This window comes from Chelonoidis abingdonii, chromosome 16 (genome assembly GCF_003597395.2).
Source record: "Chelonoidis abingdonii isolate Lonesome George chromosome 16, CheloAbing_2.0, whole genome shotgun sequence".
Classification (NCBI taxonomy): domain Eukaryota; kingdom Metazoa; phylum Chordata; order Testudines; family Testudinidae; genus Chelonoidis; species Chelonoidis abingdonii.
The window spans coordinates 21,482,567-21,553,990 of NC_133784.1; the positions used below are offsets into that span (position 1 = coordinate 21,482,567).

Sequence of the window (71,424 nt, forward strand, 5' to 3'; positions counted from 1 at the left end):
GCACCTAGCCCAGCCTAGCATGGGTGTGAGCAGCCACAGTCACCCCACTCTTTTCAGTGCGCCAGCTTGAGCACCCCTAGCGCAAGTCTGTTTACGCAGGTTGGGTGGCTCGCTCTCTGTTGCAGTGTAGACATAACCGAAGAGCATGTAGCCTCTGCTCCTCTACTCACCGGTGCAGGTACAACCGGAGCAAGTCTACACCACAGGTCATGCACAGCAACCTTCACTTAATGTTTACACTTCATATTACAGATGGGAGTAGTCCGGTCAAGTGAGTGCATGCAGAAGTGTTTGCAGGACTGGACCCTAAATACCATGTCACCTTCATTCCGGAAACCAACAATGTTATTCTGGATTGAAGGTTCAGAGACATGCCAGGAATTTAAGAGTTAAAAAGTATCACAGGAACATTTAATTATCCGAAGAACAAAGCCTTAGAATACCAGAAGATTTAGGATTCAAAAGAAGGATTAAAAGAAATCTGACTATGTTGGTGTATAGAAATGTTGTGTCAAAGCATCCAGCCAACCCTCACTCTGCCCTGCAGTGGTGCAATTATGAAAAAATTGTTTAAAAACTTAATCTATCTTTAGAAATCATCATAATCTAATCTGGTGCTTAAAACACTAGCATCATAGAATCACAGAAATGCAGGGCTCAAAGGGACCTTGAGAAGTCGTCAAGTCCAGCCCCTTGGGCTGTGGCAGGACCGAGTTAACCTAGACCAGCCCTGGGCTAGGTGGCTCAGACCCGGGGCCAAACATTCAGGCTATCTGCACAGTGAAGAGACACCTAAAATTGCCTTAACTTTACATTTCCTTGCATTTGTCTGAACTGTTCTTAAACCCTCCAGTGATGGGGATTCCACAATCTCCCCTGGAAACCTGTTCCAGAGCTGAACTATCTTTATAGTTAGACAGTTTTTCCTAATATTTAACCTAACCCTCCCTTGCTGCAGATTAAGCCCATTACTTCTTGTCCTACATTCAGTGGACACAGAGAACAATGGATCACCATCCTCTTTATAACAGCCCTTAATATATTTGAAGACTGTTATCAGGTCCCCCCTCAGTCTTCTTTTCTCAGGACTAAACATGTCCAGGTTTTTTTACATGTCCTCATAGATCAGGTTTTCTAAACCTTTGATCATTTTTGTTGCTCTTCTCTGGACTGTCTCCAATTTGTCCACATCTTTCTAAAGTCTGGTGCCCAGAACTGGACCCAGCACTCCAGATGAGGCCTCACCAATGCCAAGCAGAGCAGGACAGTGACCTCCCATGTCTTACATGTGACACTCCTGTTAATACGCCCCAGAATGATAGTAGCCTTTTTTGCAACTGCATCACATTGTTGACCCATATTCAGTTTGATCCACTCTAACCCCCAGATCCTTTTTCAACAGCATGGCCACCTAGTCAATTAGTCCCTATGTTGTAGTTGCGCATTTGATTTTTCCTTACAAAGTGAAGTACTTTACACTTGTCTTTACTGAAGTTCATCTTGTTCAATTCAGACCAATTCTCAATTTGTCAAGCAGCAAAGAATCCTGTGTAGTGCATGCATCTGATGAAGTGGGTATTCACCCACGAAAGTTCATGCTCCAAAACGTCTGTTAGTCTATAAGGTGCCACAGGATTCTTTGCTACCCCTCTGATACTCAATTTGTCAAGATTGTTTTGAATTCTATTCCTGTCCTCCAAAGGGCTTGCAACACCTCCCAGCTTGGTGTCATCTGCAGATTTTAAAAGCATACTTTCCACTCCATTATCCAAGTCATTTATGAAACTACTAAAGAGTACCAGACCCAGGACTGACCCCTGCAGGACTGACCACTAGATATACCTTCCCAGTTTGACAGTGAACCATTGATAACTATTTCTGAGTATGGTCATTCAACCAATTGTGCACCCACTTCATAGAAATTTCATTTAAACCACATTTCCCTACTTTGCTTCTGAGAATGTCTTAGTCCTAACTGTGTGGTTGTTTCAGAAACTCTAACCTGCTTTGCAATCCTAAACAACTCACTGAATAATGCACACCTCTCACATTTCTGATTAGACAAATAGCTTAATAATGATGACAATCGGTGACCATTTTTCATTAAGAAAATGAAATGGGTTAGGCTTGCTTTTAGGAATCTGAGCCTAACCCACTTGCTTAAAATTAAGCACCATGTATAACTGTTTGCAGGACCAGGGTCTCCTCAAAATTTCCAATTTCTTCATCTGTAGGACACAAACACTGTTATAAGGAAACAACTGACAAAGATAAATTAGGACACTTTTTTTTTTTTTAAATTTAGAATGTGCCCAGCCAGACATGAACTTGGTCTGAAAGTAAGTGTGTGTGTGTGTGCGTGTGTGTGAGAGAGAGAGAGGAGGTCTGTTATCACCCCCACATCTGTCCACCCCGCCTAGCAATTAATTTTACCCCAACCTCCAATCAGTTCTGCCTCCCATCCTGCCATCAATTCTGCCCCCACAACTGTTCTTCCCCACCCCCATATTTCTTAAACAACCTGTTTTTAATTAATTGTCTGAGCAAAGTAAGGTCCTATGCTCAACTCAAAGGTGTTTCTTTGTCTCCAAAGCAGTAACTTTTGAACTTCGCATCTGCCCAATTCCAAAGTTTTCAGGGAAGGCATCAGTGATCCAGAACAGGCAGGTGAGGGGGCAGGGGCTATGGGAGAGTCAGGCAGGTCTCCTGGCTCCTAATCTAGTGCCCTGTCCACTAGGTCACCCTATTTTATAGGGGTCTCCTAACCATGCTCTGAGAGTTCTACCATGGACTTCCACGGGAGGAAAGTTAGACCAGTGCTGAGTGCTTTGGAGGAAGGACAGAAATGCTATGTTCTAGTAGGTGGCTGTACAGCTACAAACATTCTTCCTAGGTAGCTCATAAGGCTTGGCCCTTTGCAGATGAGACACATCTGTACACCTGCAGTGCACAGCTGTACTGCACACCTGGCTTTGATCACACTACAGGAGCTTTGTTTCGTTAGTGTCTGTTTTGCTCTAATCCAGCGACACTCATTTGGAAAGCATTCACCTTTATTCTTGACAGCATTCTGGGAACCATATTTTTTTTATAGCTGGTATAATCTGGAAATTGAGTCCTTTTGGCAATTTTCTATAGTCCCATATATCCTCAGTGTTCATTCATGCCACTGCAATTGGCCTTCAGTCTCCCCAGATCCAATTATTTCAAGTATCTCCAGGTGAAGCATCATGTACCATGTGTCCTTTTATTTTAAAACCAAAAAAATCACCACCAAACAGTCATTGTTTTATCTCTCAGGAGCTGTGTGTGCCACTCCTGGCTTTGCCCCTGACTACTTCTGTTACTTTGTCAGGCACATCATTGCTCTTTGCCTTGGTTTCCCCAGCTGTAAAATAGCACTAGTGCTTGCCTGCCTTTGTGAAGTGCTTTGAGATCTGTGCTGTGTCCTCAGTGAGGAGGAGGGGCAGACACACCTGGCCCCAGCCTAGTCATTGGAATAAACTCTGTAACGCTCATCATTTTCCATAGCCTCTCCTGAATGCAAAACGTTATCTGGAAAGGATAAACCACCACACCAAATCCTTCTGCAGCATGAGTAGTGGGCTCTGAGGCAAGAGATGCTGCATGAAATGGTGAAGAGTGGCCAGAGGGGCATGAAAAGTTCACTGGAAATTCACCGTTTTCACTACTACTGGGAATTCATAAAGCCAGGGATTCCAAGGCCTGAATGGACCATTATGTTCATCTAGGCTGACCTCCTATATGGCACAGGTCACAGAAAGGCCCCAGAAAATAATTCCTAGAGCAGATCTGGTAGAAAAACATCCGGTTGTGAGATTGCCCAGTGAGGTTTCCAACATACTTTGTGACAGACTCATGGGAGCCCCTGATATTAACATAATGGGCTCCTGCCTCATGTCTGAGCCGGAGACCAAACCCCAGAGGAGAATTTTCCAAGGAGTTATGCGCAACTGAGTACAGAGTTATCCTGGAATTCGATAGATAACCTTAACTGAAGGGTCTGCTACTTCCAAGGCTTCTGTGCCCTGCATGTTGCTGAAACTAGCTGAATGGGCCTCTGCCGTGTCAGACTGGTGACTTGTTATTCTAAGTCACAACATTTTGCGACTCTCTTACTTATCCTATAAAAGTAAGCATAAAAAAGTCTGGATAACAATGATAAACCTACGTAATAGACTGTGGGGGGCGGGGCGGTGTTCCGAGAACTTGACCTTTAAGGGCTTTAGATCAGTGGCTTTCAAACTTCTTTGATCACACCCCGCCTTTGTGTCTGTAGTAGTTTACGTCCCCCCTCCCTGCAAAGTACATATACCAATATAATATACTTCGCTTGAATCAGTTTCGGCTTCTTTGTTTTTCACTTGAGTTGGGTTTTTTTTTCTCTGTTGCACGAATGAGCCAGCGATCCATTGTAATAAGAGCAAAAGCAAAATTGCGATTGCCGTCTGTGCTTACAGTTAAATGGACACACCGTGTGGTAGCAGATTCAGATAGGGATGGCCATGGCTTTGTGTAATACTATGCAAGCTTAGCAAAACAGTGAAAATGCACAGCGCCATCTAGAGTCGAATGCACAGTGCCACATGAGGGCCTGATCCATCTGGAGGAATCAGCTTTGGTAGTTATTCATCGCCGTGGGTAAAATGTGCACAGTATGTTTTTTCCTAAAGCTTCTCAAAACTCCCCCCCGCCCATGTATTCTCCTCCCTACCTCCCAATTTGAAAATCTCTGCTTTAGATTGTAACAACATTTTCAGTGCCTTACAACCCCCAAGCACCTTTTGTAACCCTCTGACCCACCAGCTGAGAAACACTGAACTAGCTCATTACTGAGTCATGATTTCCTGTGAAAGTGGATCTGAACATCTCTGACTCTTGGAAAAAGTCCATCTCTCTCTCTCTATTGGATCAAATCAGGTGCACACCCTCCCCCAGCCACATGTGAACATCCACAACCAGGGGCAGCTCTAGCCATTTCACCACCCCAAGCACGGCGGCATGCTACGGGGGGCGCTCTGCCGCTTGCCAGTCCCGCGGCTCCGGTGGACCTCCCGCAGGTGTCCCACCCTCCCAGCAACTGGCAGAGTGCCCCCCGTGGCATGCCATCCCAAGCATGTGCTTGGCGCGCTGGGGCCTGGAGCCGACCCTATCCACAACCTCAGGGCAGACTGGCCTGCAGTTGGCTGCTTGGAGGATTGTGCTGAGGAGGAGCTATGCTATTTGAGTATCCCGCTCTGCGCATCCCACTCTCTGGGCATCATCAAGTAGGCCACAGACAATTTGGAAACTGCTGCCCTAAGGCAGTTGGTAAGATGTCAATCCTAAAGTGTGTAGCTCAGCATCTCCAAGAGAAATCAGACTTAACACGTGTGTGTTAGAGGGCTGAACATTTAGGGACCTGATTCTCCACTACACTGCACCACATGTAGCCACTTAGCTCGAATCACCATGGTAGCATTTTACATCCAATCAGCCCTGGTGTGAATGACTACACAAGGTGCAGGGCAACAGAGAATCAGGCTCCTCATCTTCACCGTGTAAACAGAGCTCTGCAGTGAGAATTGCACTAGCAAAACCGCAGCCCATCCCAGTGAAAAGACAGCATCTTAAAACGGGCCCAGAAGTCAGAGCCTTTTTGGGGCGGAGCTGGCGTTTCGATGTGAATGTTCCCGCTGGCGCATGGGGTCTGTGCTGGGATGGCGGAAGCAGGAGGGACTGATTGGCTTGAGACTGGAAATGAAATACAAAGGGTTTTACCGCTCCTGGTAGGTCCTGGTTTTGAATGTAGCTGAGGTTAAGGTGACCAGCTGGTGGCTGTTTGCTGATCCTTAGGAAAGGAATGTGTGGTCTCAGTCCATCACCTTGCAGACAGCTGCCCCCGTCACAACTGCAACTGGCTCTAATTGCTCCCCTACCCATTGCTGGAAATCTCAGCAAATGAAGGCTGGAACTGAGCCAGAGACACTCAGTTACTCTCTCACCCCTGGATCTAGTTCTTCCAAGTCTGGGGGGAAGTTCATTGGCACACAGTGAAGGGAGCCCAAAGAGCTACTGCCAATTTCAAGAGAGGAGAGCTGTCAGCCGGCACCTGCATTGGGAAAACATCTTTACAGAGTGAGGAACATTGTGATGGGCTGGGACTGGGGAGCTGGAGGAGAGAATTATTCAGCTACTTGAAACACTAGCACCTCCTGCTGGCTGATTTCACCAATGACACTTGCCTGAGAGCAACCACAAGAACAACCCAGAGCAGGGAGCTACCTGCAGGAAACACTTGCCTGCCCTGAAAAGCCAAGGCCCACGAAGAGTTAATGCCAGCTGTTACAAATGAGCCAAGTGTATTTGGCAGTTTCAGAGAGGCGAGGGTGGGCGTGAAGCACTGTAGCATCCCCATTAACTCAAGACGGCTTCTCTAAGCCCACAAAGAAGGGCCCAGATTTTTTAGTCGATATTAATTTTACACTTGGCACCACAGGCCCGAGTGAACTGCTGGGTTCACAAAGCGGCTGTCTAATAAACAGACTATAGAAAATCAGCAAAGTGAAGATTGAGTTCACTTTCCCTGGCACTGAGAGTATAATAGCAGCAGGGGCTGCAGAGGGCAATTGAAACTTCAGAGCTGTAATGAGGGATAAGAGGGCTGTGTGCAGCAGGGGGAATTTGGGTCTCAGGTGGATACTGGTAAGGGGGATAACAGCACATGGGATAGCTGCAGGTTTGTGTAGGGTGGAGGAGAATTTGGATCTGGAATGAAGGACAGATGAGAGGATTGATATAAAGCAGCAAAGGGGTGTGGAACTGAGAGACAAAAGCCACCGTGCTCCCTGCAGATGCACCCTAACCCCGATTCCCTCTGAAGTGGGGCTCTGAATTTGAAATGGACCTGGCCTCCTGCTGCCCGTCTGTAGCACTGTCCTCTTTGTGTCACCTTCCTGGCTGTATTACACAAGAAGACCTTGTTGCCTGGTGACTGTGAGAGAAATTTCCCGCAGAATCTCAGACTTCTGGCTTCTCTCTTTCAAAACTACTGCTATTAGAAGAGCAAATACTGTACCAGGCAGGGCAGACTTTCTGCCAGAGAACCAGAGATGACTGGCTCTCTAATGGATCTAAAGGAGGTTCTTCTGGCACTCAGGGTAACTGCAGTGGAGGATCACATTGGCTGACATACTTCTCCATTCATTCCACCTTTAATCAAGGGAGTTTGAAGGAAAATATCTTGCTTTACTCGGCCTTGTTGCCAGCACTAGGCATTCCAGATGATTGATTAATTTCAGTCTGCTTTTATTGTAACAAATCTGCAGGCCCTTAGGGCCTTCATGGTTGTCACTGTGCTACACACTTTGGAGACTCAGCTTCCAATGACAGCAGAGACGGAACTTGTCTCAGAAATTATTGGCTCCCTCACCACCACCGGAGAGGAAGGAGCCTGTTAGCAGTAGAGCTGGCTTAAAAACTGAGTGCATTTTGTCCACAACTTTCCCAAACAGAGCCATTTTTAATTCTTTTGATTTTTCTGCAGAACCGATTGTCACATTTATTTTCATTTTCTGTTTTCTAAAGAAATCTTTTTTAATATTTCATTTATCAACATTTTTTATTTGACAAAATCCCCCCCGGGATGGAATAATCATTACTGACAATGCAACCCTTGCAGAGACCGAGCTGTGCAATCCCAGGCCCTACTCAGACCCCTCTGTCATGATCGTTGTGCCTGCTTTTGGGGAAGATGTATTAAATTAAAGTAGAATTGGCAAGAAACCTTTTAGACGCCTGGCCCATATTAGCCCCTGTCGGGGATTGAACCCACAACCTCCTGATCAGAAAGTTAGCCATAGACAGTATATCAACTAGCCAGCTACTGTGCTACTGAAACCTCTTGACTGAAAGAAATTTGTAAATTAGGTATCAAGCTTTTCTTAGTCTTTTGGAAAAAAGTTAACAGTACTATAATTTCCCCAGCTTCTGTACTGCTTTGAAGCTGGAAGCTTTCATAGCTAAAGCAAGATGCCTTTTCTCTATGCCAATACTGTGAGCTCAGGCCACTCATCCTGAACATAACTGCTACACTGGCATATTTTGTGACTCCACAGCTTTTAAAGTTCACCTGCACCTGGGTTCTCCCTATATTTCAGGAGCATGTCCCACAGAAAACCTGAAGTCCATGGTGAATGAACAAACCTCAGACCATCTAGATAATTTCTCTTCCCTTCTGTAGCACCACTTCTCTGCATCTCTGTACAATCATTAATGCAACCTCTCATTTTATTTCGATGTTGCCTTGAAATATCTGTTAAAAGGTAATTTTATTTAATTGTAACTTTTTCCTGTGGTTCTATTTTTAACTGCACTTGCTGCAGCGTTGGCTTGGCACCTAAGTGGTGAGATGATAACCATGGGTGTGATCACTCTTGCAAAAGCCACACCACCCATTCTCAGCTCCTGCGGAGAAAGGCCTCACCAATCATCCAGCCATTCATTCAACAACAGTGTGATTGCTGTCCTTCCAGAGTGAAGGCCTCATAACATAAACCCCACTCCTGCCCAGTCCCTCTCAACCCAATGCAAAGAAAAGATTCTTCAATGCAAAGAAAAGGCCCATCCATCTGAGCCACTCATTCAACTGGCTAGGCAGAGACCTCCCGCATGCAGAAGATATTGGCAGAACCTTGCTAGGCTAGGTCAAGAGTGAATTTGAGATCCATCCACTCCAATGACAAACCAGTGGAATAAATAGCTCATCCCTTTAGCGCATAGCTGGATCCCAATAGCCATTCAGGGGCTTTGTCGGTGTCTATGGTGCCTGCACGGTTCAGTTCAGTACATGGGAAATGCCTCTTGCTTTTGCTGGCTGTCTCTCTAGCATCATTTGTCTTATGCCCTGGAGAGTTACTCCCCTGAGGGATGGATTCCCCTTCCAGGCTGTTCCTTGAAGAGTTGGCTCAAGTCCTTTCCTAAAGTGGTTTTTTAATAGCTGATGGAGTCACACTAAGGATAAACCTGTCCCAGTCTCTGAATTTCCACAGAAGTTTGACTGTGGAGGGAATATAGCCACTCAGATGGGTGCCCTCACTGTTCTCTGTGGCCAACATCCTTCCTCACAGATATTTAGGCACCTCATTCCTGTTTAAATCAATCAGCCTTTGAGGAGCTGAATACGTGTGCATCACCGTCCCTTTGAGGTCTATAGCCTTCTGGAGTCCTTTAGCACTCGCAGTTAGCAGCCAGCCCGACGCCCCAGAACGGGTAGACAAAACTGGGAGATTCCAACCAGCAAAAGCAGTAAGTCTGCTGATGGGCCATGAGTCCTTGCACCGCAGTGCTCCCATGCTTTATGTCCAGATCCCTTATCTCCCTCTTTGCAGCCACCATTGTTCTAATAGAGACCTTTCCAGGAGACCCACCTGCACAGTTTCAGCTTTTGCAGCACAAGGTCTTTGTTGTGATGAGGGCAGGCTACAACGGAAATGAAAGGAGTGATATGAGGAGCAGTTGTTCCCAAGGTTGGCATGGCAGTAGCATTCCATGTGGGACTCAACCATCAGGGCAGGCTGGTGGAAAGGGGTGTCAGGGCTGGAGCCCTGTCTAGCCGATCCCTTCTTTACCGCCAGCTTCCCTTGTCCTTCCCTCTCTTTAACTCCACCAAAGTCCCACTCGTACCCTCTTCTTTTGACCTTGGCTAATTCCAGTGGTGGGGTGGGAGGAGCTCTTTTGTCCTTTGCCTATAGTTTTCTGATGTGGGGTGGGGGGAATCCTCTCTGGGGAAGCTCCAGAGGATAAATGTTTTGCCAGGGCTCAGTGCAGAGTTGCAAAACCTGGTGCCAGAGATGAAACCTATTCCCATGGGTTCCTATATCAGAGCAGGGCGGTCATGGGGACTGAGGAGATGGATAGAGCTAGAAGCGTGGGGCAGGAGAGAGGTGATGGAGCCAAATGTGTGAGTGGAGGGGTCAAGATGGCAGAACGATGAAGGAAGAGGACATGGAGACAAACACCTGAGGGGACAGCTCTGAGAAATTAAGGAGAGGGCCTGGGTTTTCACTGCAAATATTCTGTCATTTAGCCTCTGAGAGCTCTGAATTAGCTAAGACTTGTGCTATTAGTGCCTGTGTTGGGATTCATCTAGCTGCACACCTTTCACGGTGTCTCTGTTTGCAGCAGGGGAGGTTTCTGAAGAATTGTGGTCATGTTTACACTTGCAGATGTTATCTTGATAGCATATAGATGTGAAATTCACCTTTGCAAAATGTGGTGGGAGGGCCCCACCATGTGGACAAAGGGAGAACTTCACTTAGTGTTTTCCACATTGAGGGCCCCATGGGCTTTGCAGGCCCTGGGTGACTCTTCAAAGGGTAGATCAAGGGATCTGTTCAAGGATAAAGGAACAGGGAAGCTTCAAATTCTTCCCCTCTCCTGTCCTTCCCCCTTCCTTTGCTCTCTCAGTACCCTTCAGCCAAATCCAAAGGCAGAGGGAAATGTACCCCAGGCCTTGCTCTGCAGAGTCCATGGAGGGATAAATCTGATATTGTGATGCCCCTTTTCAAGGGGAAAGGAAGATCAGAGAGAGAAGAGCAAAACAGTTGTTAGGATCTGTCAGAGGGTACTCTGCCCCTGTAAGGGACAGCAGGTCGGGGGCCGGCCAGCCCTGTTCAGAGACAGACCCTCCTTTGGAACAGGTATCTGGACCAGGTAGAGGGGATTAGCAGCTGCAGCTGGGAAGGGGTCAGGTGATTCCTATAAAGGCCTGAAGGAGGAGCTGTAGGAAGCAGGCTGAGTTCTGTGGGTCCCTACATCCTGCTCTGGCCTGGGGAATTGCTTGGGTTGGGTGTTGCTTTGTGAGTTGTTTGAAGAATAAACCATACTTGAAGGAAGGGCCTGAGCCGACTTGATGCTAGCACTTCCTGGCCTGGGGGGACAGACTAGCAATGTGTAGAATCGTAGAATATCAGGGTTGGAAGGGACCTCAGGAGGTCATCTAGTCCGAACCCTGCTCAAAGCAGGACCAATCCCCAGACTGATTTTTGTCCCAGATCCCTAAATGGCCCCCTCAAGGATTCAGTCAAACTCACAACCTTGGGTTTAGCAGGCCAATGCTCAAACCACTGAGCTATCCCTCCCCAAAACCAGCCTGTGAAGTTATACTTCAGACTTGGACTATACTGGTGTCTGCCTTGGTCCATTTGGGAACTAGAGTTGTGCTGTCTATGGACCCAGCTCAGTACAGTAAGTAGCTCTTGACTCCAAAAACTTGCATCTTCTAACCAGCTCTAGGTTCTTAAAAATTCAATGTGTGGTTGAGGAATATTTTATTTGGCTTTGCCTTGGGGAGGGGAGCATTTTCCCCCAAGGTTCATTGGTTTGTTATAAGCTGATTCTGAGAAGAGAACAAAAGTTTGCATTAGCCACCTTCCCTGTCAGCATAGCCTGCAATTGTAGCTCTGCTGTGAGCACCATGCTGCTCGGGACTACATACTTTGCACTGACTTCGTTTCGAGACAGCCTAGTTTCATGAGCTCTCCAGCCTGACCTCAAGAAACCAGGCGCAGTTTATTAGCTGCTGAAACTGATCTGGCTGTCTCCAGTTTCCTTGTCACTATTTTAATGCTTATAATAAAATATTTAGAAACCGAGCGTGGTGCTGTTTGCCCACTTCAGCGTGAGAGAAAGAAGCAGTAATGGCGCTTCAACATGAGGGGAATACAGGGCTTTCTGGGAGCATGAATCCATCCTGCCTATATCTAAAGCAAATCTGCTCCATTGGTGCCAGCTTTTGAGGTCTATGGTCCCTCTCCACAAAGACTAAGGAAGGAGACAACTTCTGCTGAAACCCTCAGGAGATTTGCCGTATAGTCCTCTAAATAGTCTCCTCAGAAAAGGGGTGGGGGCAGGTTTGTCATCCAGTGTGAGCCCCCAAAATCCCTCAGGGAAATCCTCACCCTGTTGGGGCATCTCTGGATGAATGAGGCACTGCTGTGCCTTCCTTCCACATCTGCCACTTTAGATACACCCACTCTGTGCCTCTTCTGCTGAGTTAGCCAAAAAGAGAATCTGGTCCTACATCTGAGACCCCCAACCTCAATGGATGGGGATGTCTGGCCCCACACCAGGCACTCCATACCTACCTCCTTTATTTGCAGCAACTGGGGGACACCATACAGACCCACCTGGGGCTCTTAATCATTTTTATGATTTATTTCAAAGGTGCAGCTTTAGTTCTATTAAATTACCGACCCTGCCACACTCAGATACTAAAGTGCCTGGAGGGTGCCTGTATAGACCCCAGTACTGGTCCCAGTAAGACTCTAGTACTGGTCATAGCACTGGTCCAAGTATAGACCCCAGAACTAGTCATAGTAATTGTCCCAGTATTGACCCCAGAACTGGTCTTAGTAAGACCTCAGTAATGGTCCCCGGCGGGGGCGTGGCCTCAACTGAAAGAGGTGAAGTCTTTCAAAATTTAAAGGCCCTGGGGCTCCGGCTGTGGCTGGGAGTCCCAAGACCTTTAAATCATCATAGGTGGCTGGGAGCCCTGGGACTCAGGGGTGAATTAAAGGGCCTGGGGCTCTGGCGGCTGCAGAGCTTTGGGCCCATTAAATCCCCGCAGGAGCCCAGCTGCCGGAGCTCCGGCGGGGGTTTAAAGGCCCCGGGGCTCCCCACAGCTGCCGGAGCCCTGGGCCCTTTAAATCACTGCAGCGGAAGCCAGTCCAGTCCAGCACCGCGTACACGACTTACTTTCACCTCTGGTCCCCGTACTGGTCCCAGTAAGATCCACTATGGTTCCCAGTATAGACCCTACAACTGGTCCCAGTTATATGGTCCTAGTATAGAGATCAGTAGCTGTCCCACTAAAACCCTAGTACTGGTCACTTTACTGGTTGCAGTAAGACCCCCAGAACTCATCCTGTGACCAGCACTGAGTTCTATACTGGGACCAGTACTGGGACAAATAGTGAGGTCTATACTGGCACCAGTACTGGGGTCTATACTGGGAACAGCACTACAACCAGTACTACCAACTATACTGGGACCTGTACTGAGACCAGAACTGGAGTGTATACTGGTGCTAGTATTGGGATCTTGGACCAGTTCTGAGACTATTACTGGTATCACTACTAGGGTGTATACTGGGACCAGTACTGGAACCAGTACTGGGGTCTTACTGGGACCAGTACTCAGAACAGTACAGGGCTTTACACTGGGACCAGTACTAGAGCCATAGTGGGACCAGTATTGTGACAAGTAATTGAGGGTATTGCTGGGATCAGTGCTGAGATCTTTCTGGGACCAGTGCTATGACCACTACTGCAGTCTAAACTGGGACCAGTACTACAGCCAGTACTGGTGTCTGTACTGGGTCTAGTACTAGGCTCTATAATGGGACTAGTAGTGGGAAAAGTACTGGGTCTATAATGGGACCAGTATGATGGTCTTACTGGGACCAGTACTGAGATCAGTACTGGGATCTGTACTTGGGACCACTGCTGGGATCTATATGGAGATTAGTAATGGAGTCTTACTAGGACCAGTACTGGGGTCCGTATTGGGATCAGTCCTAGGGCTAGTGTTCAGGTTTTAGTGGGAGCAGTATTAGGGTCTATACTGGTTCCAGTAGTGGGACAAGTACTGGGATCTTACTAGCACCAGTACTGAGACCAGTACTGGGGTGTATACTGGAACCAGTAGTGGGGACTTACTGGGACCAGTGCTGGAGTTTTCCTCGGACCACTACTGAACCATTACTGGGGTGTAGTGGGACCAGTACTGGGTCTGTACTGCCACCAGTGGTGGGATCTTGCTGGGATCGGTCCTGGAACCTCCGGTGCAGCTGTGCCATGAAGCAGAACCGCTGCCAGCCAGCACATGAAGGAGTTAAGCTAGCCTCCTGGCCCAGATAGCTCCGCCCCCTTTTGCCAGCAGCCAATGGCAAGCCTGGAGGGATGGGACAAGGGAGGAGCCTCGCTCACTTCCGCGGGTTGGGGATTGGGGGAGCTGCGTGCTCGCCCCTGTCCCGGTGCGTGCGTGCGTGGCCGCTGCCAGTTTTCACCTCTCTGCGCGGGGGGTCCTGTTCTGCCCGGCCGGAGGCGCCTTGTTGGCCAAGCCCGGGAGGCTGGTAGGAAGTAGCCTGGGGGCCTGCAGCGGGTCTCCCGCGCCCGGCCGTACAGACTGCGGCCCTGCAGCCGCGCTGGGTGTTGGGAGCCACAGGCTCGGGCTGCCCGGCCTTCCAGGCTCCCGTAACAAGGGACCAGTGCGGGGGCCACGGGTTCCAGGACAGACCTCGGTCCCGGTCCCAGTAGTGCTGGTGTCTGTGCTGGGCCCAGTGCTGCAGCCTTACTGGGAAGTCACTTAGAACGAATCTTTATCACGCCTACACTAACTACACGCTGCAGTTGACCTATGTCAGTAATTACTCTGATGGCTCATGTCTGCATTGCCCCACCTGTCAGCGCACCGCATCTTCCTCTGGCGTCAGAGGGGCAGTGAGGGGGCTGAGACCAGGCCCTCCCTAGGTATATGCAGAATGTGCAGCTGGGTGGGGCACCAAATTGCCACAAATTTCATAGTGCCCTAGGCAGCTGCATGCTGCATACGCGGGGCCAGTCCTATCCGCGGGCTGCCCCCACTGCAAGGGGCAGGGTTGTCCCTAGGGGGGCGTGAGGTCCGAGACAACTCCCTCTGCCTCGCCTTAATCTCCCCCCTTGCTCTGCTCCGGCCTGCCCCCATTCTACCTCTTGCTCCAGCGACCCCGCACTCGCCAGCAGCGGCGGAAAGCGGAGCAACCCGGCCCCAGTCTGCTCCACTCCACTAGCCGCGTCGCTCCGCTTTCCACTGCCAGTGAGTGCAGGGGGCGAGGTCCTTTCCCCTCCCCCAAGCGACGCGGCTGCGGGCAGGGGGAAGCAGAGCGGGCTGAGGCTGGGTCACTTCACTTCCTGCCGCCAGTGGGGGCGGACCCCTTCCCCGAGTAACGCATCGGGTGGAGGGAGCAGAGCGGGCTGGGGCCGAGTCGTTCCGCTTCTTGCTGCCCCCTGCTAATCCCCCAGGCCACTCTGGGCCTGTGGAGCTCTGGGGCCCCCCAAAGTGGCCCCCCCCCAGCGCCTGCCTTCCTGTCCCTGCAGACATTGAGCGCAGCCCAGACCCTCTTCGGTGCGGGGGGAGCAGGTGCTCGGACTGCGTGGGGCACCATAATTAGTAGGGACGGTCCTGGGCTGAGAGCTTGGCCTCTCAGCTCCAGGTGCAGATTCCTAGTGGGCCCCCTCCCAACAAGAGTCCCCCCACCGCCCAGGGATGACAGCCTGAGCTGTGGGGTTTTCTTGTCAATTTTTGGGCTCAAGCACCTAGCTGTGAAATTGAAAAGAATGACAGCCAATGTAAGTAACCCGCAGTGTCTGTCACCCTAACGACGCTGACATAAGCTCTGTGTCTCATGGAGGTGAAGTATTTTGTTAGTTAGTAGGGCACTTAAATCGGGGAGAGCAAGGCTGTTGTGCATGTGGTCAGATATTGGTTGCATGTGTGTTTATTTAGTGTGCTGTTTTAGCTCTGCAGAGAATGCAGACCTTAATTAAACTGCCCAATAAATTCATAGACTCAGTTTTCAGTGGAGGTACTCGGCCACGTTTATTGTTGACAAAGCACGGTAATAGCACTTAGCAGACTCTACGAGGATACTAAGATGTATGCTTGTGAGAGAGGACGCAGCTCAGTTAGTGACAGGACTTTCCACTGCTCCCTCGGCTGGCTAAAGATACTCCTTTTGAAATACATTTTTATACCTCAATACAACCAAGTTAGTACTGCCCCTTTGACATAGTTACTGCCCCCTGACATTGCTAGTTATTGTCCATTATTTTGTACACGTTGGTTTGATTAAAACATTTTTATTATGTACAGGCAGTCTTTGACTTTACGACATTTGAGTTACGACAAATGTGCTACTTCTACATTGGGACCCTGATTTGACTATAGGTTTTGAGTTTACAATGCTTGGTCCCACAATGGAGTAGATTGCGGTTCCCAGTTCTGACTTATGACACAATTGTAAGGAACCAATTGTGTCGTAAGTACAAGGACTACCTGTACTGTTATTCTGACCTTATTTTTCAGAAGTGGTGAGTGTGTTCCTGTTATCCTTGAGAAATATTTTTGTACCATCCTTGATATTTAGATGTTTTGGTACTGCTTGATATCGGAATGTGTTTGCATAAGCACTCTGTAATTAGCATTTCTTAGGAATGTGTATTTCTGCAATATTAGCCCTGTCCTTGCCAAATTCTGTGAGCAGGTCCTGCCTTATACCAGGCCTCTGCTACAAGGGCTTATATCTTCCTGGTTACATTGCGTACACTGACATAATTAGGTCATCGTCAGTTGCCTTATGCATGGGTGGCAGGTTTGTAGAAATTTTGGTGGTGCCCAGAACCCACCCCTGTCAAACTCCGCCCCCCCAAAAAACTCTGCCCCCCCCGCCCAAGGCTCTGGAAGGGAGTTTGGGTGGGGGAGGAGGTCTGGGGTGCAGGAGGGGTGCAGGGTGCAGGCGCTGGGAGTTTGGAGATGGGAGGGGGTATGGAGGGAGGGGGTGCAGGCTCTGGGAGGGAGTTTGGGGAGGGAGGGGGTGCAGGGATGGGGCTGGGTTTGGAGTCGGGCTGAGGATGAGAGGTTTGGGGTATGGGAGGGGGCTCAGGGCTATGGCAGAGGGGTGGGGTGAGGGGTGTGGCTGGGGATGAGGAGTTCATGATGCAGGAGGGGGCTCAGATTTGGGGCAGACGGTTAGGGTGCAGGGGGATGAGGGCTCGGGCTGGGGATGAGGGGTTTGGGGAGTGGGAGGGGCTCAGGGCCAGGGTAGTGTAGGGGGTGAGGGCTCTGTCTGGGGCTGGAGATGAGGGGTTTGTGGTGTTGGAGACGGCTCAGGGCTGGGGCAGAGGGTTGGGGTGTGAGGTGGATGAGGGCTCTGGCTGGGACTGAGGATAAGGTGTTTAGGGTGTTGGAGAGGCTCAGGGCTCGGGCAGAGAGTGCAGTGTGGGGGGTGAAAGCTCTGACTGGGGGTGTGGGCTCTGGGGTGGGGCAGGGCTGGGGATGAGTTTGGGGTGCAGGCAGGCTGCTCCAGGACAGGAGCCAGAGAGGAGGACTCCCTCCAGCCCTTTCCCTTCCGGCAGCAGCGAGCTCTGGGGGAGAAGCCCCCCTTTCCTGCCCTCTCCCAGCAGCACACTCACCCCCACTGCTGTCACTGAATGTACTTATAGGGCCCCTCTCAGGTCCAGGAATCTCCCTCGCCTCCCCTGTGGTGGGTGCTGGGAGGTGCTGTGTGCGCCTCCTCCCCTGCTGTTGCCCCTGACTGTAGCCTCACTGGGGGTGGGGGATGGGGCTGCTTCCTTGCCCAGCATGGGGCAGGAGCGGTGACTGTAGGTAGGGGGGGCATGCTGGTGGAGGGTCCCACCGGAAAAGGGAAGGGTCTGAGGTGGAAGGGCAGGCTCAGAGTCAGTCTGCCCTGGCAGTTGATGTAGGGAGCACTACGACCCTGCGGCAGCAGTTGCTGCAGGGAGGAAGCATGGAGCTGCACAGAAGAGGCAGGGATGCTCTGTTCCCTCCGGCCCGGGGATGTGCACAGGGCAAGCAAGGGGGTACCGTGGAAGGTACAGTGGGGTGCGGCAGGTGGGGCCAGGGTGAGGAAACCTGGCCCCAAACATTGGTAGAGCTGGGCCCCTGGGCTCTGAATATTGCTGTGCCCGGGCACCACATGGATATATAACTCTCCACCCATGGACATCAACCTAACTCAGTAGAGTAGACCACACTTGAGACAGTTCCTTGTCCCACTGAAGTGTATGGCAGAACACCCATGGTAGTGCTGGAAAAGGAGGAAATGGACCCTGATGATCCATGACTTCAGAGAGAGGAGGGTGTGTGATAGTGTATTTTATGCACCAAAGAAAAAAGGGGAGTAGCAAGAGTGTGTAGGAAGCTCTAAATTAAATTAGACCACCCTCTACTTTAATTTACACATTCTTACACTGTTGTCCAGTCTCCTAGCACATAAATTACACTAGATCACACTACCTTAGACTCAGATTACTGTCTGTCTACCTAGCTATCTAATACTTAGACCTGGTCTACACTATCAGATTACTCCAGTGTAACTACATCAGTCAGGGGTGTGGATTATTCACACCTCTGAGCAATGTAGTTATACTGATCTAAGCACCAATGTAGACAGCACTATATTGGCATGAGAGCTTCTCCTGCCGATGTAGGTACTGCCTCTCGCGCAGGTGGATTAACTAAATTGACGGGAGACACTCTCTCTCATCAGTTTAGAGCAATAGCTCTCAACCTTTCCAGACTACTGTACCCCTTTCAGGGGTCTGATTTATTTTGTGTACCATCAAGTTCCACCTCACTTAAACTACTTGCTTTTGAAATCAGACATAAAAATACAAAAGTGTCACAGCATGTTGTTACTGAACAATTGCCGACTATCTCATTTTTACCATGTAATCATAAAATAAATCAATTAGAATATAAATATTGTACTTACAATTCAGTGAATAGTATATAGAGCAAAATAAACAAGTCATTGTCTGTATGACATTTTAGTTTGTACTGACTTTGCTAGTGCTTTTCATGTAGCCTGTTGTAAAACTTGGCAAATATCTAGATGAGTTGACGTACCCCCTGGAGGACCTCTGCATACCCCAGAGGGACATGTACAATGTGTTGAGAGCCCCTGGCTTACAGCATCATTAAAATGCTACCGCAATATGGTTGCATCAATGTATTTTAAATGTAGACCTGCCCTTAGATTGCGCTTCTTACCCTGATACCTGACTGATGGACCCATTCACCTGAATTTGGCTCTTTGCTTGCAGAGTTTGGTTTGATTCCAATTCCTAGTTGTTACCTAAGTTAATAAGAAACCGTCTTTTGCTTGTAGTTTATCATCACCACGTCCCCACCCTAGAAGATGGAAGTTGGGAGCTGAGGTTTTAGGTGTCTTGTGTTGAGAGAGTTAATCGTGGAACTTGAAGCTGGTGAGCAGCTGCAGATTGAGGAGCTTTATGAAGAGTGAGCGCTAGATCTTATAATGTTAACTTATGCAAATTAATATGTAGATTGGGGACATCATTCATTAATGGAAGCTCAGGAAGTTTTCATTTAAAGGGATTAATCTAAACCCTTCACAATCCTCCTTCAATCCTCACTCAGAACAGGCAGTTCTCAGGATTGTTTTCCTCCAAAGTTTAATGTAGACTCTTGGACAACTTTCTCACAGGATGCACCCCAAACCCAAACATTCTGCTAGGCCAGGGGAGGCCAAAGTATGGCCTGCAGGCTGGATCCGGCCCATCAGGGCTTTCGGCTGGCCCGTGGGATTGCCAGTCCCATGGCGCAGTGGAGCTAAGGCAGGCTCCCTGCCTGCCCTGGCCCCACGCCGCTTCCGGAAGTGGCCGGCACCATGTCCCTGCGGCCCTTGGGGAAGGGAGTGGGCAGAGGGCAGGGAGCTTGCCTTAGCCCTGGTGCATGCTCCTGCCACCCTGGAGCTGCTCAAAGTAAGCAGCACTGAGCCGGAGCCTGCAACCTGAAACCCTCCTGCACTGCAACCCCCTGCCCTGAGCCCCCTAACCCCCTGCTGCCCCCCTCCTGCATCCCAACCCCCTGCCCTGAACTCCCTTCTGCTTCCCACACCACTCCTGCACCTCAACCCCTTGCCCTGAGCCCCTTCCTGCATACCACCCCCCCTCCCACACTCTGCACCACCTCCCGCACCCCAACCCCCTCTCCTGCATGCAATTTCCCCACCCAGATGTGGCCCTCAGGCCAAAAAGTTTGCCCACCCCTGTGCTAGGCAGAGGGGACTGAGGAGCATGCAAGGTCTGGGCCATGGCAGGGCCTCGGGAATTTGACTTGGTCATTTCCACTCAGGCTATCATGGCTCTAAATGTAGAATAAAGAACTAAAAAGGACACACAAAAATTAATATTGGAGTGCTCTTAAAATGACGTGAGAATAACATCTTTAGTATAAATCACCATCTTCTCCAACATCCTCTCCATCAGCCCAGATGAGTGGGTTTATTTCCCCAACCAGGAGGTGGAGAGAAGAAAACCAGATATGCGATGGCATAACTTCCCTTATGCTAGGCACTGGCTTGCTCAAGCAGCTAAGTCATTTCCAGACCCATAGTTCCTGATGGCACCCTAAATGGCAGCATTTAAACTCTCTTTTTTTGCTGGGCTAGCTCTGAAATAGGCATGCTGTTGAGTGGAGTTCTACTGCCTTTGTTTCTAAAGCCCTGGTGAAATGAATAGGATTTCCAAGGTGCCTGGGGGTGGGGGGCAAATGGGGCAATTTGCCCCAGGTCCCACAGGGGCCCCCACAAGAATATTCTATAGTTTTGCAACTTTTTTTTATGGAAGGGGCCACCGAAATTGCTTTGTCCCAGGCCCCCTGAATCCTCTGGGCAGCCCTGAGGATTTAAAAAAATATCTTATGAATCTTGTAACTCTGACTTGTAAACTGATGCCCAATGACATTTAATAGCAGGTGGCTGGTATCAATAAATAAAAAATAAGTGGATTAATCAGCTCATTAGTAGCAACCAGTAACTTGTGCTGATAGGAAAGGGTGTTACACAGCGAGATCCCGATGCTACTGTGCCCGTGCTGAATTCTGCTGTTGGTCACAGTAGTGTAAATTTGGAGTAACACTCAACTTCAGTGGAGTTACCCTGGGTTTATACCAATGTAAATGAGGTCAGAATCTGGCCCATTATGGATTGTGCTTAAAAAAACAAACCCTGTTGAAAGTACTGGAAAGATTCCCATTGACATGAATGGTCTCCTTGTGTCAGGTCCTTTCTTGCATAAACATAACCCAAGTTCAAAATGCAGAAGACAGATTTACATCACTAGTAAAATAGTGTACCAAGCAATGTAATTACGGGTGCTCATAGGCAGATTGCTCTGCATCTGCATCCTCTGTCATTGCGATCAGAGGTAGAGAGCCTCAGTGCTGTTCAGAGGAAATATTTCTATGGTCTCTGCTGCTGCCTGATTGCATACTTCTGGTTCCAAATGAGGTGTGTGGTTGACTGGTCAGTTCATAACTCCGAGGTTCTTTAGTTAATTATGGTCATTCCTTTGAATCAACATGATGCTAAATGTTCTGCTGTCATGACTTGGGTGCTCTGTGCTGGATCTGTTGCCTTCAAAAAAGCTTTTACTGCTCAAACAGCAGAAATCATCACAATGATACTGGGTTGGTTAGAGATTATGAGTTAGCTCCTCAAATGACTCAGTCTTTGCTAGATTCCACTAGGTGAGAGTCAGTGCGGTGATGTTAACCTTGAAGGGAAAGACAATCAGAGGCTATTTGTTTTACAGCAGGTTTCTAAACATGTAAAATGGTGTTCCAAGTGGTTACAGCCTCTTGAATTATCTTAAGTGCCAGATTTGATTCATTTTGCCTGGGGGTAAATTGTAGACCCTAGGAGAGTGGTTGAAATATCCAACCTGAATGAGGCTAAGGTTTTTTATAGAGGACACAAGGAGGCCTAATTTTCTACTTCTTTGCAGCAATTTGATACCAGTGTAACACAGTTAATTTCAAGCATTAATTTTTATACTCGGGTAAAACTGATGTAACTGAGGGGAGAATCAGGCCTAGAAATCTGAACAACCTGATGAAATGGAATAGTGTTCAGAGGTAATTCAGACATTGAGTGAAGAATCGTATATTTCTGTGAAGAGTGTTAAGGTGTGATTCTGTGCATGTCATAATCTTGTAACTGAAAATGGCTCATTGACAAGGAGGAAGGATGGTCCAGTGGCGCGAGTGTTAGCCTGGAGCTTAGGTTGGATTCCACGAGGAGCATGGAGGACAAAGAATGACCTATCGCAGGACAGTTGAAAACGATGCTGCTTTCATGGTGACAACGTACAACGGACTCAGATGGTAGTGAGGAAAATGGGTTGCTACAGGTGCCACTAGGAACAGGAGAGTCTAAGGCTGAATGAGACTTGAGAGACCTGGATTCCCAACTCTGCCACGAACTTGAACAGTCATTGGGCTGGAGAGAGTGAGTGTGAGAATAACCCTGTGGCCCAGAGGTCAGGGCAACCTTGGGCCGAGTCCCCCTTTTCGAGCAGTTCTTTCATTTTTTACCCACAGCAGGACAGCGTCAACAGGGGAGTCTGAGGGTGATTAGTGTGCTCCCCTGAGATGTGGAAAGCCCCTGTTCAAATCCTTGCTCTCCCTGTGGCAGAGAGGGGGGAATTGAACCTGGGTCTCTCCACCCCAGACGACCGCTCTCCCCATGGGCCAAAAGTTATAAGGTGAGGAGCAGCTGCTTCTCCTCCACCACTAGCAGCTGCCACCGCTAGGCACTTACCTGTATGACCAAGACAGGGCGGGACTTAGTGCACACCTTGTTGGTCAGTATCTGGTTTAGGCAGCTTCCCAGCTGGCATGCTGGCTTTTGTGGCTCCTGTTCTGAGGCGCCTCTCTCTCCCCATTCGTTGCTTAGAGAGCCTGGGCAGCTGACTTGTTTTTTGTGGATCACAGTGGTGCTCCTGAGTTTTCTAAGCGCCTAAAAGTTGGGTATTGCAATGCTGAGCATCACAATGCCTAAGCACCCTCCTGCATCCCTCCTTCTGTGCCTCAGTTCTCCATCTGTAAAATGAGGATAGTTGCACTTCCTAGGAGCATTGTGGGGAGAAATACACTAGAGATTTGAGGTGCTCAGATGCTGTGGTGATTTGAGCAATATAAGTAGGTAGATTTTTAAGGCCAGCAGGCTAAATTCCCCACTAGGACTATCATTGGTTCCGCTGCATTGCTATTAGCTCTGGTATAGACCAGACTCTGGTGACTTCTGGAGATCTTACCATCTTGTTAGTTCAATAGGAGTCTCACTAGTGGTAATGCTGCTGTTTAACTGGTTATAGCATCTGGCATAGGTGAGATCTTAGAGATTAACAGGGTGGAAGGGAAGGAAAGGGGGAAGCAAGCTCCCGTTGCATTCTCATCTTCCTGGGTGACCCACCAAGCGAGCTCCTTTAGGCCCTCTTCCCTCCACCCCTGTTATTTCACTTTGAAATGCTGCCGCCCTCAGCACTTAGCAAATCCTTGTTATTTCTCTCAAGCCCTTGTTCCACCATGGGGTTCAATCAGCATGCACAGGCTGCTTTGACTATCAAAGTCTTGGGTTTGGAGGCTCTTAATGGGGGCTCTGGGTTTGAGCTGCTCAGTGGCGGAAAGAGGCACTGCATTGATCTGAGCTCAGAGGTGCTTTAAGAGGGCCTCACTCTCTTAATTATTAAACCCTTGCTACCTTGTGGGAGTGTTTTGATAAAGAGACCTCTGGACTCTTGAGCTCTCCTGGAAGAGCATTCACTTGTGCATTCTCTGGAGGAAGACACAACTGCAAGGTAATTCTAACCCATATCCCCTGTGACAGGGTGTACAAGTCATTCAGTGCCTCCAGCAGGGTACCTCAGCCTTGCTACCTCTCATCCCAGTAATGGCCCAGCTCTGAATCAGACAGTGGTGTGGTTTTCCTGGGTGAATTCCCAGCAGGGAGAGGCTCCGTGTGTCGAGGCAGCCAAGTGTCACTAAGCCTGCCAGGGCTCAGATCCTGAAAAGGCTGAGTTACTCTCACGAGAGGCAGAGACAAGAGTTTTGCCAGCTGGAACCCAGAACAGGGCCTGCTTGAGACAGAAGAGCTGCCATGTGTCCTTTGTTTGGGGTTTACTGATTGCTAAACTGCATGAAGGGAATTTGGCCAGAGACGTGGCTGGGTTTTCTGGTTTTGTTTGTCTGGGCCGGCCATGAATTCTCCCTCAGGCTGCTCGCACCCAACTCTTTATTGTGTTGGGGAATAAAATGTCCTTTTTTCCCCCCCTAAACAGAGACCATCTCACAAAATAGGGTGGCCATTTCCTCTGTGGGATCTGCCCCCGAGTGTATTCAGGCTGATGCTCTCTTGAACTCTGCTTGTTATGTTCCCTGTTTAGTCGATCATTGTTATTTCTGAGCGCTTGTTCACATACCACATTACTTCCAAGGCAAGCTATGGTGTGACTCTACGGTACACCAGCATGCTGTGCAGCAGCTTGCCTTGTGACCACAGCCATGGTGCAGTAACAGTCCCAGAGTGCTGCATTCTAGGACTTTCACTGTGCTGTAGCGATGTCCACATGGTGAGGTGGTGAAAGTGGGGTGCTGTGGTGCCGGACTCGCACCCAGCAAAGCTGGGCTTATTTCCTAGCTTTGCCACAGACTCCCTTTGTGACCCTGGGCAAGTCACTTAGCCACTCTGTGCCTCGGTTGCCCATGTGTCAAATGGAGATAATAGCACTTCCCTGCCTCCTGGGGATGTTATGAGGTCACATTAATTAATGACGGTGAGGTGCTTAGCTGCTATGAAGATGGAGGGGGCATAAACATATCTGGGTAGATTATGCGTGAAACAGAGTTCTCTCTAACTTCCTCAGTGTAGTGACGTTACAGTGTCCCTCTGGTGTTTGTTAGACACACATAGTTGTTCAGTGCTGTTCTTGGAGCTCCAATGTCAGCTGCACTAGCAGACAGTGCAGCATGTTCATCCAGCAGACCTTGATGTTTGCAAAGAAAGACCACAGCTCAGTTCAGTGGTGAAGGCACTCAGCCAGGTTGGTTGTCAGCAAAGCACGGTACTTGTGCCCTGTCTATCAGGTCACAGGGACACTGACTCGTATGCCTGTGACAAAGTAAAGGTTCAGTCAGGACACCAGGATCCTGTCCCCTTGGCCAACATAAAGCTGCCCCTCCTATAACTTCTCCTTTTATACCTCAGTGCAAACATACATCGCTCCAGATAATGTTATTTACCACCCTTATACCTGCTAATTTGAATAAAACATCCTCCTCTGTTATCCAGTCATCCCTCCTTATCTTACGGCGGTTTCGATGTGTGCCTGCAAAATCTCTGAGGAATTTGTTTATGTAGGTACTTGAGAATTCTCAGTGTTCTTGTACCATCCTCTCCGGTCAGGAATGTGCTTACTTGGTTAGCCAATACCTAGTGTGTTACTATTCTGCCAAGGGCAGGCCTGCTTTGGCTTACAGCCTCGGGCTCCAGTAAGGCCTACAAAAGCCAGTTTAAGTAGATCAATCTGTTTAGTTTATCAGAGTTGTTGAAGTACTTTCCCAGGGAGAAAATATCAGGTATTAAAGAGCTCTTTAATCTAGCAGAGAAAGGGACAAGAACAAGAAGAACCCACGGTAGGAAGCTGAAGCCAGAAAAATTCATATTAAATATTAGGCACACATTTATAATGTGTGTTAACAATCTGCCAAGGGAAGTGATGGGATTCCCCATCTCCTAATGTCTTCAAATCAAGACTGGCTGTCTGGAAGATCTGCTCTAGTCAAGCATACAAGTTATTGGGCTTAATACCCCTATGCTAATGAGATGGAGTCTCCCTCCAAACTTAACTGTTATTGAATGTGACCCAAATGTTTATAATAGGCCAAAGCCTACTGTCTTTACACTGAACTGGCCAGAAGTTTTGCCTGGAGGAGGAGCGCAGGATTTGGCTCTGTAAGAATACACGCATGTCCAGTGTCTGAACATGATTTTAAAGAATGATGAGCCAGTAATAAAGCCAAGAAATTGGAGCATTTTTCTGTCTTCAGTTCATTTGCTTTTTAGTGTGAAAACCCCCATGACTGGCATCTTCTGACAGCCATCATCAAGGAGTTCAACCAATCACAAAGATGCTGAGCCTGTTATTTTACCATAGGTTCCATCAGACACTGTGGGAGGGAAATGAGTAACTAACAGTGAATGATCTAAGATGAGCTTTGGGATACCACAGTGATGAGGGACTTTGCCTTAGCGAAAAGGTGGGCTGGGGGCTATGGTCTATCTGAACCTTCCCCCTGAAGGGTAGAGAACAGCCTGCAAATGTTGAGAAGTCATTAAGAAATGAATGAGTCAAAGTAATGGGCAGTGTTTGAAATCTACAAGAACCTGAAGTTAGCCAGCAGATGTTCAGCCCTTACAGGGGTTTGATGGGGCTGTAGGGAACATTAAGGGGATGAGGGGAGCTGGGAGCCATCAGGTTGTCTATTAACCCCCCAAATGGCAGAAGTCTGAAAATAAAGGAAATATAACTGCTATGGTGCTGTCTCAGAGTACGGAGAAGGGTGTGCTCTGCAGATGTGGGTAGCATAGTGGATTTACGTGTGCTTGGAAGCCAGATTTCCTTACTGTGGGCCAAATCCAGAGCTTCTCAGTTAGCTCCTACTCCAGGCGAACACTCATTGGCTTCCATGGGAGTTTTGCGTGAGTAAGGCTGAATCCTGTCTTGGGTTCACAGCTTGCTAGCTTGCCACTTTCCAATCGAAAGCCCCACCTCTTGCTGGCTGAGTAGTTAACCATTCCTGCCCCTCATTACAGGTTGGATATGGCTGGCTGACCGACTGCTAAGAGACAGCGAGGGCCAGACATGACCTCAGCTCTCAAGGCCCTGCCCAACATCCATGGAGCCTGCATGATCTCAGCCTGTCGGGGCCAACCATCTCACCCGCGCAGTATGTCCCTCTGGGAGCACGGGCTGCACCTCTTCCGCAGCGCCGTGGGTGTCGTCCTGCCGGCCCCCATGCTGAGAAGGGCCCTGGTGCTCAAAACAGACGGCTGCCCCAGGCTGGTTGTGAAGGACCGGGCTTTCCCTGTGAAGAGGAACCTGTATCTGGTGGGCTTCGGGAAGGCTGTGCTGGGAATGGCGGCTGTGGCAGAGGAGATCCTCGGGGACCACCTAATTCAGGGGGTTGTCAGCGTCCCCCATGGCATCCGGGCATGCCTGCAGCAGGCGGGAATGGAGTAAGACTGATAGTGCCTGGATATTCCAGTGGGAGGGTGCAGGGAATGGTGGGGGACAGGCAAACACAAAGACCCAGGTTCCTACAGAAATGTCTGCCTGCCATATATTTTCCCGTTGGGGTCACTGCTGAATCCCTCTTGGATCCTCTCCACCTTTCCCAATTTTAACCCTTGACCATGGGTGCAAGACTCATAGCTCAGCCTTGGCTGGTCTCCATCCCCCTTCGTGGGCCATCAGATCTGTCCCGGGGCTGTGTGTGCTGCCTCCATACTGCACCCAGCCCCATGGGGGAGAGACCAGGATCAGTAAAGGAACCTGGATAAACCTCAGTCACAGGGTCCTCTCTTGTCCCCCAAAACCCTCTTGTGAGAGTGGGGCTCCCAGGTGGGCTCTGGATATGTGTAAGTTTCAGTGGCCTGATCATCTTTCAAACCCCTGCAGGGAGATGTTTCTGAAGCCTCACAGCAGGATCCAGGTCATAGAAGGAGCTAAGCACAACCTCCCTGACAGAGAGGCTCTGAGAGCAGCCAGCATGATTCGGGAGCTGGCTGAAGGACTGACAGCTGACGACCTCCTCCTTGTGCTAATCTCAGGTAATGTCTGGAATCCCAGGAGTGGGGAGGGAGTTCTTGTGGGACCCTGTTGCTGCCGTCAGTTGTTGCCCTCCCTTCTCATGCCCTATCTTTCCTCCCTTTATCTCTTCTCTAGCCTGGCTTCTTCCTTTCCTTGTGCATGCAGGAAACAGATCCAGAATCATGCCTGGCAAACTAGGTCAAGTTGCCTGTTGCAAAAGAAGATGAGGAGAGGCGTAAAGTGGGTCAGAGCTGTTCCTATTGCTACTCCCACACTGGTGGCAACTCACTGCATGCATTCACGTTTCAGTACCTGGTCTTCTGGCAGCAGCTGTGAGTTGGAAGCAGCTTGGGCCCCGGGCAGACACACTTCTCTCCGAAGCAGACCTTTCAGAGGAACTTGTCACAAGGATTGCACTATTGATTCCTTGGTCTAAAATCTCCCTCCTCCTCTAGCTGTTGCTTTGTGCCCTCCCAGGCAAGAGGTGGCTGCATTCCAGCAGGGCTGTGTGTGAAGAGTCAGATGCGTTCTGGTATGGGAGATGCTGTATTATTCATTAGAGTGTTGGCACACCAAGTATTTGGGCCAGCCAGTTGTGTTGCTGTTTCTCTCCCTCCTCCCGCAGGCCTTGCCCTGTGGTTCACTGCTGTCGTGCCTGCAATATCAATCCCAGTACATGCAGTTTGAAGCAGCAAGGCACTGTTTTGCCAGGTGGTGGTGCCAGGCAATCAGAAAACACTACTCTGCAAATATAAGCCCATCTCAAGGCAAAGCACTGAGGAGAGGCTGCCTGAGCTGTATGGAGGTCTGGATCCTGGGGCCCGAGTCTGCTCTGAGTTACGTTGGTTTGACACCATGAAGTCAGTGTAACCAGTGTCTTGTATTTCCATGTTTGTATTTGTAAAGACTGACTCTCCTGGGACTTCTGATCACACAGCCCTGTAGATGCTTTCTTCCCTCAGAATGGGAGGTGCCCCATGCTTAAATTTGGGCACGTAGGCTAGGGCAGTGGTTCTCAACCAGGGGTACATGTACCCCTGGGAGTACACAGGTCTTCCAAGGGGCACATCAGCTCATCTAGATATTTGCCTAGTTTTACAACAGGCTATGTTAAAAGCATTAGCAAAGTCAGTACAAACTAAAATTTCATGCAGACAATGACTTGTTTATACTGCACTATATACTATACACTGAGATGTAAGTACAGTATTTATATTCCAATTGATTTATTTTATAGTTATATGCTAAAAATGAGGAAGTTGCAATTTTTCAGTAGTAGTGTGCTGTGATACTTCTATATTTTTCTGTCTGATTTTGTAACCAAGTAGATTTAAGTGAGGTAAAACTTGGGAGTACACCAGACAAATCAGACTCTGGAAAGGGGTACAGTAGTCTGGAAAGGTTGAGCCATTGGGCTAGGGCAGCAGAGCTCAGAACAGCAGTACAGGAGGTGCAGGTGCTTGGGCATCCATGCACGGATTGTAATGGGGGACTAACTTAGGTACCCAAGTTGGAAAAATGAGGCCTTATCTGAGACTCGGAGTCACTGAGGGACTGATCCTGCACGGGCCAAATAGCATGGCTGAGGTGCTCTGCATTCTCACCCCAGCCGCCCCTCTCCCGAAATCAAAAGGAGTCACTCAGTGCCAAGTAAGAGGTGCTCTGCACCTTGTAGGTTCAGCCCCTAAGCACATGCATTTGAAACCCAGAGGCTCCTCCAGGAGCAGTTGCCCCTTTAGTGCCTTATTCCCCCATTCCCGGATAGGGGGGCACACCTTGAGGGGATGTACTCTGCTTTGGGCGCATAAGCAATGCAGCAGTGCACTTGTGGGGTTTATTTTATTGGGTGGATATCCAGCTGTAGACATGCCCCTGTGAGTAGGTGTCTCCAGTCGTGCAGCTCAGTGTTAAAGAAATAAATGCACTTGGAGCTGCTTTTTAGGGATTTTGGGGGGTTCTTGATTGTGCTCCTTAGCTGAGCAAGGTCTAGCTCGAGATCCTCAGCTGCCTAGCTCAGCTCAGCTGGCTGCAGTTTATTCTGCCTTGGTTCAGAGAGAATTTTGCAGGATTATCCAGACAAAGATATAATTGGATTTGAATCATGTCTGGTGGGGATTCCCTTGAGTTTGCTCTTGTCCTCTGGCTACTGATATCTTCAAGAGACTCCTAGGCCATTCCAGGATTTGCTGTCAGCAGCAGCTCCCAAAGCATGCATACCTCCACACAGCCCCCTCTGGCTGCTCCTGCCTCACAGCCAGATCCCTACTGAGTGACTGAAACTCAGGCACTTTCATTTGTTTTTCTTGTTCATCCATATTTTATTGATGGTACCTTTTCTCAAACCTTAGAGCCGGCTTTGCCCTTTTATGGTCGTTTTCTGATACACTTCTATACATACTCACCCTCTATTTTATCTATCTATGTTCCCCCTTTAGCCCTCTTCCCCGCTCCTTTTTCACTGCATTTCAAGGGCCCAATCATGCTGTCAGTTGTGCTCTGCCACTCCCTTTGATCAGATCACTAATGCACCCATCACCATAGTATCCAGCCTCATTTTTGTTTCCTCTGTGATTCTCCCTCTCTCTCTCTCTCTCAATAAGCTTTTTGCTGTAGTGCAGTTCTATATTTAGGTTTAGACATTGCTATATTTTTTTAAACACCACTCATTATGAATCAGGTCAGTGAAACGCTGAAGCCAGAAGTGTGTCTCTTTCTCTGCAGCTAAACACTGAGTGAATCATGGAGTCTGCAGTCCCCTGTCTCTCAAACTAGTGGTCACTGAAGTCAGATTTGAGGCATGTTCGCCCAGAAGTGTAGTGAGAACAATAGCACCTGGGCCTGTTTCTGCCCCGCCTTGCACCCCACATTTCATTTATGCCAGACAAAGTAGGTGTAAAATGCAGGCACCGTTGTGAGTGAGCTCACTGAGCACAGGTGTAACTGACTGCCATGGAGATCCAGGCCTGCTCTGTGGACAAACAGAAGACATCAGTCTCCAGGGCTATTAGTCTGGCATCTTTTACCAGCACTAAATCTCCTTGCAACAAAATGGTGAGGGAAGAGAAGGAGGAAAACTCCAGCTGTAGGATGGCCTTGCTTAGCCATTTGTCTGTGAGAGGCCAGCGTTTGGGTGCTGGAGGGTTCCTCCCACCCTGCTACACACGTGCCTTCACTCGCTGCTGTTTCTCTTGCATTATAGGAGGTGGATCGGCCCTACTCCCTGCTCCTACTCCTCCGATCCTCTTGGAAGAGAAAGAGAAGGTCACCAAGCTTCTGGCTTCCAGAGGAGCTACCATACAGGAGCTCAACACTATCCGGAAAGCTCTTTCTTTGTTGAAAGGTGGAGGGTTGGCTCGGGCTGCATATCCTGCACAAGTGAGTGTGGAAGACTTCTCACTTGCCTATAGCTTCTGCTCTAAGGCAGTTTTAAAGAGACACCATGAGATTAAAAGTCATGGCCAAAACACACCTCAATAGAAATGACCTGATGTTTAGATCAGTGGTTCTCAGCCAGGGGTACGCAGAGGTCTTCCAAGGGGTACATCAGCTCATCTAGATATTTGCCTAGTTGTACAACAGGCTACATAAAAAGCACTAGTGAAATCAGTACAAACAAAAATTTCATACAGCCAATGACTTCTTTGTACTGCTCCATATACTATACACTGAAATCTAAGCACAATATTTATATTCCAATTATATGATTAAAAATGGGAGAGTCAGCAATTTTTCAGTAGTAGTGTGCTGTGACACTTCTATATTTTTACATCTGATTGTGTAAGCAAGTAGCTTTTAAGTGAGGTGAAACTTGGGGGTACGCAACAAAAGTCAGACTCCGGAAAGGGGTACAGTAGTCTGGAAAGGTTGAGAACGACTGGTTCAGATGACTTCAGCTCCCAGTGAAGTCAGTGGGAATCAGCATCTGTGGTAATCACACTGCTTCTATTTAGCTGCCTGAATATGCAGTTAGGAATCAACTATAGTATTCAAAGATTTGGTCCATATTTACAAAAACAAACTACAAAAAATCATTACTTACCTTTTTCAATAGCACTTGAGATTGTTAACACAGTTGTATTGTGTTTTGTTTTTTTCAGTCTGGTCACTCTCTGCATTTCTTTTGGCTTAGGGAATGAAGATTGGCTGGTCAGTTTCCTTTTAATTTCTAGTCAGTATCATTTTCTGGCTTTCTGGCACAATGCTGCAATGATTATTTGGGTTGAAAGCAGCACAGGCCAGTTTTTTTTGTTTAAAAAAACCCAACAACATTGTCAGTTTGTAGCAGAACAATAGCAGGTTTCATTCACCTTTTCAAAACCTACATTTTGGGCCAAATTTGTCCCCTTTAAACTGTCCAATGAATGTGTGCACAGGTTCAAATGAGAGTACCAGCCATGCTAATGACTGTAGCCTCCAGTTAATGTGCACATGGAGAATGCTGACTCCCCACCACAATATGGCCAGATCAGCATTGTGGTATGAAGGAAATTCAGACTCCTTGTTCGTTCAACAGCAGTCTTTCCCTCACTACTCCACTATCATTATCTGATGGGGCCACTTAGCTGGAGTAAGTGGGTTGGAGCCTCAGCTGAAGTAAATCAGCAAATTCAGTCATCCACAGAGCTGTGTGGATTTACGCTAGCAGAGGATCTGGCCTTGTATTTTACTTCTGGGCTTTCTCACTGTATTTGTCAATGGAGCTCTGATTCAATCTATACCAGGTTAGGAGCCTGAGAAGAGTCACATAAAAACATGCTATGCTTCCCTATATTATAGTCCAACATTAAATGTCAGTTGGATTCCATGGGTTAGAGCCTTGAGAGCTCTTATTGCATTATCTTAAAACAGAATGGGCCAAATTTACCATCATTTGCACCCATGCATCTCCATTGAGATCAGCCGGATTGCACGAGTGTAACTGAATGCAGAACTTGGTCTCATCACTCTTGCATGTCACTGAGTCTCTGCAGCAGGCACTGCATTTATCTGTCATCCTTTCTGCTTCTAGGTGCTAAGCCTCATCCTCTCTGATGTCATTGGCAACCCAGTGGACATTATTGCAAGTGGCCCCACTGTCTACAGTTCCCCCAGTGTTCAAGGCTGCCTTCAGATAATGACAAAATACAACTTGATGAGCACCTTGCCCAGATCTGTGGAAACAGTGCTGTCCAGCTCCGTCTCAGATCCCAGTGGTCCGAAAGACTATTCTCATGTCTACAATGTTGTCATTGGCTCAAACAGTTTAGCTTTAGAGGAGGCCAAACACCAAGCAGAGGATTTGGGCTACTGGACCCTGATTTTGAGTGCAGGGGTGTGTGGGGAGGTCAGCAGAGTGGCCAAACTCTACAGCCAGCTTATTCAGTTTGTTTGCTTGAGCACAGCTGGACTTGGAGAAGATCCTCTAAGAGACCAGGTGAGAGGAGATCTTCTAAAGCTGGCAGCAGAGCTCGAGATCCCAGGTTTGAACCTTGTGGACTCTTTGAAGGCTTTGCAAGGATTGGAGTCTGAAAGATGGGTTTGCCTGCTGGCTGGTGGAGAGACCACAGTCCAGCTTCAAGGAAATGGGAAGGGTGGGAGGAACCAGGAGTTGGCCTTACAGGTGGCATTGGAGTTACACCGAGCTAAGGCCACTGGGGCTGGCTACGTCCTTGGGAAATGTGAAGTCCTGTTCCTCAGTGGTGGGACTGATGGACAAGATGGGCCAACAGAGGCAGCTGGTGCCTTCTCTAGCCAGGAACTGGTGGATAAGGCTGCTCAGGAAGGTCTCGATGTGGAGACTTTTCTGAGCAACAATGACTCCTACACATTCTTCAGTAAGTTCCGAAATGGACATCACCTTTTGCTGACTGGTTTAACAGGCACCAATGTCATGGACATCCAGGCTATTTTAATTAGGGCTAGAAACAGATAAGGAGAGCACCTCTGCAAACTCCTCAGTTGTTTTTAATTAGAGGCATTGGTGAAAAATGAGGGTACCAATGTTCTGGACAAATCCAGACTGCTTAAATTTTAGGCACAGCTGGCGAGGGCACTAATATCATGACTGTAAAAGCTACATTAGTGAGGCACGTGGGTGGGTTACCATAACCATGTTCAATCTGTTAATTAAGATCAGAGTAAGGTAAAAAACACCAGAATTATGAGCATTGGGGCTGCATTAAAACCTTCCAGCCGAAGAACCACTAACATACTGAATTTTGGCTGTGGTTAGAAAGAATTCAGGAATGCAGGGCTGATGACTGGCAGGCAAATAAGGCTGGGATTTATAAAGGCGTCTTAGGGAGTTTGAGTTCAAATGGGATTGTTGGACATCTGACGCCCAGCCTAAAGCGCTAGGTTGCTATTGTAACTCTTATTCCATACAAAGCTAACAAGGTATATTAGACTAGTCCATAGGGCCCTAAATCCAGTGCACTCCAAGTTCAGCGGAGATGAGCACATGGCGTCAGTTTAACCTTTGGTCTTGGATACATGGCAAAAACACACCGGGCTGTGGTATTAACACCATGTTAGGTGAAGAACGGTGTGAACCATGATTCAGATGCACTGGTGCAGAAACCATCTGAACATGAGACCTTCTCCCCAGCTGTGTAACCTTCTGTGCCCTGGTGTGGTGACATTTCCGTCCCATGGTTGATATTTCATGGGGTAGCACGCTGCAGTGTGTGTGTGTATGCTACAGGCATTCAGAGTATTACCGCCAAACCAGTCAGAAAGCAATACAGTCTCCAGTCTGAGTCATTGACCTTTTTACTGTATAAAGTCGCTAGTCGCTGTCATTCTGATTAACTCCTCTAACTCCATAGAACAAAAGGCCACAAAATCTGTAAATTCAACTCTCCTGACCCCTATTGCTGCACTGATCAAAGGGCAAAGCGGCTGGGGCCATTGCTCTGTCAAACAGCAGATCCCTCCAGCCTCTGGGACAATGTGGAGCACCAGCTACTTCAGCTTTGTCATAAATTAAAATCAGATCCTGCCTTGCTATACTCAGCTCAGTTCCCAACGTGACACCAGGGGCCAGGTTTTTCAAGAAGCACAGCAATCAACGTCTTCATCTCTTATGAAGATCTGGCCACTTATTGCAGTGCCTAAGTGGGAGCTGAGCTTGCTTGAAATTCCAGCTCTGATTTAAAACATTTGATTCAGATGGTTGCAGACGGATGTAGCTGTGCCATGTGGCTGATCTAACTTTGCAATTTAAGTATACCATCCTATTAATACCATAAACAGTGAAATCATTGTACAGTCATGCTGAGCAAGGCTCAAAGAGGGACCGGACATTTATAATGATAACAAGAATAGTTAATGCTAATATTATTTTTGGAGGGCATATAAAACATTATGCTTTTTGGTTTTAAATCAATCTCTATGCAATAGAGATTAGGATTGGATCTACATATCTACTGAGTGATTTCTTGCGCCTTCCTCTGAGGCATCTGGGCTCTGGTAACTATCGGAGACAAGATCCTGGATCTTGAGTCTGATCTAGTCTGGCAGATCCTGTGTTCTGATGTGTTATCTTGTGATTAAGGCATAGATTTGGGAACTAGACGAGCTAGATCCTATCCCAGCTCTGCTAACACTCCCATTTATAAGCTTAGACAAGTCACTAACAATCTGAGGCTCAATTTCTTCTGTAACATGGGGGTGACCATCTTTACCTACATCCCAGGGGGTTTGTGAGGCTAAATTTGCTAGTGGTTGCAAAGTGCTTTGAAACCCACTGCTGGAAGGTGCTAGAGACCTAGAACATATGATAAACTGGAGGCATGAATACGTCAGGGTGCAGACTGTGGAGGGAAGTTTGTGTGTTTTTGAAGGTTTCTCAGTGGAGTGGAGAATGTCATTTGAATTTCCCTGTGTGTGTGGCACCTACCATAGTGGGATCCTGATCTGATTGGGGTCCCTGTGCATGACTGCCATGAAAATAGCATGAATAAATGCAAAGGGAAAATGAATGTGTTCAAAGAGCTTGTTTATGGGTGAATATAATTGGTTGGACAGCCATGTTAGTTACTTAGCACCTAATCCTGCTCTTTGTTAAACCAGGGGAAATCTGGAGTCATGTTGGGTTAACTACGATGAGTGCAAAATTTAGCCCTTAACCATTTTGTTGCTGGCACTGTACTGCACTTGCTCTGCTGTTCTTGTCCATTATCATTTAATAGACATCAGTGGAAGGTAGGCTGTGCCTGGTAGATCTAGCAGCAGGGTAGGTGTGCTCCATCTGGATGTGTCTGAAACTTTTAGCACTGCAGCCAGTGTATATGAGTTATGGGCCCTATTTGGCAGCACAGCAGGTGCTTTCTGCCTGGAGGTACCTGGTACATTCTGCAGTTGACCAGGTGCCTTCTACCTGAAGGGGCTTGGAATGCTCAGCAGCCTATATATGTTCTACGCGGATGTAGCTAGTACATTTAGCAGCATAACAGCTGTATTATAGAGGAGATCTCTGAAACGTATGGCATCACACGAGTGGTCAGCGGCACAGAAAAATGTTTGAGGATTTGTGCAAAATAAAAAGCGGAGAGGCAAACCTTGGAGCAGGAAGGAATTACATGATAGGCCAGATCCTCATCTGGTGTAGACTGACATCAGTGGAATGATTCTCATTGACACCAGCTGAGGATCTAATCCCCTGTTCCCTCCCTTGCACTCAGAGCCCTGAAAATGAATGCCTTTTCTCACTGCCAAGCATTGCTTGAGCCCTTGGAGGTGCTGATCTGAGATCCTTCACAGTCAAGTTCTGAAAACTTTGGCTGGCATTCACTCCTCAAGGGAAGTCCCTGAGCTGTTAATAGCACACCATACCACTCACATCGGCCCTGCTTTTTTAAACAGGAGTGTTTCACTAATGATTAAAATGAGCTCATCTTGTGGAGGGAGAAGGCTGATAAAAGGTCTAATGAAAGCATGCAGCTGTTTGAAGCACATTTCACATCTTCATACACTTGGCTTCCTTTCCCCAACAAGTGGTTTGACTCATCCCTTCTGTTTTAATGAGGAAAAAGCAGGACCAGGGGCATTAGTGAAGGATGGTGAGGTTATATTAGCATTTTTACTCTTCAAGCTGTGTAGTCTAAGCTTCATCTCTGAGCTAACCTCAGTGAGGGGCTTGCACGTCCTCACCATGCTGCTCTGTAATGACTCATAGACTCATAGGTCAGAAGGGACCAACATGATCATCGAGTCTGATCTCCTGCACAAAGCAGGCCACAGAACCCTACCCATCCACTTCTATTAAAAACCCCTAACCTATGTCTGAGTTATTGAAGTCTTCAAATTGTGGTTTGAAGACCTCAAGCAGAGAATCCACCAGCAAGTGACCCATGCCCCACGCTGCAGGGGAAGGCGAAAAACCTCCAGAGCATCAGCAATTGCCTGGAAGAAATTCTTCCCAACCAAATATGGTGATCAGCTAAACCCTGAGCATGTGGCAAGGCCTCCCCAGCCACAGTCAAGAAAGAATTCTCTGCAGTAAATCTTGATCCCATCCCATCCAACATCCCATTGCAGACCATTGAGCCAGACTTACGCTGATAATCCAAGGACAATTGCCAAATTAACTTATCCTATCATCCCTTCCATAAACTTATCAGTTTAGTCTTAAAGCCAGATATGTCTTTTGCCCCCACTACTCCCCTTGAAGGCTGTTCTAGAACTTCACTCCTCTAATGGTTAGAAACCTCGTCTAATTTCAAGCCTGAACTTCTTAGTGTCCAGTTTGTACCCATTTGTCCTTGTATCTACATAGTACTAAGCTTAATAATTCTCTCCTCCCTAACGTTAATCCCCTGATATTTTATATAGAGCAAGCATATCCCGCCGGAGTCTTCTTTTGGTTAGGCTAAACAAGCCAAGCTCTTTGAGTCTCCTTTCATAAAGCAGGTTCTCATTCCTCGGATCATCCTAGTAGCCCTGTCTGAACCTGTTCCAGTTTGAATTCATCCTCCTTAACATGGGAGACCGGAACTGCACACAGTATTGCTTTTTTAACGACCATATCGCATTGGCGCTCATAGTCATCCTGCGATCAACCATACCCCAAGGTCCTTCTCCTCTCTGTTTGTTTCAACTGATGCGTCCCAATGTATATCGAAATTCTTATTATTAATCCCTAAGTGCATGACCTTGCACTTTTCACTATTATATTTCATCCTATTACTATATCCAGTTTACACGTATCAGCATCTTGCTGTATGGTATCCCGGTCCTTCTCTGTGTTAGCAATACCCCCCAGCTTTGTGTGATCCGCAAACTTTATTAGCACATTCCTGCTCTTTGTGCCAAGGTCAGTAATAAAAAGGTTAAATAAAATTGGTCCCAAAACCGATCCTTGAGGAACACACCTGGCTGCCATAGAGCTGGAAAGAGATGTGATTTCTTCCTCCTAACTGTTAAGCACAGAACTGCAGCTATCTGTGTTATAACTCAGATTATAAAAGCTGGGAGCAGAAGATGGAAAAAGCTCCCTCTGGTTCTAAAGCCATTCACCACCAGCAGAAGACTCCAACAGTAGCTTGCTCTCCAGGACAGATCCTGCTTTTACTCACATCAGCATGAATATGGAGTCATTGGGCCAGATTCTCATTTTCATTAAGTCTGGGGCCACATCCACTTTAAGGCCAGAAGAGTATAAAGGGGTCTTAGTGGCTATGAGAATCTGGCTTGCTCTATTTAATTCAGTGGAGTTACTCTGCATTTACACAAGTGTGACTAAGAGCAGACTCTCTTCCTAACTGCAACATGTGTAGCTATTGGGCCATCCCTGTTGTCCTGGGAGATAAATAGTCCCTGTGTTGAAAAGCAGCATGGGAAAGGAGACTCAGGCTCCTGAGTTCTAATCCTGGCTCTACCAGTAACAAGATCAGAGGTAAGTTATTTAACCTCTTGCTGCCTCAGCTTCTGATTTGTAACAGGGGAATAGTACTGACCTACCTCACAAGTTTGTTTCTGAAGATTGATTAGTTAATGTTTGCATCACGCCTTGAGCCACAAAGTGGTATGTAACTGTTAAGTACTGTTATTACCTTCACCACGTTCAAGAGAGGTTGGAGGTATCTCAGAGGTGTGATGGATTGACCTTCAGAGCCTTGAAGGCATCATTGCTGTCTCGGCAGTATAATGAATTTGTCTCCATGGCCTCTGGGGGGAGGGGGTTTTATAGCTGGGTTTTGCTTACATAATCCTGGAGTGAGATTAGAGCCACTTCAATCTAGTCAGACAACTGCAAAGGCTGGAATCTGTATTTATAATTATTTATACTTATTTTATTATAGTGACACCCAGCAGTTTTGAACCCCCTGCCACACAGATAGACAGACATGTCCCTGCCCCAAGGAGCTTACAGTGTAAGACAAGTGACAGAGAATGGGGGAGAAGTTTACAATCAAGTATTTCTATCTATATACACATACACACACGTTATTATATATACATTCTATGCTCTGAGAAGGTAATGGATACTAACCACCTGCAATAGACCAAACAGCCCCTCACCCTGTCCTCCCTGGGATCTGGAAGAAGTGGGTCCTGAGGGGAGAGATGAAGGTGGAGGAATGAGGATACTGCCTTTATGGAACTCCAGGGAAACATGTATACAGCATATGTATGCAGAGCAGGCTCTGTGCAGCCAGGAACACTCCTACCTGTAAAGAAAGTCCAGAAGTGCAAGTGAGAAAGGAAACAAAGCAGGGGTAGGAATGGGTACAACTGCTGGGAAAATTTCAGTGGCTGTACAGCCCCTCCTGACTGTAAGGAGGCCGAGGGGGAGAGGATTGGCAGACACAGCAGCTGGCCACGTGCTTTCCGAGGGCCCAGCTCACTTCTGTAAATGGAACACTTGTGGCCAAACAGTGATAATGTTCAGGATAAGTAACCACATTATTAACAGGGAAAGCTTTTGGCAGTAAATTAAAAATCTTGGCTCCTGGCCTTGGCATTGCTCATGCCTCTTAGGAGACATTAATATCCCAGCTCCCCAGCATTCCCATTCTCACTTCATTAAGGAGCCGATAATGATACATGTTGATGGTTTTATTCTGCGTGGAGGCTGATTAATGGCTAATATTTCACAAGGTGTTAATGGGGTCCTTCCTTTATGAAGTGAGTGGAAGGGGTCCGCCTTTAATCTCTTCCACAAGCTGTGTAATTTTACCCATTTTCGCTACTGTGACAGATTTTACACAGACCTTTAAAGAGCCACGGAAGCCTTTTAGAAACTTTGGAAAACACTGTTTAGAGGTAATCCTGCCCAGGCATCATAGTCTGGTTCTCCTTCCCTTTGTTCTGGAGCCCTAGAAACATTGGATTAGCTCGAACTCTGTTTTTTAAAGCCCTGTCTACAATGCAGGTACAACTGTCTTTATGTAACAAGTAGAGTGCATCTTCATTACTGAGTTAACCCAGATGTTACCCATCACCCCACTCACCTTCTCCCCTGAGGGTAGTGGTGCTTTCAACCCAGGCTAATTGGCCTGGCTGGGGATGTGGGTTAGAGCCCAGGTTCTGCTTTTACTCCAGCTGGCAATCTGCCTCTTTTCAGTGAGAATGCAGGCTAGATCAGTCCTCCAACGCCTTCCCACAATTCCCCCTATATGCCCAGAAGGGCAGTGGAGTTCTCCCATTATTCACCGGGAAATAATTCTACACCCACTTGGTTTATTTCAGCACAAAGGACCATGGGAGTTGCCCCCAGAAGTCCTAGCGGTGTACATGGAGGAGCACAGCCCCAGGGGTGGGGTAATGGGTAGGGCTTTGCAGTGTGGTTGCTCCCACTCAGGTGTCAATCATCCAAACTAGTGTCCCTTAACAAACCATCCCTGGCCCAGAGAGCTTCCAATCTGAATAGACAACCTGGAAGGGAAAATGTTGTGCAGGGTGAAGTGATTCGTAGCAGAGCTGGGAGTGTCCAGTTCCACTGGCCCATGCTGGGACAGTCTTGTCTGAGCTGGTCAGAGCCACTCTAGGTGTGTCCACACAGCTGTTTTTCACAACCCTCCCACGTGTGCTGACACCTACCAGGTTGGCCAAGGCCCTGATCTGCTGCCATTGAAATCAGTGGGAGTTTTGCCATTGACTTCACTGGGAGCAGGATCCAGTGTTTGTCAGTGTACTCCAGTCACCCCCTCTCCTCCGACTCCCTGGTGGTGGTATCGTTTGGGTGTGGCCACTAGTCTGTTCATTTCTCAGGTGCATTCCCCAGTGGGTGGTTTGGTTCGCAACATTTACCTGAGTCAGGGACTCTGCGGGGCTGGCAGACGCCAGGTGTGGGGATACCATCAAAAGCAGGCCTTGCTGTTTCTGGATGGGGATGACTGCACTGCAGTCAGGGGTGTGACTGCAGCACCCGCAGATGTACCTGAGCTCCCTAGATCAATGGCAATTCAAGTAACAGGGAAGCCGCTGCAGCATGGGTTGTACAAGCCCACTGGAGCCCCTGGGGGTGTACTCAAGCAGTCAGCCTGTACTGACACCCCCGTGCTGGGGTGTCACTGCTAGTGGTACTCAAGCTAGCGTTGCTCTAGTTAGCCCAGCTATATTTGCACATGCTGCAGACACCCTGACTGCAGTGTGGACGTACCCTAGGATGCCCAACCTAGTATGGTGGCAGCAGCTCCTGGCTGAGCACAGGCAGTTATTGATACTTCAGGTCTCTCCTATAGGGGCTGCTCCAGGCCCCTGAGCACTGGGGGCAGTGACTCAGTGCACCAGCAGCTCATTTTGGTGATGGTGACCCGTTAGTGGCGAGGTCCGCAGGAGCAGATGACGTTCTCCGGTGGCCAGCCCCAGCGTATTGCACGGCTTCAATCCCTATATGAAATTAGCAGTATAATCACATAGGAATAAAAAGCCATAGAAGACAGTGGGACACTGCTGGCAGCAGACAGGCCTCTGAATGGCATGCCATCAGGTGTGTCCTCCCCCCTCCTCCCCTCTCTCTTCCTTAGGGAGATTGCTGCTCTGATACTTTCTCACAGCACATCTGGCAGCAGAAGTGACCATGGGGCAGCCTCAGATGGAAACCACCCCCTTGAATACGATGTGCAAAGGAGTCTTGATGGTCTTCGTAGGGTCTGTGCGGGTGGAGGATGCTGGGGGAAGAGAAAAACATTTCAGGAAAGGAACAAAGAGAAAAAGAGAGAGAGAGACTCAAGCAGAAGGGACCTGAGGTGGACTGGTTCCAGGAGTGGGGGGTGGTCTCCAGGGCACAGTGCTTGTCCATATGCCCCGGAGCTCAGATCTCCACTCTACATCATTCAGTAGTGATGAGTGTCATGCCCTTGTGGCATCAGCTTCTGGCTCCTGCCCAGGATTTTGGAACAACTAGAGAACTGTCCATAGTGTGTCCATCCCAGCTTTTACATTCACTCCATTGTATACTGGACAGGTCTTAGCCTGCGGCACGGGATGGTGAGGCTGGAAGTTGGTTGTTGGACACCAATCTAAATGTGCTCGGTTCTCTTTGGTGTAGGACTGGGGCTGGAAATGCTGGCAGAACTGCCTGCTCGGTCCAGTTCCTAGCACTGGTTGGGGGTGAGTCATTCACAGACGCTGCCCCAGTAAGCCTGTTTGGTGGGATTGCAGCCTCTGTTCCAACCCTGGCTGAATCTAACTGCACAGAAATGGGGTGTGTGTGTGGAGGAGTTAGCTGAAATGTCTGGTCCCCAGGGGTTTGGTTCAGGGGGAAGGTGTGAGATTCAGGTCTCATTCCATCCTAGCCAGTTCACCCAGCCCTGCCTGATCCGCAGCATGCCCAGAGCAATCTTGCAATGTCTCCTCCCCACCCTTCTCCTCTCTTCCATCCTGCTCTCCTCTGCCCCTCACTCCTGCTGCTTTCCTTGTCTCCTCTGTAACCTACCATGAGTACACTGGCCTAGAGCCCCCAGAGCCTCAGAGGACCAGATCCTATGGTTGGAATCCCAGGCGAAATCCTGGCCTCCCCAACGCAATGGGAGTTTTGCCATAGATGTCACTCAGCCCACGAATTCACCGTCATGCTGTGACGCTCTGGGCCACTGTGTCTGACGCAGAGTGACAGAATACACACACAGTCAGGGCCTGATTTCAGCTGAGCCTCTGCAGTTGTGCTCCTGATTGTGGGCTCAGTTACTACAGATTGGGTGTTCTCCTGAACTAGGCACTATAGACACATGCGTCTATTTGGGCACACACCAGGCCCCGCATTGGGATGCAAGCACAATACCTGTGCATTCAAAGCAGACTCATACGCATGCATGCAGTTTTCACCAGCAATTGCGTGCATGCATTTAAAAAAAACTAGGTATTTTTTCTCTCAGTAAGGGGCAAATCCTGACCTGCATGGGAGAGAATAGTGAATAGGGAGCCTCTTCCACCCCACACATACCGCAGGTAGGATCTCAGCCTAGTGCTCAGTAATGGGTTGCAATGGGCCATGGGCCTAAGCTTCTAGGCTGGCTTGTTCCATGGCCATGAATGGGGGTGGGGCCAGATGCCCAGTCAACTAGGGTAGGTGTTGCAGCCCTGGCTAAACAAGGGTATATCCTTCCCCTTTGCAAAGTCTGCTCCGCTCTGCACTGCTTCCTCCTGGTCTGCACAGGCTAATCTGTGTTGGCATTAGGGCTCAGGTACCAGTGCATGGCCAGCACACGTCCTACCCACCCCCGAGGGGCAGGACTTTGCCTTACTCTAGAGAAGAGCGCTCATGTATGATCAGGCTCATGTCATGAGGACAGAAGGCACCTGCTCGCTCACAGCTAAACTAAAGCTGCCTCCCTCCATGCTAGCTTAGGCTGTGACTCATGGAGCAGGGGCCACGTTCCTTGCCCTGTGTGGAAAGGAAAAAGAAATATTTGTAGCACGAATGCAGTGTTAACTTATAAAGATTCTCTCTCTCTCTGCCTCTGTGCTCACACTCTCAGTTCCACACAGCTGCCTCTCCTCTGTGCTCACACTTAGCCTTCCATACAGTGTTACACACCCGCATCCACTCTCCTATGCCTGAGCACAAACATGCCACACACCTGTTGCATGCTCCCACATACCTGTGCAAACATTTCTTCACACCTACTGACTTGGCTCCTTCAAGCTCTGGCTGGTGGAAGAAGCCCAAAGGGACCAGAGCTCATTAGCTTGGCCCCATGAGAAATGGCTCCCCAAAGGAAGGATCACGGAAAACACAGAAACAGATTTGCATCTTAAGACACTCAGCTTGATCCTGATGCTGTGCTGGTGGGTCCCTATGGTGCTTGGTTGCATAATCCTAATACTAGCTGTGGCTACTGGAGATCCCTGATTTGAAGTCGAGGGGAGCAGAAGGTTAATTGCAGCTCATCTTTCAATGCTGCAGCCCACACTACACTGCAAGGCCTGCGGTACCATGCAAACTCTGCTCAGCAGACATGCCAGCCCCGACACAATTTCTTGGCCCCACATGGCAACGGAAAGCTACAGAAGAGCGCATCACGGTTCATCGTCCACCACCTAGCCGCTCTGACAGGGTGAGAATGAGAGACCAATTTCCAATCCTGCGAGCATAGCGAGTCGTTCCAGCAAGCTGTCAGCACCTGGTACACACTCTTGTCAGAGAACAAATCCCCTGGCAGCCCATTAGAAGCAGCTCCAGGCTGGCTGCAGGATATCTTGACAGGAGGCCAGACAAAAGAGTGAACAAACACAGATATTCTGTTAAGAAGGTGTACGTGGGTGGAATGAAATCTGGGATCTATTACTCTGTTAGAGGCCATTTGATGAATACTTACAGAGCTGCCTATCTGGAGGAGCAGAGCAGGGAAAAATGCTTCCTCTCAAGCATGTCTCCTGCCTCCATGGCATGAAAATCACCTGCATCGGCCTCTTTCTCTCTGCACCAAGCTTGGGCTTCTCGTTAGCATAAGTGACAATAGTGGGGCTGTAGTATGGGGCCCAAAACTGGACACAGTACCCCAGATGAGGCCTCACCAATGCTGAATAGAGGGGAATGATCACGTCCCTCAATCTGCTGGCAATGCCCCTACTTATACAGCCATGCCGTTAGCCTTCTTGGCAACAAGGGCACACTGCTGATTCACATCCAGCTTCTCGTCCACTGTAACCCCTAGGTCCTTTTCTGCAGAGCTGCTGCCTAGCCATTTGGTCCCTAGTCTGTAACAGTGCATGGGATTCTTCCGTCCTAAGTGCAGAACTCTGCACTTGTCCTTGTTGAACCTCATCAGATTTCTTTTGGCCCAATCCTCTACTTTGTCTAGGTCCCTCTGTATCCTATCGCTACCTGCCAGCGTATCAACTGCTCCTCCCAGTTTAATGTCATCTGCAAACTTGCTGAGAGTGCAGTCCATGCCATCCTCCAGATCATATTTTAATGAAGTTCCTCTACCTGTGGGTAAGACAGGCATGCATGCAAAATGCAAACACTGCAACAAAGAAATGCAAGACCTGCTTGCCCGAATGAAACAACATCATGGGACTCTGCACTTGTCCTTGATGGATTGGTGCTGCGGCTGAGCCCTGGCCACAGTATGGCTCTCACAGGTGGTGAATTAGGGATCTCAGCTTTGCCAGTGTGGAGAGGGCTTTGGAGGCGGGAGTGTGTGTGTGGGGTAAAGTACAGTGCTAGCCCCAGCCGGGTGAGCATCTACTACCAGCCTGAGCCATGCAGAAGCAGTAAAATTGGCATTCAAAGATGCCCTGGCCTCAGACATATGAGCACGGGGCCTTGATGGCACTTTGTCACTAAGGCAGGACAGAGAGAATAAGTTGGGTCGAGAGGGACTTAGTGGGGTAAGCACATGGCTGGGAACCAGGAACTCCTCTGCAACTGACTAGCCTTGGGCTAGTCACTTGACTGCTCTTTGTCTCGGGGATAACACTACCTACCTCACAGGCAGGGATAGCTGCTAGGTGCACAGCACCAAAGAGATGGGCCTAGGCTGCATTTCAAATCATCCCCTTGTTGCTTCTGCCAGAAGTATTTGGATCAGCCAATTACTCAGACAAGGATCAGCTGGCTTCAGCATGCTGGATTGGTCCCAGCTTGTATTACACAGTGGGGCACAAGCAGGCAGTAAAAATAAGGCTGAGTGACCATTTATTATGCAGCATCCTGATCCCAAACGGTCATGATTACCAGCTCTGCCTGCGATCATGTTGCAGAGGTGCTGCTGGTGGCTGTGGGGAACTGGGAATGACCTGAGCTGGTAATGTAGAAGACGTGAAATGGTGGCTAAGGAAAAGCATTTGCTTCCCCTTTAAGGAAAATAAGTGGCTGGTGAGTACCTGAGTGATTCCAAAAATGTTCCTCCAGCTCCCATTCACCATTGCATTGTAAGTTCTTCAGTGACAGCACAGCCCAGTCTGGCTTTTCCCTGAGTGGCAAGATCGCAGACTAAGGAACGGCCCTCACAGACATGGAAAGATAGTGAATTGGTTGGCACCCCGGTGTATGCAAGGAAAAGACTGTCTGTAAGCTTTGCTTGTTCTCAGAGGGATGGGCACAAAGAAAGCTTTAAAAATTAACAGGACAGTAAACCATATTACAGTGGCATGGTCATGGTCCTCCTCCTGTCAGATTTTCCTTGTGAAAGAAGCTGTAGAAAACTAGAAGAAAAAAATGCTTTGATGTCTTTATACTTTAGGTTTAATTTCAAGAACATATGAAACTAGGTGGGTGGTGAGATTAGGCCATCAGAGTTAATTTAGCCAATCCACAGATTTTATTAGGCCATCAGAGGTAACTTAGTTGATCAGCATATGTGGCTGCTAATTTGCTATCAAACTGTTTGACTTTAATTAAGGGCACATATAGGGATGAGCTGCAAGATTCAGACTGGGATTTCAAATCCCACAAAGTTCAGGGTTATTTGGATGCTGAGTTTTGATTCATACTAGTCTCTTGATAAAATGCTTAAAATCTGCCTTGGGCTTTTCCCTACAGTTTGTCTAGGTTTGTATTATTTGGTTATGATAGTGCAGCAGCAAAGAGCAGTCCTTTGATCACATCATAGATCTGCAACACAATCTCTTTTCTAACTGACTTTGGGATTTTTTGCTACTGGTAGCTCCTCATATGGAGTGACTGCTATCAGTGTGATCACCTGCATTTATCATTCCGCTGTGGCCATCTCACCTGCCCTCTGCTGGAGCTATTTCTAGTATTCCAAACCTCTGAGCTGCTTCAAACAGCTTTCACAAGAATGTTTTTCTTTCTTCCAAAACATGATATTTTTGCCTTTTAAATTGTACTTGAGCTAAGGAACAAGATGGGTGATTTTCAGACACTCACCGACCAAGGAATGGTCAAATATTTTGTGGACCACCAGGTTAGAAATGTGCTAAAATATATATCAGTGGAGAGCTGGGGAATTCTGAGGTTTGTTACTAGTCAATGAAAGAATGATCTGGCCCTATATGAAACTTGAAGTAGCACCTCAGTTGCAATGAATGATAGGTGGAATCACAGGAAGTCAATACTAGGTCCTGGCTCTGCTGACCATTTTATAAGACTGAATCCTCATTTATCCAATTTTTTTGTGGGGAGGAGGCATATCAAAAGCATGACCCAGTGGATAATTATCCAGAGTGATCTTACTGAAATTTGGATGAAAAGGGAAGTTTGATTTAAAGGGGCTGGATAAATGGGCTTGTATTGCCTACATAATTGAAGAGCCAATGCTAAGTAGTGATGTACCTGCATGGCTTTCTACATCTGTCATGCAGTCTGTCCTTTTAGCCACGCCTACCTGGAAGTTGTTTTTTTCCCCTAACTGCTAGTGTCACACAAGCTCACACTGGATCTAAGTCAGGTCTTTCCTTCCTGTTCACCAGTCCTAGAGCTGGCTGAAAATTTGCTGTCAAAATGGTTTTTTTTGGTGGAAACAGCTTTTTGACTAAATGTTGTGTTTTGTCTCCTGTTTGCATCAAACAGGTTAAGGTCTTTATAAAAAAACAAAGTGGAAAAACAGAAAACAAGGATTTTTTCTCAGCTATTAGAAACTGAAATTGTTTTGGGTTGCCAGAAATAGAATATTTCTCAGTGGCTGAAAACTGAACATTTCTATTTTTCAGGTTTCTGGTTAAAATACACACAATTTCAAAGAGTAAATTTGATAATGAAAAACCATTTTTTGTTGTTTTTTCCTCCGTTCCCCAAGGAAAAAAAATCATTTCCTCACCAGCTCTAGTAATCCCCAATGATGCTCATTCTGCACTCAGTGACCCCACTGTAACCAAATTTCAACCGTTAGGGGCATGTAGGTGTCACCATTACCATTGATGGGTTTGCACAGGGATCACTGTCCAGAAGTTTGTAACCAATTCTATGGATGATGCATGAGCAGTACTAAATTCCAGCTCCCTCTCCCATTATAGCTGGGCTGGCTTTGCAGGGTAAAGGTGGGGAGGGATAGCTCAGTGGTTTGGGCATTGGCCTACTAAACTCAGGGTTGTGAGTTTAATCCTTAAGGGAGCCATTTGGGGCAAAAATCTATCTGGGGATTGGTCCTGCTTCAAGCAGGGGTTTAGACTAGATGACCTTCTGAAGCTCCTTCCAATCCTGATATTCTCTGACGCAAAAAGATGCAGCAACACCTAATTATTATTGCTACAGGGCTCAGATATGACAGAATATGGATCTACTGAGCAAGGAATGGCTATTTTTACTCAGTCACTTTTCAGAACAGAACTGCACTTGGAAGTAACAAAGAGAGTTGGATGGTTAAGGAAGGAAACCCAAAAAAGTATTTTCATTTAGAACACGGCAGCAAATCAGGGAGCAAGCCTCATGGTTTTCTGCTCAATGCAACTTGAGGGTTGTGTGGCTCATAACACAAAAAGACAGGAAAGTGGAAGGTTACCAAAAGCTGGATCCTTGGTGCTTTTACTGCCTACATGTTATGACCTGAACAGTACTAAATTAAGTTACACAGGTAACAAAGAACCAGGACTAGGAAACAGGATGTTCTCTCTGCAATGTGCCTGAATTAATACTGCCACTGAAACATTAACATATGTATCTCCTGACTGTGATTATTTTTTTTTTTTTTAACTGCAAGCCTCATGCTGTGGCAATGCAGATTTCTGTATATAATTTCCTTGGGTTAACTGCCACCTTTCTTGCCCTCACCCAACAGAATGAACGGAAGTTTGGCCTATGACCCAAGGATCTCATGGGATCTATCAGATGCCTTTTCCCATCTGTCCCTCGCTACTGTCCCCTTCAAAATCTGTCTGTTGCCACCAATATCTACAATTCATCAGTCTATTAAATCTGAGAGAAAATCAGAATTACTATCCCAGAGGCCAGTTCTGAGAGTTTGATATTGGTTTCCATCCTGAATATAGGGATGAAATGTCAAAATATCACTTTTTTTTCAGTCAAAACCATTTTGACATTCCTGAATCAAAATGTTTCATTTCAGATCTGTTAAACACTGAACGGTGTCTGAGCTACTGGGTTGCCTCATGGGAGTTATCAAATGCCTCTGTTAGCCTCTGTGTGCCAGGTTCCCCAGTTCAGCTACATTTCCCATGATGCATCAGTGTCACAGGACTCTAATGATGCAGTGCTTCAACTAGAGGAGAAACCATGATGCATCATAGGCACCAGAATTACAACTCTCCAAGGTGCTGTGGCAGCTCAGGGGGACCCATCATAGTGTCAAACTGACCTGAAATGAAACCTGCTGATTTGGTTTGAAAAAGGGAAATGTTTCAGCTCGGGAGATGACCTGTCACAAAACTGCTCATTTTGATTTTCCTGATTGCAGATTGAAAAATGTTGGTGAAAATCAAAGTTTTCCAAAGAAAGACTTTGCAGAGAATGCATTTTGCATTGAAAAACATTTTCACCACAAATTGACAGCTAGCTCATCTGTCTAAGCTGTTTTGCTCTGGCACCCATCCCCGTAGCATTTCAATGTCTCCTAGAACAATCAGCACGGCATATCTTTTATTATTATTATGGCAGAACTTTAACCAGCCCAGCCAGGGATCAGGGCCCCATTGCACAAATAATACAGAGCCCGTCCCTGCCCTTAGGTGTAGTAATCTAGGCCTTAGATAATATTCACGGGTAGATGCAGTTGGGCAAGAAGACAGGGTGACTGCTGGGACAGGTGCTCTGTGAATCCTGTTGCAATTGTAGTGGTCCTGGTAGCCACAGGTGGTCCCCAGCCTGAGCAACATAATCAGAGCACAGCTGGTTTTCAGGAGGGATTTAAACGAGGCTGGGAGTGAATCTGGATGTGGAGTCCTCCCAAAGCATAAAGTGCAGCAAAGCCAGGATTTAGCTGATAATTCATGAGGCAGAAGAGAACTCAGCTATGCCACGCTGCAAGACCACAGGAATAGGTGTATCTAGAATGCAGCTGGCAGCAAGCTTTCCAGCCTGTGCCTGCTGGGCTCCAGCTAGTGCGTTAAAAATCGTGGTGTGGACACTGAGACTTGGGCTGCAATTCATGCTCTGATACCTTGGTGGGCTTGAGAATCCCAGCTGACTTGTCCACGCTATTTTTAGCACACCAGCTGGAGCCCTGCTAGTGTGAGCCTGTCTCCCTGGGCTGGGAGATGTACCCTCTGCGGCTAGCACTGAGCTGCTCTGACCTAGTGCATATGGGCCGTGGATCTGCTGAGGAGGAAGGCGCCATTTTTGACACAGCAGCTTTTTCTATCTTCAGCGGCATGGTGACTTCGTTGTAATTAACGCAGCCTGTCTCTAAGCTGCTGCCTGCTGCGGGAATCTGAAGACGTGGGCCAGCGGTCTCATTTCAAGCCAACCAGCTGTGCCTTTGATGTCTGTGGAGATGATGACCCAGCTCAGGCTGAGGCTATTCTTGAAAGAGAGAGAAGCTGCTATTTAGCAAAGAAAAGGGTTTTCTGCTTCTCTACGGAGCCTGCTATGGAAATGGAGTAGGAAAAACAGATGTTTACTAAAAGAGCGCGAGGGGAAAAGCCCAGCCTCGCTTGCTTCCCTTTTGAGAGGCACCTCCATCACATCCATTTCAAAGAGGCATCAAAGAGTTAGCAGCTCAGGTGCAGGCTTCAGATCCAAAGCCCAGGCGTTTTACATGCACAGAATAGTGCCTGGCACTGTTTTGCCAGAACCTGCAGGCACGTAGCAAATCGCACTGGGACTGACAAACAGTTGGCCACCCAGCTCCAATGTCTGTGCTCTGGAGCCATGGCACGTGGCCCTCCCATGTGCAGATGAGAGAGAGAGAGGGAATCACCTGCTTAGGCTGGGGGCTGTGTGACTAGTTGGCTTTGGGGCCCTGCTGAGCTGCAACCCAGGGGAAGGTTTGGTCTCCCGCTCTGGCAGCAAGGCTGGACCTGGAGCCAAGTCACTGGCTGATCTGGCAGTGGGAGTGGAAGGGGGGACTTGCTATCTGGGCACCTGTTCTAGCAGCAGGACAGGAGGCACAGCAGACTGAGGCCTGGATTCCCACCCCCTGCCCTATGGCAGCTCAGGGCTCACAATGCCCTGCGGTGGGGGTGGGGCTAATCAGGATAGAATAGCTGTTCTCTGCTGTGAATCTGAAATCCCCTAGCTCTTCTCAGGGGTTATGAATGAGGACAGCCCGGATGTGGGAGACATGCCTGGCCCAGGAATGCTAAGGACTGAGCAGTGCCCTGGAACTGGTCCCTGAAAGATGGAAATACTTTGAAACTGTCTGTCTGACCCCCTTCTCCCAGCCCCCACCTGCTGCCTCCACCTTTCCTAAGTGCTGTCTGGCACACTCCACCCTTCCTGGCATGGTTCCCAGTAGTGTACCTAAGGATGGGGGCTCTGCGGGAGCCCATTCTACCCCCACCTCCCTCTGCCACTGCCCTTTCTCAGCCAGCCTTGCTAGTGGGAAACCCAGCCTGGTAAGGATTTGGGGCAGCCAACCTCCTCTCTTCCCCACCTGCCTCACGGCTGCTTTGGAAGGGGGGATCTGGAGCAGCACCTTTGGGTGCTCCCCTGCCCCGGTGGGCCCAGACCTCACCCTTTCTGAAACTGGTGTGAGCGGTGGGAATCCAAGGCCAGGGCAGCAGCTGCACAAGTTGCCAGCAGCCAGGGTGAGTCACTGTCGTGCCACGTTCAGGCTCTCCTCTTTGCAGGGAGGCCACACAGTGCTGAAGTGCCTGAAGTGCAGTGTGGGACACAGGGGCAGGAGGAACCTGGGGCCCATCCCAGGCCAGGAAACAGCCCTGCTTTTATGTCAAAGTATCATCAGCCCAGGGCTGTGGGAGAAGAGCCCAAGGGAGCCCTGAACTCTCAGCACATCACATTATTTGACAGACCCCTCTAATGCCCTATGGCTGGGAGTTGATCCTGAAGGGACAGCTGTAGCTGGGCCATGATATGGGGGAAGCTAGATTTATGCTGGCAGGACCTCAGGAATATCCCCTTTGATTTGATGCCAGCTGTGTGGCAGCTCCTCTCCTTCCCAACGCACCCATATCTTCAACCTCCCTCTTTGTGACATGTCCTTTCCTGGAGTCAGGGTTCCAGGAATCCTGCCGTACCTCAGGGCCCTTGTGTGTGGCAAGGACACCAGGCCAGTTCTGGTCCCAGATTCCGCCTAGGGGAGCACAGCGGGTGAGTGGCAGGATCCCAGGAATTTACCAAGCTCTGTAATCACGGCATCATCTACTGCCCACGGGCAGGACGGTGGAAGGGCCCAACAAGGCACCACTGAGAATGTGGCAGTCAGCTGCAAGTTCCAGCCCTGAGCCATGCCAGCCTGCATCAGCTTGCTGGGGGAGGTGTTCTGAAAACTGTGTTACTGAATATGCGCAGCATGCCAGGCCTAGCTGCATGTACACTGCTCCCCTGGCAGGGCTGTGAGACGTAGAATGTGGTGATCACCACTAGAGAGCTCATGCTAGTTAAAGGGCTATGACCTTATTCCTATATTCTCTGGGCTTGGTTTCACTGGGGAGAGGGGACCCTTCCTCAGGTATTGTCTGTCAGTTACATTTACAAAACCCTTATAAATGACTCTCAGATTAGGATTGCTGTGTGGCTCACTCTGGAAGGCTGCCTGGTGCAGAAAGCATGATGTGATTAGCACTATTTTGTGTTTTCCAGCTAGCGAGGCACCCGGCAGCACAGAGCACTAACCCACGGGCCCCACCCCAAGGCTCTGCTTATTGGGTCTCAGTGACTCCCTAGCCAATTGGCTCCACTTATCAGTAATAGGATGCTTCCCTACATGAGCCATCTTCCCAGGGGCCAGGTACAATCTCAGCCTGGACAGAGAGAGGGTGTGGGCTATGTGAGCGGAGGCCAGGTCACCGTCTCCCTCCCTTCTCCTGGGGCAGCAGAGTGAACCCAGCCAGGGAGGAGCACAGAGGTGTTACAGCTGTTGTGCCCTGGGGGACTTTGCATTTAACTTCAGGAGCTCCTGCAGGGCATGTCTGGAAGCAATGGGAAGTCTGATGCTCTGCTGCCCTGCATCTTTTGTGGTCATTTACCTCAGAGCAAAGTGGGTAGGAAACATTGGGTAGCTTGGAATGGGAGGGTTATGCACCCTCTCTGCACCAGGGAAGGGCAATAAGGAATCCTGTAGCTTTCAAACTCAGCCCTTGAGGCATCTGAATCTGAAAATCGAGCTGGCTTGCTCCTAAGCTTGGACACTGCTGCAGTCACTGCTGCTCTTCTGGCTTGCTTCTAGCTCAGGCTCAATATTTTTGCCATTCAGATTTTGCTTTCAAAATGGGTTTGCACGGGTGGAGCTCGGCCTGTTCACGCCTCATTATTGGTGACGATGTGTGAGCCTAAAGCAGCCTACCCTGGTGCTCTGCTCCCAGGCTGTTTGTAGGAGAACCATCTTTGCAATCATGAAATGAATCTGTGCGAGGCAATAAACATGGACTCGTATGGTGCTGTTTGAACAGTCACTTTTCCAAATGGAAACTCATTTTAATGGACAGATCTTCAGCTGCTGTACTTTGGTGTAGCTCCATTGATGCCAGTGCCCAGTTACACTAGCTTAGGATCTAACATATGTTTCAAAAGGCAGGATTTGATGCTTACAAGGCAGAGACTAGCATCCGCAGTGACTCTAGTTAGAGCAAGGTATCAATCCCCGGGCTCCAGGCCATACGTGGGTCAGCTAGGGCAACCAGACAGCAAATGTGAAAAATCAGGACGGGGTAGGGGGGTGGGGGGTAATAGGAGCCTATATAAGAAAAAGACCCAAAAATCAGGACTGTCCCTATACAATCGGGACATCTGGTCACCCTAGGGTCAGCGAGTGACCCCTCCCACCCTGGTACAACATTACAAGATGAATTGCTTTACTGGGTCATTCTGTCGTGCTCTGTAGCATCTGGCATTGGCAGGACACCAGCCTAGATGGACAACTGGGCCATTCCAGCTAGTTACATTTCCTGTTCTTAAATAGACTCCAATGTCATTCCAAATTAGGGTAACCATATGTCCCGATTTTATAGGGACAGTCCTGATTTTTGGGTCTTTTTCTTATATAGGCTTCTATTACCCCGCCACTCCCTGTCCTGATTTTTCACATTTGCTGTCTGGTCACCCTATTCCAAATCCTTCTAAAGAACAATCACCCTGCACTCAGGGGCAAACCCTGCCTCTGCCTCCACAGCGGCAAAAACCCCTTTGCAGTGGAAGCAGTTTGCATGGAGGAGGGGCAGAATTTGGGGGAGCAGTTCAGCATGGAGCCTGGTGCTGAAGTGGATCTTGCATGGCAGGGGATGGGTGGAGGTTGGAGGACAGTTGGGTCTGGGGGATCCTGCACTATGTGGAGTCTCTGGTCCTATGCCAGGTGAGACGCCTGCCTAGACTATTTCCGCTCTTGGGCTGCAGTAGCCTCCAAGGAACGGCTCTGAAGCCACTGCATGGATTGTGTTGGGGCATTGCCACCTGCCCCAGTCTCCCATGCATCTGCCCCGTGCCTTGCTGAGCTTCTTGTGCTGGTTGCTGGTCATGGGATTTGCCTCTCGGTGCCTTCCATTTCATGCTCTCAGGAATGACTGGTTACTGAAGTGTAACAACTTATGGCTAATTGGTGCCTGACATCATTCACTCCTAACACTGAGGTTATATACTGTGCATGGGGATCTGCTGATGCATCTGAGAGGTTAAAGGGTCAATGAAACCAGCTGGCTTGTTGCCCAATGGCTAAGACACTTGATGGGGGGTCAGTAGACCTACCTTCTATACTTCATCTGTAAAATGAGAATAATAATACTTGCCCTCACTTGTAAAGCGATTAGAGACCTATGCACAAAAAGCTCCATAGAAGAGAGATGTGTTTGTTGTGCAATTGCCACTCCATAGTGTTGCAATCAGCTCTGAGCAGAAAGCCCTACTATAACTTTTTGGTTTGGAAAACTGGGTTTGGTTTGAAAATTGCCAGATTTACTCTGCAGGCAGAAAAGAATGTTTCTGTTGCATTTGAGGGGAAAATCCCTCAAATGGTGTGAGTTACAGGTCACTTCAAAATGACTCTGATTTGAAATTTGGACTTCAACCTAAACTGTCTTCCATTTTCCCCCTCTCTCAAAAAAGTGGGGCTGCTGGCCATTTCCAGGTAGCTACGTTTCCTGGAAATCTCACTTGCTGGCTATATTAGAAGAGAACAGGTTATAATTAAGAATTTCTGTTCTGGATGATTGGGGTCCTTGCCCGCTGATTTCAACTGAAGGTTTTGCATTCACTTTGCACAAGTATAAATGGCTACCAAAGATGCAGAGAAGGAGCGGCTCAGACTCTCCATATGTATGACCACATTGCACTCTATTTGCTGCATGCAGCTCAGAAAGAATTTCAAGTGCTGTCTATAGGTGGAAGTTAAGAGATATTGGGACTGATCAAAAAATGTCCTGATTTTTCCCCTCCTGACTATATCTCCCATGGTGCACAATAGCCAGGGACTCCCCTAATACCTAGCTACCCTTTCCAAGGAGGGAGACCATGGTGCGTCATGGTAGATGTAGTCCTATCAGGGATCACAGCCTGTAGAGATAAAAGGGAGTACTGGGCACCTGAACTACAACTCCCAGGAGACACCATGCCGCATTTCCAAAATCACAATGTTTTGGGTTTTCACCAAAAATGTTCAGGATTCAACTTGTCAATGAAAAATTAAAATTTTCCAAGTGCTGGACACCAGTTAGCATCTACAGACTTTCTGCAGCTCAGCTAGTACAATACACCACACCTCTTCTTCGTGTAACCTACTGATTAGTCTGATGAAATAGAAAGAAACACAATGTCTGATTTTGTTGCTAGTTTCTTAAACATTTTTATGTTTTGATTCAATTGCTTAGTGATACAATAATGATTAGGTAGCTAGTTCCTGATATGTGCTAGGCACTTCTCACATGTAAGACAGGTCCCTATCCCAAAAGAGCTTTACAAGGGAGAAATCTTGATTCCACTGAAATCAATGGCAATTTTGCTGCAAGTGACAACATATAGACAAAAAAGGGGAGGGGAAAAGAATCAAATAGGGAGGAAGGTACATACAGAGAGGCTGTAAATGTGATATATATTGCATTATGTTAATTCTTGGTTATTTTTAAAATTACTTCAAATACGTGCATAGGCAATTAAGGGATTGTTGTTTGAGGCATTCTGAGAAAAGGTGCATTTATGAATCACTTAAAAATACCATTTGGGCTATATTTTGAAACAATTATTCTCAATAACTGTGTGAATCATGATTTGTAATTGTTCTAAAAAATACCAAGATGATAACTGGAGGCTAAACCAATGACTAAAAGCAGCTCTGTCATAAACAGATAGCTAAGGGTTAATGTTTCTTTTACCTGTAAAGGGTTAACAAAGGGAACCAAACACCTGACCAGAGGACCAATCAGGAAACCGGATTTTTCAAAGCTCAGGGAGGGAAATTTTGGGGTGTGTGTCTTTTGTCTGTGTCTCTGTTCTGTGCTCTCTCGGCTATGAGAGTGATTTCTATCTCCAGGCTTTTCTAATCTTCTGTTTCCAAGTGTAAGTACAAAAGGTAGAAGACAATAGGTTTTTATATTGTTTTTGTATTTACATGTGTGTAGTTTGCTGGAATGTTTTAAATTGTATTTCTTTTTGAATAAGGCTGTTTATTCATTTTTTCTTTTAAGCCAATAACCCTGTATAATGTCACCTTGATACAGAGACCATTTTTATGTCTTTTTCTTTCTTTTTATATAAAGCTTTCTTTTTAAAACCTGTTGGATTTTTTTTTTATATGGGGCTCAAGGGGATTGAGTCTGCAGCTCACCAGGGAATTGGTGGGAGGAAGAAGACGGGTGGAAGAGAAAATCTCTTTGGGTTAGAGTTACAAAGCTTGCATTTGCAGGGACTCTGAGTGAGGGTGAGAGAAACCTGATCTCGGTGTTTGTGTTTCAAGGAATTGAAGCAGAGTAATCTCCTAGTGTACCCAGGGCGGGAAGATCTGGGAGGAGGTAAAGAGGGGGAAGGGAAGTGGGTTATTTCCCTTTGTTGTGAGACTCAGGGCATCTGAGTCTTGGGGTCCCTCAGGGAAGGTTTGGGGAGACCAGAGGGCGCTAGAGACTGGAAATCTGGCTGGTGGCAGCGCTATCAGATCTGAGCTGGTAATTAAGCTTAGAGCATTTATGCTAGGCACCCACATTTTGGACGCCAAGGTTGAGAATTGGGATTTATGCTTATGACAAGCTCAAGCTGTGGTATGAGGAGAAAAATGGTGGGGAAAATGGGGCTTTAAACCAGAAGGGAAAATAGAATGGAGATAAGAGAAAAGAATGTCAGAACCTGACTCTATTATGAATTCATATTTCTGTCACATTTATCCACAAGTGGTGGATGCATTTCAGAGGTGGGTGAAGTGTTTCCTGTATAGTTTGAACAGTCAACCAGTGGAATATTGAAAAGCCCATTATGGCACCATATAAATGTTTGATCATTATTACTACACTGGAGATAGTGCACAGCTGGTAATTATATGGGTATTGATGACAATGGTGTTACTGTAGGTACAGCACTCTGTCATTTGCTTGGTCCTTGGAGTTTTGCAGATTCCAAGTCCATGTCTAGGGCAGGAACCGCATTGGAAGAGTTGTGATGAGGGTTTTGTACCCAGTGCCAGAGTGCACAGTGAAAGGGTTAAACTCCTTAAGTAAGATAAGGAAAGAAAAACTGCCTAGTAGAGATTGGTTTGGGTCAAGAAGTGGCCTATAAGGGGTAACAACTTGTTAAAGGCCTCCTGAAAAAGCAGGGCAAAATTATAGTTTAGAGCTGGTCAGAATTCTTCATGCAGAAAGTACAACATAACTTTGTTGAAACTAAACTGTTTTGCAGCAAAGTGTCAGTTCTGACACAAACATTTTCCCATGGGAAATTCTGAAACACAAAATTTCATTTTTAAATTGACATTTCAAAACAAAGCAGAAATTTTTCTCTCCATTTTGAAATGCTGTTACATCACAGTTTTGCGACATTAAAAAAACCTCCATAAGCAAAATGGCATTTTAAGGTGCAATGTTGATTTTAATAAAACAGAGAAATGAAACACTTGAAGATGAAATGACAAATTTGTGTCTCTGTCTGAAATGTCAATGTGAAGCAAAAATTTTGTTTCAAGTAGGTTCTAAACTTCCCACGAGGAAACAGATATTTTTCAACTGAAAATTTTCAAATGAAGAGGTTTTTTTGTTCTAAATTTCTTGGGGAGCGGGGGGGGGATGTGGAATTGGAGGAGAAGTAGGCAGGATTGCAATTTGCTCCAGCCCCAGGGAAAAGGGAACTGGTGGTTTATTCATTCCCATCTTAGATCAAGTGAATTGTTTTCTTGATTGCACTGTGTTAAACCTTTCTCAAGTCTCTAGCATTTAAAATCACCCTGTTACGCATTCTAACACAGTGTGGCATTTTTTACCACTTGCAGTGACATCCCAGGTTAGGTCACCTGCAGGGGCTGAGCCCAGGACCTCTGGATCTAAAAGCACATGCCCCTGCAGCCTCAAATACAGGAGCAGTAGCACTACATGAACACGTTATATGTGACCCAGCCGCTAGAGGAGGACAATGAGCCTTACTGTATTAGCCTAGGTTCCCCAGTAATATCCAAGATCAATTTTTGCCTTGTTATTTTTAGGAACATGTGGGTGAGAAGTACTCAAGGTGGCCTGAGAACAGCACTTCTGTGCAGGCATCTCTGCACTTACATCAGTGGAGTTGTTCCTGCTGTTGTACCTTGTCACCTAGCTCAGAATCAGGCCCAGCCTACCCACAGGGCTGTGTAAATACTTGAGATCTAGTTCCTTCGCATAAATAATGTGAAAGTGCCAGTTCTGCTGTTGCATGTTAATTACACAGCCTTTTTTGCTGGGAAGAAGATTGAGATTTCTGCAGTCTTATAAGTGCTATCACCCCTGCCCTCATTAAAACCATGTAGTTCTTATTTCTTTAGCTTCCACTGTCACCAAGATTTCAAAATCAGACTTCGCGACAGAATATCTGATAACTTTGGTGCATTGCTATTCCACAGATGTTCCAAACGACTAATGAGAGAACTTCACTCAAGAGAAATGAGGGGTTTTGTTTTTTTTAAAAATCTGCTATGTACAAGCCTCACTCAAGAGAAATGAGTGTAAAAATAATAAGTGTGCTATGCACAAACCTAACTCCACATCCACTGGCCAGTCAAGCCCCAAAATCCAAGCTGCTGACCTGAGCTGAGCCCTCGCCAGTTTTGGGGAGAAAGGGGTGCAAGGGCGGGACCTCGGGGCAGAGAGTGGGCAGGGCACAGCCTGGGTTAGGGGAGGCTTAGCTTCCCCTGGCCTATTATACCCCCTGCCCACGCCCCTCAGATAGATGCAGCTAGGTTAACAGAAGAACTCTTCTGTCAACTTACCTACTGCCTCGTGGGGGTGGGGGGGAGAAAGGTTTTTCTATCGATATTGTTAATCCATTTCATTGATGCAGGAAGTGGCTATGCTACAGCCGCGTGGCTGTGGCACTGTAGCTTTGCAGCTGTAGAACACGTACTGTAGATGTAGCCTGGTTGTCAGAGTTGCTGAGCATTTGCAGCTGCTGTTCACACCGGTGCGAGCTGTGACATCCAAGTTTGGAAATATTCAACATAGGGCTCAGCTGCTCAAAGGTACTTAGGTGCCTAACTCCCATGTTAGGCACCTAAACACCTTTAAAAATCTGGCCCAAGCTCCCTTAGCTAAATGTTTTTGCAGCTTGAACTTATACCTTAAAAGCTGCCTTTTCCAAAGCTCAGTGTTGAGACATACCACTCTTGCTTGAATATCTCAGTGGTGGTGACTAGGGTTGTTGTGTCTGTCTGTCCATCCATACCATGCCCATCACTATGCTCTGTGAATGTTTCTGTGCTCTCACCTGGGTGATACTTCCCAGAGGGGTGCTCCTAGTGTCAGTGATGCAAAGTGGGGCTGAAGGAATCAAGGCTCCCCCTCCCCCTGGAAAGCCACGGGGATCCCACAATTCTAGTTATCCTCAATGTATTTGTCATTCGATGCTCGGCTTGATGACTCTGAAATTAACCTAAGCAATATTGAAAGGGAAGGGCTAAATAATTTAAACAATGCTAGGACTCTGTCTTCCGACTCCAAAGCCAGTAGGGAGGAGAAAGCACTAGGTTTTGTGCCATTTAAAATCTAAGGGCCAGATTCTGGAGCTGTCTTTTAGTCTTGGAAAATAAGCAGTAGGATCCATACCTTGTGGGTTTGTATCTCTCTGCGGGCTCAGCTGCCAGGTGAACAGAGATGAGTAGCCACATTCTGAGGGGTCGCATGGAACTACTGCTGAGACACAGGGTCTGCATGGAAGAAAATAATGCGGTTCAGAACTGCCAAGCTGTGCAAAACCTCTCTTGGCTTCTGAATTCCCCCCAATATAAGGGACCCCTTTTGCTCCCTGCCTGTGGAATGCTAGCCTACCAAACACAAGAAGGTGTCTGTGTCAGCCCTGCAGGGCTAGAGGGATGGGGACAAATTGCAGGTGCAGTGCCACTGAGGCCAATAGACTGACACTAATTTATGCCATCAGTGAGTTTGGCTCTGTGTAGCCCATTATGCCAGCCAGTAAATGAAAATAAAGTGAGGTACCTTGATTGGGGTAGGGTGTTGGGGTGCAGGAGAGGGTGAGAGGGTGCAAGAGAGAGTGAGGGCTCTGGGAGGAAGTTTGGGTGCTGGTTCTGGACTGTGGCAGGTGGCTGGGGTGTGGGAGCGGGTGAGGGGTGCAGGCTCTGTGAGGAGGTTTGGGTGCTGGCTCTGGGCTGCGGCAGGTGGTTGGGATGTGGGAGGGGGTCAGGAGGTTGGCGTGGCTCCTAAAGCGACCAGCACACATGTTCCTTCTGTGAGTGTCAGAATGCCCATGCAGATGTAGTTATAAATGGCATGGTGTAGCCAACTCAGGACTCCAAAAAATTCCCCTTAATACTTGATAGCACATGTTCATTCATTGGTTATAATGCAGTAGCATGTAGTTGCAAAAGACATTCCTGCACACTTAGGTGTCACATCCCTGCAATCTGGTCTATGTGGGTGGATCCCTGCACCTGCATGAAGTCCCATTGACTTCAGTAGGACTCTACATGGGGTCAAGGGTCTGTCCATGGAGCCTGCAGGATCAAGGCCTTAAATAGAATTATGGAAATAACTGGGCATTTCTTTAAGCATGAAACTATCTCTAGCTTAACATTTCTAGTTGTGTGCCCAGCTGGGTCAATGCATTGGCTGGGTCATGGCTTATTTCCTCCAAATCAAATCACTGAATCTTGAAATTCTTTTGTATCAAAGTTTAGAAGACAGCTGCAAAGAGAGGACCCAGCAATGACAAAATGCATAGAAAGGTGTAAAAGTAGAGGGAGTGGGATGGGGTGGGGAGAAATGGTGGTGTAAGATGATACAGAGCAATGTTAATGAGAGCCAGCTAATACAGTCAGGGCCCAATCTGTGCCATTTATTCTAGAATCCCCGCACCTGCCTGCAGAATTATGCTCCAGAATTTCAGTTTTCATTTAAAATAAAAGTATGCTTTTAGCCGCTATAGCTTTGGAAAAACAGTTGAAGACATGAAGACATCATTTCATGCATTCTATGCTTGCAGCGAACTTGAATTAATGGCCTGAGAGGTGTGAACTGCCCCATCTATATCAACACATGTTAATTCTGAAACCTAAAGATGACATGTTCATTGTCAACTTTGGAGGAGATTTTCAAAATCACAGAGGGAAGTAAGGCACTCAGCAGCCTTCACTGACTTATAATGGGAGTTGAGTGCTTAACTGCCCTCTGTATGTTTGTGCTTAGCTGCCCATACTGTTGACTACTTCACTACTGATCTCTCTGGGTACGTCTACACTGCACGATTATTTCGAATTAGCTTAAACCGATATTACAAAACAGATCTAATAAAATCGGTTTAGCGCGTCCACAGTGGGATCATGAAATCGATTGTTTGCGTCCATGGTTCCAAAAGCTACCATCGATTTCAGAGAAGCGGTGCACTGTGGGTAGCTGTGTTCCTCTCAAGCGTATCCATAGTTTCCCACTTCCAGGATTGAGAGCAAGTGCCTGATGGCGCAGAAAACATTGCCCCGGTGGTGGCTGGTACAGCCTCACCCTCCTTTTGTGAAAGGCGCCAGACAACACTTTGGCGCCTTTTTCCCCGGAGTGCATTGAGCAAACGCCATAGCACAGCAATCATGGACCATGAGATCACAAACAGTATCCTGACCAGTGTCAACACCTCGCGTACTCTCTGCCAGCAGCATTCAGTACAACAGAGGGGTGACATTTACAGTACTCAAGGAATTATTAATTTTACTTCTCTTTCACGTGCTGGGGGGGGGGGGAAGAGACTGACGAGCTGTGTTAGTTGAGCCAGCGCCAAGACGCTCGTTGTTTTAAGCTTACAGACTATTGGGGCGTCACCAAAATGCAAATGTTTTTCAGAAGGACGTGCATGGTGGAGACTGCTAGATGCTATCCTCATACCCCTCCACCTCCCTCCTATGAGATCCGTGTGAGTCGTCTGGCTTCCCATTACGGTTGTCACGCACAGCTGTGTATCCCTGGAGTTATATTTTCAAAGCCTTTGGGGCATTTCCTGCTTCTTTAACGGACTCGATATAAAAACAAAGGATTTTTTGTTCCTCAACCAATACAGCGATCAGATCATAAGTATCTCCGTAGGAGTTCAATGCAGGACATACTTTGCATTTGAACTGCATCGCCCCCCGTGTGTTCAGAGCTGGACACGATGCAAAGCAGGAAAATTTCATTGCCGTATGATGATTTAAATTTTTGGAATACGTTTTCTAGGATCTTAATGGATATAAGAAGGTGATAGAATTACTTCATGTTGCTTTGAAGATCTATAAATACAACAACACAGAGAGCACTTGAGGTTAGGAAGTGAGTGGTGGACTTATCTGATATAAAGAGTGGGCTATTAGGAAAGGGTGAAGTGGGGTGTGAGTCATTAAAAAGGGAGCAGTCAAGATAGTGGGAGGTGTGAATAAGAAGTTGGGTTCGTGAGATCCATCGGGGCTTTTTCTGTTACCGGCACTTCCGCTCCGAGTTCGATTGCGGACCAAGAAGTGATCAAGTGGTGCACGTGGGATAACCTCTAGGAAGGCCCAATAAATGTCGATTTCCGTCCACCTAACGAACCCTAATCCGAGTTATACTTTCCGAAATTTAGCGCTACTCCTCTCGTCTGGGAGGAGTTCTGAAATCGATTTAAGGAGCCGTTTAACTCGATATTAATGACGACGTCGTGTGAACGGGTACAGCGTTAAATCGGTATATCGGCCATTAAATCGATTTAAAGTCGCAGTGTAGACCTTGCCTCTGAAACAAATCACACTAGCTGGATGTTTGCGTTAAACTTGCTAGATGTTAAAAGTCCACAACTGTCCCTTATTCAAATCCCCAAAGAGTCAGGTCTTTGTTGTGAGAATAAAAATAAACTGAATTAATGTCAACCTAAATATACAAGGAGCAGCAATACTGATTCTCTTATTCTATGTCATTAGCTGAAAACCAACACTTCTAAATTAGCTGCCACAAAATCTCATTCTTCGGCGGAATCTAGCAATCTTGCTGGAGTTTTTAAGCCCTGCGTGCCTTATTGTTTGTTTTTGTTATGGTAGGACCAACAGACTACAGCTGAGATTGAACTATGTGTACAAACGCACATAGTAAGGGATAGGTTCTGCCCCAAAAAACGTACGAATATTTAACTGAGCAATGAAGTGACTTTCCTAAGGTCACGCTGCCTCAGAGCTAGGAATAGAACTCCATGCTTTCTGTGCTCCAGGCCAGGGTCTTAGCCACTGGACCTCCTGCCTACTAGAGCCCCTGTAGGCCCTAAACATAGTTATAAAAACATGCAACAGACCTGTTTCTGCTCTTGGCGACCTCAGCAGCAAGACCCTCATGGACTTCAAACAGATTGGTAGGCTTGAGCCCCTGTCTCTCTATATTACACTAATAATCCTGTGTGGGTGTGTGTTTGGAGAGAGAGATTCAAATTATACCTCCCAGTCCAAGTAAATATGAAAGGCTGCCAAATCTGTGTCTCTAAATCCCAAGGATCTCCAATGTTTTCTCATTTGCACTGAAAATAAATCAAAGGTGCAATGGCTTTTTAAGAATTTTTATTTTGTTTTTGCCTGTAAATGGAGAATAAAGGGTAAGAGTTAGTCTTTCAGAAGTGTGTTTATTTCAGAGTTACTGGCTTGGTAAACAAATGATTAATCTTTGTGGCATATGTAAATCAGGAGAAAAAGTTAATATTTTAAAGTAATTCATGGTGCTGCCTGAGCATCATGGAAAATTGCCTTCTGCCCTTTATAAATGTTCATTTAGTTTGAATAGGCCATTGAACGCTTAGTGTGAGGAACTTTCACAAGCCATTTGCAAAGTATAAGTGAGAGGATGAAGAGGGGAGACGTGTGAAGTAGCAAAGGGGATGGAGATTTGTGGACACGGTATATTTCCTTGCCTTAGTCTCCGTATGTGACTGGAATGCCCCATTTGCTGCACACCTGCACGTACACTTTGCTTATTGCTCTTGTATAAATATACAAGGTCAGATTTTGTAACTGCCCTGAGACAACTCGTGTGACGAATGGCTCACTAGAGTTGGATGAATCTCTTTACCGGGGTGGGGGAACCCAGAGATTTGTTTGCATTCTACATTTTTTTTTTTTTTTTTTTTTTTTTTAAAAATTTTAATTTCTTTTTTGAGCGTGGGGGGAAAGACTCTTACTTTGAAGCTGTTCTCATTGGAAAACAATTAGTCTCTTTCCATGTCTAACTCTCTAAGTAAGAAAGTGATCTTTAACAGAGTGATTTTTTTTAAAAAAACTCACTCCCCCCCAGCAACTCTTTTTTGGGGGGTGGGAGAGAAGAGAAATGAAAAGGTGGATATTTCCCCACAACTTAGAAATGAAATTGAAAATTCCTCCTGAAATCTTTCATGCTGGAATTTTGCAATGAAAAAATGTCCTTTTCCGATTAAAATGGGATTTTTCCAATGGAAAAACATTCTTCCAAAAACCTTCAACCAGACTTGTTGCTCACCAATGTGAGTAAGGAGTTCACCGTCTAGCCTTATGCAGATGCAGGGCCAAATTCAGAAGTGATTTTAACTGAGCCTAAATCAGCAAGGAGTCTAAATCGGAGTCATTATCTCTTCCGATCCCCTCAACGGGTAGATTTCACCAGCTTAAGCTCCCTCTGGATTCCCCTGAGTCTCTATTATTTATGTCAAAATTCTCAAAAGTAGACCCTGGTTGGGTGTCCCAGGTCCTGAGGCACCTTGGAGCTGTTTTTTCAGAGGTGCCAAGCACCTGCAATGCCAGTTGAAATCAGTGGCAGCTATAGCTGCTCACTACTTTGAAAGTCAGGCCCTGGGTGGATACCTTAAGCTGGACCCCACAAAAAATCCAGCCACCCCCTCAATAATGGCCATTACTGAAAATGTGGCTTGGGGTACAGTTCTCAGATTTAACTCCATGAGACTTACATAAAGTACACTTCTGTGAGAGTAGGAGATGCAGAATTGGCCGCACTGAGATGCTGATGCTAGGGTGTGATCAGAAATCTGGCTCTGACCTTGGCCAATTCTAGCCTAGTGTCATGGTGCAAGGCTCACATGCTAAGGGCCAGAAGAGGCATCGTAGCCAGAAAACCTGCAGGGGAGGAGAAGGCCACCGCCTGCTTTTAGCTAACATCATTTTACACTTTCTTCTGCTCCTTTGCAGGTACATCCCAACAACCTAGGCTCTGTCGCCATCCTCCCACACATCAGGAAGTTTGCCTGGGGAGGCTAGGGCTCTGATCAAATATCCACTGAAATTGTCAGACCCATTTAAGTGGGCTTTGGATCAGGAGAGAATATAGCATGTACGAGAGTCTTATTCATAGTGTCTTGGAGGTCACCTCTGAACTGGGCCCACAGATTACAGGGAGGGGAAAAAAACAACAGGAAAGGAAGTAATGTCTAGTCTGAGCACAACTGAACTGGTGCGCGCTGACTAACTGAGCTGGTGTTTCATCAAAGCTTCTAGCGCAATTTTGTCCTTGTAAACTGTACACTAAAAGGGAAGGGAAGTTAGAGGGCAGAAAAGCGCTATTATTTCAGCACCGGCCATCTAACTGACTTGAAGAAGACTCAGTGTTTCCCTGAACTCAGTTGCAGCCTGCAGAGTTGCATTTTAGCCATGTGTGATCTCTTAGCTCACATTACTTCAGACTTCAGCAGCAATGACCTATCCAGGCTGCAAACAAATGCATCACATAACCTAATAGGCCTCTTCCACTCTATGGTGTAAAGACCATGTTTGGCTAATTATGAACTGAGATTTTCCTTTATGTGTTTGTGATGGGGCAAGGCAGATGGCTACAGTAAAGTACTGAGGAATAGTATGTAGCCCAGGCTAAACAAATCCCTAGTACCGCTGGTACCAAATGGCAGTTGCTCCAGGTTAATCAGGCACCTGGGGCCAATTAAGATCTTTCTAGAAGGCAGTGGAGATAGCTACTTTGATTAGAACACCTGCAGCCAATCAAGGCAGGCTAATCAGGGCACCTGGGTTTAAAAAGGAGCTCACTCCAGTCAGGCAGGGAGGAGCCAGAGGAGGAGCTTGTGTGAGGAGCTGGGAGCAAGAGGAGCTGAGTCTGAGAGGGTGTGCTGCTGGAGGACTGAGGAATTATCAGACAATCAAGTATTATCAGACAGCAGGAGGAAGGTCCTGTGGTGAGGATAAAGAAGGTGTTTGGAGGAGACCCTGGGGAAGTAGCCCAGGAAGTTATCGCTGTCATGCAGCTGTTACAGGAGGCACTATAGACAGCTGCAATCCACAGGGCCCTGGGCTGGAACCCAGAGTAGAGGGCTGGCCTGGGTTCCCCCCCAAACCTCTCAACTCCTGATCAGACACAGAAGGAGCTGACCCAGACTGTGGGTTCCACCAGAGGGGAAGATCACTGAGGTGAGCAAATCCGCCAGTAAGCACAGGATCCACCAAGGTAGAGGAGGAACTTTGTCACAGTTTGTGTTATGGTGGTACCCAGAGGCCATACTGAAGATCAAAGTTTCATTGTGCTAGGTGCTGGACAAATTCATAATGGACTAATCCTGCCTCAAAGAGCTTAGTCAAATAGACACAGTATTATCCCCACTTTTCAAAGTCTTGGACCAGAATCTTAGCCATAAGACCATCCTTTCTCTCTAACTGTCCGTGTGTGTGAGAACCTGAAGCTACAATTATACCATCTTGCACTTCTTAAAATTGTGGTCAGCCAGGCCTGTGAATTAGCTCACAGTCTGTGTGGGCAACAGTAGAGTTATACAGCTTAGGAATTAACCTGCACTCTCTCTGACAAAGATGCATACTCCTGGGAATAAGTCCACACTGTTCCCGGAAAGCAATAAGCTATACACTGCATTCCCTGGGAATGCATGCACACTAAATACAGAGAACAATAGGATATACTGTCTCCAGGGAGTCACTTCACAATCTCTTTAGAGAGATAATAGGATTTATTCTGTAACTGTTAGGAATCTCTGCAACAGTCTCTTTAGGGAGTAATAGGATTTAGTCTGTTCCCTTGCCTCTGGGAATGGTTTCATAGACTCCAAGGATAGAAGCAGGATTGTATCTGCTGGAGAATTAGTCCACAAACTCTCTATGAAGCAAAAGGATGGAAATATCATCTCTTGGGAACTGAACAGCCTTCTTTAGGTAGCTATAGGGAATTTCTTTGTGGTTATATAAAATAACAACTGTATATCAGGCCAGCATCATTCCTTGGCAACTGCTCTTATCTTAAGGCATCCCACTGTGTCCTAGAAATATACTTTCATCTTGTGCTGACCTGGTGATGTAGAGGTGAATTCACCATCAGTCTTGGCTCACCTGAGCCAGAATTTCTAAGGAGAAGTAGTAATGTTTCTGGGACTGGAGTTTGCATTTCTCCAGGGGCAATAGTTCATTTTGGAGTTTGAGGCTTGAATGAAATAAAGGCAGCATGGCTGGTGTCATGTGAGTGAATATGTTTTGAGTTGTTTCTGATTTGGGGAATGCTTATGGGTTAGTATCAGAGGGGTAGCCATGTAAGGCTGTATCCACAAAACCAACGAGGAATCCAGTGGCACCTTAAAGACTAACAAATTTATTTGGGCATAAGCTTTCATGGGTAAAAAAACCCCACTTCTTCAGATGCATCTCCTTGTTTTTATGGGTTATTGTTTCACAGACATTTGGCTGTGGTATGCTCTAATTATCTCTCCATTTTACTGTAGATCTCAGATTTGGGAAATCACTAGGATTAGTCAGTTCTGAAAGGCGATTAATTTAAATGGCATTTAGAAATGCCATTGATGAAGGAAAATTGCATAAAACAAGACTTGTCAACCAGGATTCAGTGCTGTATAAGTGACAGAGCAATACTCTATCTATGGTGTTACCCTAGAATGATGTCCACTTGAGTTGCTCCTTCCTGAGTTAGCAATGTCCTAGAGGGTGGCACTAGGCCATGAAAAATCTCTGATTGGGCAGAACATTCTCTTGGCTGGCCCAATGATCTGTTTTCACCCAACGCAGCTATAATAATCTGGCCAGAGCCCCTCCAGATTACTGACCAGGAATTGGGAACAGGTGATGAAAAGAGGCCCCAAAGAAACCTTTGCTGAGTTTTTACATGAAGTCCTGAATGTGCTGGAACGCTAGGAGTTCAGAAAGTGCCATGTAAATGGGAGCCCGATAGCTAAATCAACGCGTAGGCAGTGCCAATCAGATCAAAAATGAAGCTAGCTCCATCTTTCAGAAATACGTCTTCAAGTAGATCTGTGTGACCTGAGATGCTACATGGGTGAGTGTTGACCAGTATCGGCACCAGACCTACCCCGATCTGGGTGACGGTACAAACCCTCGGCCAATTCTGGCTCATATCAGGCAGTTCTTGGCTTGGCTTGGAGCTGTATGCCTCAGACTTCTTCATCCCCGTGTTCTCGCTGCTCCGATTTTGTTAATAACTTGTAATAGGAGAAGCCTGGCCCTGGGGAGTGAAATTGTCAAATGGCATTTCCTAGCTGTTGGGCTTCTAGAGGCTTTATTGATGGTGGAGGAGGAAAGCTAGAGAATTAACTGGGAATTGAAGGAAGAAGACACAGTCCTGGCTTGGAATTTCTAAGGGCTATGGACTCTTAACAGCAGCAAAGAGTCCTGTGGCACCTTTGTAGTCCAACAGACATATTGGAGCATGAGCTTTCGTGGGTGAATACCCACTTCGTCGGATGCATCTTACCAGCATGTTACATGCATCCGACAAAGTGGGTATTCACCCACGAAAGCTCATGCTCCAATATGTCTGTTAGTCTATAAAGTGCCACAGGACTCTTTGCTACTTTTACAGATCCAGACTAACATGGCTACCCCTCTGATACTTGATAGCTCTTAACAGGACTCTTCTGGAGGCCCCAAATATCCACTAACTTACAAGGAACATAATCTGATGAAGAAAGTTTATTGAATCCTAATTAGCTCTTTACAATTAATGAGTTGACATAAAAACAAATGAGCCCAAGACAAACTCTTCAGTCAAACACTCTACGCTGCTTTTGTTCTGTTGCCACAGAGCCAGCCAGCAAAAAGGAGCCCAGCCCAATAACACACCTTCCCAGCAACCATGGCTGTGCATATATCACAGCCCTGAGCCTGCCCCCAAACCCAGTCGCTGCATGCGATTCCCCCCTGCAACCAGATAATCCTGGCTCAATCTGCTGTGGCTGAGCCTGCTGCCCCAGCTTCCCAGACAGATCCACAGCATCACCAACCCCAAATGTACAAAAACCACCAGGCAAGGCCTCAAAATCAAGAATGGCTTAAAAACCATGTGAGGATTGTGTGGTGTGTTTTTTGTTTTTTTTTGTGTTTTTTGTTTTTTAAATGATAAACATTAGGCTCTTTTTGAGCCATTAGGAGGTCACATTTCCCACCTTTCCTCTGCAGTCATGAGGTATTGAATCTTACCTTAATTTCAAAAAATGAAAGCAGAAAAAAAATCTCCTGTAGTCCCATGACTCCAGGAGCTGGGGCTTTAAGAAACTCAAAGCATTGCAAGAAATGGCAACACTGCATTTGCTCTGCTCCCCGCTGGAGCCTAACTCCTCCAAGGGTCCCTGCTAAGTAACCTCTTAGAATCTTGCAGCAACCCTCGTGCCTCTGCTCCTTTACCCACAAAGGTCTGGCGCAGTCCACTTCCAGGCTTCTGTCCCAGGCTTCTGTCCCAGACAGAGCCCTGCTCTGATGGCAGAGCTCCCAGAATGCCTTCTCAGGTAGTGCCCCAGGAAACCAAAGTCCTGCCTTACCTGGCAACTCTTAATACAGCAAGTGAGCTTTCAAGACCAGGGCTCCTGCCCAGGGCTCATTCCTCCCAGTTGTGACCATGTAATAAAACAATCATTAATACATTGCTTTCCTACCACACCTTCCCTCTGGGGGTCCCTGTGTGTCACTCATGCCCTGACCCAAAGATGTTCAGGGCCCTGTGTGACCTAAGTGAGACCATTTCTAAATCTACATTAAGGCCTATCACAAGTCCCCACCTGCCATAGTGTTAAGGGAAGGAGGCCTGATACACAGGCCAATTGGTGGGAGAGAAATACTTCTACAGCTGAGAACTGTTCAAACATTAAGCACTACAATATGTGCACTGCAGGGCGATGAGGATGCAAAGGAGCTCCCAAATCCTAGCAGGAACCATACTGAGGTCTTATCTAGCACTTGTCCTCTGTAGATCTCAAAGCACTTTTCAAAGGATGTCAGAATCATTATCCCTTTATTATACCTGGGGAAACTGAGTCACAGGGAGGTGAACTGACTGGTTCAAGTTCACCCAGCAGGCGACTGGCAGAGCTAGGACCAGAATCCAGGTCTCCTGAGTGCTATCCACTAGACAACACTACCCACCACATTAGCAGATCTGGGACTGTCTGGCAGCAGACTCTTCATACTTTCTCTCCTGCCATAAACAGTTACCTTTTCATAAAGAATAATTAGGAAGAGGCGAAAACTGAGGCATAGAAATCCTATGATTTGCCCAAGGTCGTAGACAAAATTGGGAGCAGAACCCAAGTCTCCTGCTGACTCCTAATCCATTGGTGGTGGTGTGGTGTTAGACAAATAAGTAGCCAAACCAAATACAGTAGCCAGGTTAATCTGAGGGTGTAACTGGGGGAGGAGGGAGAAAGTGGGGGAGGAATTGCAATTTTTCAAAAATGCAAAATTGATCATAAACGGTTTAACTTATTGTCCAGTTTGGAAGAAAGGATTGTAAAAAGAGAAGTGGAGGGGAAAATGAACTCGAGAAACATCTCACCATGTTCCATTGTGAGTGTTGGGACTATAACCCCATATTTCTTATGCTGCTTCCATTACTTTTGATTGCCCTTAGCCCCAGTCCTGTGAAGACTTTTATGCATGAGTTTAACTTTGAAACTAATGGG

General features: G+C 47.3%; 1 protein-coding gene across 3 annotated transcripts; it reads left to right on the plus strand.

Annotated features, from left to right (window-relative positions):
- Nucleotides 1–15,088: 15,088 nt before the first annotated feature.
- Nucleotides 15,089–35,416, plus strand: GLYCTK (glycerate kinase). Of its 3 annotated transcripts, XM_032782982.2 has the most exons (6): nt 15,089–15,389; nt 15,913–16,130; nt 26,459–26,881; nt 27,324–27,475; nt 30,655–30,830; nt 32,464–35,416. In XM_032782982.2, exons 3-6 carry the CDS (start codon nt 26,508–26,510, stop codon nt 33,364–33,366), a joined length of 1,605 nt encoding a protein of 534 aa, XP_032638873.1. In that variant the 5' UTR covers nt 15,089–15,389; nt 15,913–16,130; nt 26,459–26,507; the 3' UTR covers nt 33,367–35,416. The 3 variants fall into 3 exon arrangements, with proteins under 3 accessions (XP_032638873.1, XP_032638874.1, XP_032638876.1); XM_032782983.2 differs by lacking the exon at nt 15,913–16,130; XM_032782985.2 differs by lacking the exons at nt 15,089–15,389; nt 15,913–16,130 and adding an exon at nt 22,827–24,686.
- The last annotated feature ends 36,008 nt before the right edge of the window (nt 35,417–71,424 follow it).

Coding starts and splice junctions, on each gene's coding strand:
- GLYCTK (XM_032782982.2), top strand. CDS start 26,508: ATGACCTCAGCTCTCAAGGCCCTGCCCAACATCCATGGAGCCTGCATG. Junction 26,882..27,323: donor CTGCAGCAGGCGGGAATGGA/GTAAGACTGATA, acceptor AAACCCCTGCAG/GGAGATGTTTCTGAAGCCTC. Junction 27,476..30,654: donor CCTCCTTGTGCTAATCTCAG/GTAATGTCTGGA, acceptor CTTGCATTATAG/GAGGTGGATCGGCCCTACTC.